The sequence below is a fragment of the Toxorhynchites rutilus genome, chromosome 2, assembly GCF_029784135.1.
Source record: "Toxorhynchites rutilus septentrionalis strain SRP chromosome 2, ASM2978413v1, whole genome shotgun sequence".
Classification (NCBI taxonomy): domain Eukaryota; kingdom Metazoa; phylum Arthropoda; class Insecta; order Diptera; family Culicidae; genus Toxorhynchites; species Toxorhynchites rutilus.
This window is the reverse complement of record NC_073745.1, coordinates 156,653,763-156,725,851: the sequence shown is the minus strand read 5'-3', so window position 1 is coordinate 156,725,851 and position 72,089 is coordinate 156,653,763. Positions and strand designations below refer to the sequence as shown.

Genomic DNA, 72,089 nt, shown 5'->3' with positions numbered 1-72,089 from the left:
TTTCAACCACTGGAGAGAGTAGTACGTTTTACTGCCTAATCTAATAGAATATACTATTTCCAATAGAATGCAAACAGCCCTTAACTACACAATCAAATGGGACAACTCGGAAGGACTTAGTGTTAATCCTTCAAAAACAGTTATAATTCCATTTACCAGAAAAAGAAAGTATAAGATTCCACCTCTTAGATTGGGAGGTGCACAATTGGAGCTAACAAAACGAACCAAATGCTTAGATGTCATGATTGACTAAAAACTAAATTGGAACAATCAACTGAAGTAGCCCATACTGCGCTCTGGAGTTTTATATAGTATATAAAAAATGGGGACTAAAACCGAGAATGATTCACTGGTTTTATTCGGCAATTGTAAGACCCAGACTAACATATGCTTCGTTAGTGTGGTGGCCTAAAACTACACAAATATCAGCTCAGAAAAAGCTCGATAAACTACAATGTCTGGCAATATCAATATTCAAAAATTTATCAATAACTGAGGCAATGCCCAGCGCACCTCCAAAGCCCTAGATACTCTCTTATACCTTCTACCCTTGCACCAATATGTGCAACTTGAAGTGGAAAAAGGTGCTCTTAGGCTGAAACGTATAACACATTTTCTAGAAGGAGATCTCACAGGGCATTTACAAATCCTGAAAGTTTTTTAACTGAACACCATAGTAAGCATGAATGGAGACTGGATGGAAACAAAGACTAACTTCAGTGTTTCCTTCAAAGTGATTGAATTCAATCGCAACGAATGGGAAGAAGGTGGTCCCAAAACTCGTCCAGGATCACTCGTGTTTTATACCGATGGATCTAAAATTGATAAATCTACGGGAGCTGGGATTACTGGACCAGGAATCGACATGTCAATTCCAATGGGACAGGCCACTGTTTTCAAGCAGAAATACAAGCTATTCTAACATGTACAAATATTTGTTTGGCTAGAAAATACTAGGTATGCCAATATCTGTATCTTCTCAGATAGCCAGGCAGCTCTGATCTGATATCACAATTTTATTAGGTATATATTACATAAAAAAACAAAAAATAAGTTGGTGTCAATTGGACTGTCCCCTGAAAAGCCGCAACCAGTTTGTTGAACCCTTACAGCCAAAACCATGTAAACTTGTGGGAGTTCTACTAGTTTTTCCAGTGGACCGATTTCAACCAATGATTTTTTCACGTAATCTTGGATATATTTCCTGTCATCGTACGTGGAATTTTTTTCAGAATATTGATTTTTGACGAAATGGTAACATTTTTTGTGAAAAAATTTAGAAAATTTAGTGGAGAATCTGGGAAAAACTATTTCATCAAAATCGGATGGACCGTTCCCGAGGTAGAACTCCCACCAGTTTGCAAGACGTGGTTTCTAGAAAAACGCGTTTTAAATTTTGGATCCGCGCTCCTTACGCAAGAACTTTTGTCCACTGATTGGCTTTTAACTTTGGAACACGAAAACAGAGCATCGGACAAACCTGAGGCAAAAATTACAGCAAAGTAGATATCTCAGAGAACATTTTAGGCAAGATTTTTTTGACGTAGAACTACGTCTTTCAGGAAGGGTGCCAAATCAGAAAACAGGTTTTATGAAATAAAGTTAACGTTAATAACTATTTTAACTGTAAACGAATTCTCGTGATTTTCATACCAATCGAATCAGAAATTCTACAAAATTTGTTTGATATGCTATACATTACTATTCGCTAATCTCTAAACAATTTAAATGATTGAAAACTGGAAGAACTTTCTTTTTTCCCATACATTTGTTCTGCCGATTTCTGTGCTAACCCTATCCGTATTTCGAATGCTTATAACTCGAACATTTCTTAACAGATCAGAAAGATGTTTGCATCAATTGATAGGAAATATTTCTACGCGTCTATCACAATTAATAAAATATTATTTTTCATGAGATGAACAATTGAATAACTGTAAAATGTCAAGCGTTATCTAAACGCCCTAAGTTTTGATTGGCCCGATCTACGGTTTCCCCAAAACAGACTTCTAAATCGAGGTACCTGTGAAAATCCGCTTTGCAATTATACATGTAAGTGGGGGGTATTTTTGTTCCCACCGAGCTGTCTTTCCGTAACACGGACTTCAAAATCAATGTGCCTGGGGGAATCCGCTTTGTCAAAACATGCAAGTCGGGGGTATTTTTTCTCACTGAGCTGTGTTTCCCTAACACGGACTACAAAATTAATGTGCCTGGGGGAATCCGCTTTGCAAATACATGCAAGTCGGGAGTTTTTTGACGTAGGACTACGTCTAACCGGAAGATATAGGGGGTGAAATGGAAATCTAGGCACTGAACAAGTAGGAAAAAATGCAAGATTTGGAACGCTTATAACTCGAGCATTTCTCAATAGATCGCAAAGGTTTTTGCATCAATTGATAGGAAATATATCTACGCATCTATCATAACGAATAACATTTCATTTTTCTTGAGATAAATAATTGAATAATTGTGAAATATCAAGCATTGTCAAAATGCACTATGTGCCCATTTTTTATTGGTCCATTTTGTGCTCCTCAAATCGTACCGACCAAAACGGGCAACCAGAGCAGCAGCGAAATAGAATGAAGCACGATTGGAAAGGAAAAAGAAAACAATGAACGAAACATTGGTCGCAGTCTCCCACATGCGTAATTCTCGAGCCAGCCAGTCAGCTTAAAAATCCCCGCTCCGCTGCCGTAACGATCATTCTCATCCAAACCGTACACCACATCGGTTCGCATCACAACACATCAACAAACCAACCCAAGCAGCCATGTCTGGACATGGTAAAGGACGAAAAGTGAAGGAAAAGGCAAAATCCCGCTCGAACCGTGTTGATCTGGAGTTCCTCGCAAGGGTAGCTAGGCCGAGCGCGTTAGTACCAGTACACCAGTCCACCTAGCCGGCGCTATATAGTTTCGGCCGCCGAAGTGATCGAGTAAGCTGGCAAAGCTGCTCGCGGCGATAAGAAAACCCGCATTCGGAACAGAACACATTCGGTTCGGTGGACATCAAGACAACAGGCAGTTGCAGTGAGTGGCGAGAAGAAAAAAGTTTGTTCTTTATACAAATTGCTTTGGTGGCAAATCCAGAACAAGGCGGCATCGAGGGCGTTCGAAATGGTTTTTTTCAAAACCACGAGTACAAAGTTTTCGAAATTGGAACCATTCCATAAAACAAGGCGCTTTTCAGGGCCATTAAACCTTCCAAAAAAGAGTTTAGGAAATACAGTTCAATGCTTTCTAAAACATTATCCAAAATAATAATAAAACACAAATTGATTTTTTCATAATTTGTTTGCCAGGATCTGATGAGTATGTGAATTTGGCAGTTGTTCTGAGTTTATTGATAGTTGGGGACTTTCCAGATTATTCAATTTTCACCAATTCTTAAATTGTTTCCAGATTGGAAGTACATTGAAACATTGCATTGAAAGTCGACACTGTACCACTGTCATCGCAAATGTTCAATCGCCTCCAATGCGACACTGAGTGGCGCTTCGGCACGTCGCATTGAATGTAATTTACTGTACAACATGTCACAAAGCTGGATGGGAAGAAATTTTCCAACTTTGAAAGCTGTGGCGAGTGGCAACAAATCGCTAAACAGGAAGGTTTAGCCGAACAAGATGGGGATATCGAGTGATAACAAAACAATAAACTCTTTAGATTGAAGATAATTTTGTGATCCTGAAAAGGACCCTTTTTAGCCTGCATGTGAATCCAACGAGCGAACAAATCGTAATGAATGTATTTTTTTCCCATCGCTCCCTTTTAACGCTCATTCGTTCGTCTCGTTGGACTCGCCCCTCTGGCTGAGTCCGCCGATTTGTCTCTATCCTGTGAGTGTGTACCGCTAGAGTATAAAATACTCGGACCCCAAAAAAATTTCTTATTTTCTTTCAAACCGTAAACCCGTGTGGTTGTACGGCATCGGCATCGTGGACGTAACAAAGGAGGACAAGTTAAGGGAGAGGCAAAGTCCCACTCGAACCGTGCAAGTGTGCAGTTCCCCGTAGGTGTATCCGCCAATTGCTCAGCAAGGGTAGCTAGGCTGAGCGCGTTAGTACCAGTGCACCAGTCCACCTAGCCGGCGTTATATAGTTTCGGCCGCCGAAGTGATCGAGTTGGCTGGTAAAGCTGCTCGCGACGATAAAAAAACCGCATCAGAACAGAACACATCAAGACAACAACAGGCAGTTGCAGCGAGTGGCAAACGCAATCGCAAAACGGCATCAGGTAGCAGAAGAAAAAAGTTTGTTCTTTATACAAACTGCTTTGGTGGCAAATCCAGAACAAGGCGGAATCGAGGGCGTTCGAAATATTTTTTTTAAAAACCGCGAGTACTAAGTTTTCTAAATTGGATACATTCCATAAAACACGGCGCTTATCAGGGCCATTAAACCTTCCAAAAAAGAGTTTAGGAAATACAGTTCAATGCTTTCTAAAACAATATCCAAAATAATAATAAAACACAAATTGATTTTTTCATAATTTGTTTTTCAGGATATGATGCGTATGTGAATTTGGCAGTTGTTCTGAGCTTATTGATTTTCATCAATTCTTAAATTGCTTCTAGATTGAAAGTACAGTAATTTACACTTATCTCGACATTTAGCTAATTGGACGGACCTGTAATGCGACATATTTATTTGGACATTTTTGTAAACATAGAGTTCGGGGTCCAAATTATGACCCCACATTGAAAGTCGACACTGTACCACTGTCATCTCAAATGTTCAATTACAGGTTAAAATTACCTCCAATCCGATACTGAGTGGTGGTAATGCGACGTGCCATTGAATGTTATTTACTGTAAAATATGTCACAAGCTGGATGGGAAGAAATTTTCCAACTGTGAAAGCTGTGGCGAGTGGCAAATGCAATCGCTAAACAGAAAGGTTTAGCCGAACAAGATGGGGATATCGAGTGATAACAAAACAATAAACTCTTTAGATTGAAGATTATTGTGTGATCCTGAAAAGGACCCTTTTTAGCCCGCATGTGAATCCAACAAGCGAACAAATCGTAATGAATGTATTTTTTTTGCCATCGCTCCCTTTTAACGCTCATTCGTTCGTCTCGTTGGACTCGCCCCTCTGGGTGAGTCCGCCGATTTGTCTCTATCCTGTGAGTGTGTACCGCTAGAGTATAAAATACTCGGACCCCAAAAAAATATCTTATTTTTTTTCAAACCGTAAACCCGTGTGGTTGTACGGCATCGGCATCGTGGACGTAACAAAGGAGGACAAGTTAAGGGAAAGGCAAAGTCTCACTCGAACCGTGCAGGTCCCCAGTTCCCTGTTGGTCGCATTCACTGATTGCTCCGCAAGGGTAACTAGGCCGAACGGATTGGTGCCGAAGCACCAGTATACCTAACAGCGATTATAGAGTTTCAGCCGTCGGAGTGCTCGAGTTGGCTTGCAAAGCTGCTCACGACAATCAGAAAACTCGCATCAAGAACAGAGCAGCTTCGGTTCGGCGCTCATCAAGGCAACAATTAGTTTCAGTGAGTGGCAAAGTGTTTCTCCGGCACGTCGCATTAAATGTAATTTACTGAACAATATGTCACAAGTCGGATGGGAAGAAATTTTCCAACTGTGAAAGCTGTGGCGAGTGGCCAACGCAATAGCTAAACAGGAAGGTTTAACCGAACAAGATGGGAATATCGAGTGATAACAAAAACACAACACCAAAGGTTCTTTTCAGAACCATCCACATATTCATAAAGAGTAAACAGTAAACTAATCCATTTTTCAGGTAGATAGGTAGGTATTCACGTAGGAGAAGAAAATAAAACAATATATTTAAAATATATATTTAACAAAAGCTGTCCCCTTTGTATAGTCCTACGTCACTACGGTTATGTCACCGACATTACCCACCCGTCTTTTTTGGTGTTGAGTACTTTTGTACTCGCTCATCGTTGTACAGACCGGAATATGTTTCCCTAAAACGTACATTCAAACTGAGAAGCCTAGGAAAATCGTCATTTCAGATACTAGAGGCGAAGGAACTTTCGCGGTTCGAGAACTACGTAAACATGAAATGTGCATTAACCCTCTACCGCCCAAGATTTTTATTCATCTAAAAAAAACCTACTCCACTTTTATCTCGAATTTCCGCCTTTTAACATAAAATACTCCTAGCAGAAAGGTGCTAGCATACAAACAATGTGTATGTGTGATAGATGAAAATATTTTAAAGACGTTCTAGTGGGGGTGAACATTGAAAATAATGTCTCAATAATTTTAAAAGAGAATCCGCTAAACCCGTCTTAAGGCGGGCTTGGGCTCTAGAGGGTTAATTTCAGAGAAAAATGTAAAATATAATGATCGTTTGACAATTCTTCCGTTCACATATTTTGGTAGTCCTAGGCATCATATCAAACGTAAAAGGACGTTCATCATATTTATTTGTAACGAAGAACATAATCTATTACAATAATTTAGATGCATCTTAAAATAATGCATAAAGTGGTAAACAAGTGAATTGCATAATGTAAGTACGTAGTTCTACGTCGAAAATATACGGTCGTGTCCTAGATACAACCCCTTACATTTTATTTTTTATTTTTCAAGTTTCCATAGTGTACTACCCCCTTAATGCAGTAAAAGCTAGTTTGGGAATGTATTCTATCCTTAAAACAACTAGCTCTTACTAACGAAGTTAATTTATACTGGGTGCCTGGTCACTGCGGTACAGAAGGTAATGAAAAAGCCGATCTCTTAGCAAGATTAGGATCTTCTACTGAATTCCTGAGCCATTTTGTGGACTATCTACATCATGCATGAAATCAGAGCTCAAAAATATCAATGATTGAAGCCAGATGGAGGGCTCTATCAACACCAAGTCAATCCAAATTATTCATTACACCTTGTAACAGAATAACACGCAAATTACTCAGCTTGAATAGGCCAGATTTAAGTACATTAACATTAACCGGACACTGTCCGAGCAGGTATCACCTTAAAAAAAATCGGAAAACTGGCAGATGATAACGGTCGTTTCTGCAATTTCGAAACTGAAACTTCGGAACATTTACTGTGTCAATGCAGTACACTGATTCAGCGAACGCTGCGAATTCTTGAAAAGGACATTCTTATGCCTAACGAGATTTAGTCTGCTGAACCAAAAAAGGTAAGAAACTTCATAAAGGAAGTCATACCTTCGTGGGGGGATATGCAAAGTCCTGGTGCGACTATCATTTATACCCTGAGTGATCGAACGAACTGACACTGCATACATAGCAAACTGGAGTGCACTACAATAGATTAAACTAATGGTCGCAGTGGTACAATGCTCCTAGAAGCAATGGATTAAGGACCAAAAAATTATTTTTTTGAACTGGTCGGCTCGCTCTCCAGACTTGAATCTTGTTGAAAATCTTAGGGGGATCGTTGTACGCAGAATCTACAATGAGGGAAAACGGTTCACCACGATTGAAGAGCTCAAAGTCGCAATTTCGAAAACATGGAAGATATTCAGAAATTCGTTCAGCAGAACTTGGTAAATAGTATTCCATATAGGGGTGGGCAAAACGGTTCATTTCAGTGAGCGGCTCAGAGCCGCTCGTTCATTAAAGTGAGCCGGCTCATTTGAGCGACTCTTTTGAACTGCGGCGATTTTTGAGCCGTTACTCTTTCAGAAAACGGCTCTTTTTGAGCCGAAACTCTTTCGAAAAGCGGCTCTTTTTGAGCCGAGACTCTTTCAAAAAGTTTTATTGTGAAATATGACTGAAATACAAATGATATATTTCAAAGCAAAACTTAACCGGGTCAACGTATGCCGTCCGACGCTCGCTAACGCTCGGTCGGACCTAACTAAAGAATCGTCTCCTATGTTTCAAACTAACCGGGCAATCGATGGAGCACAGGTTTGTTTGCGAAAGGCCGCCGCTTCCGACCTTGGGTCGGCGGCCGACTCGGATTGCGTCATCTCGGCGGCTTAGGGCCACCTCTGTTTCTTATCCCCGTTTGATGGGGACTACATCCCCATTACGTTAACCTCAGAAATTAATTAATTAAGAAAAACCAATTCATAATATATATTGCGCTAAATTGCGCTCCGGTGGCGTTTATACCTAAATACCCCAAATCCCAAATACGCATTTATTAATAAAAATGACAAAACACTGCATACAACAAGGCAACAACAATACAAATGAATCGTTTGTTTGAGAAACCCCATGAACGCCACTTTTATCAAAATTGACTTTTTGACAGTTTTTGAGTCCTTAAGGGTACCTACATCGACCATCGAAATTTCAGAAATAGTTATCTCTACGAACCCCCTTCAATTGAGGTTTCAAATACAATTTCATTCACTGTTTACCGATGCCATAAGAAGCACGAGCAACTCAACTTAATCGGAATGTCTTCTGATGCAGAAAATAATTTATAAACGACCCCATTCTTACTTGATATGAGCATTATGAACGTTATGAACTTCAAATTCAAAACCGCTAAATTTACCACTGATTCCTCCTTTTTTGAGAAACCCCCTAAGTCCATCAACTTTAAAACGTTATATTTTGAACTTAAACTGTTATATTGACGAAAAAGTAGTTTCACATTATATGTTTTGTGTGTAGAAACCGAACCTGATACCAACAAATAGGAGGACCAGGTCAACATTTTGAGAAAAACAGTTTTTTATCGTTTTCTCGCAACTGCGTCAAATGGACTTTTGGGGTTTCTCAAACAAACGATTCAAATTGTATTTGAATGCCAGTGCGAACAATAAAAATGCTATCTATTGTATTTCGGCTCCTGTGACGCTAAGACGAAAGTACCTGTTATTTTAACAAAACATGCTTATCCAGTTTCCCTCACATTAAGTTTCTACCTTTTTTTTTGTCTCGGCAACGAAAAAAAAAATCAATCCGCCGCAGGAGCATTGATTTTCGTTTGGCATTTGTTCACGATGTGAACGAGCAATGTGACGTCACTAGTGCTACAGTTTCATGAGTTTGTGGTAATTTTGAGACCACCTTGCACGACATTAGCAGCTCTATTCTATATTCCGGCGGATTTCAATTTCGTCTGAAACTGCTATTTCGTTCGAGTTATAATTTTGCATTCCGTATTTGGAACGTTAAAATTAAATGGGCAATAATGTTCGAAGAGAAACAGAACGAACGAAATGCAAAAACTACTCGAACGGAATACAGAATGGAATTTTATCAACTCATTCGAAATATTTTGAATCGATCGAAATACAGAATAGGGGTGTAGATCTAAATGGGACTGTCTTGACGCAAGATAACTGTGCTATTTGTATATATTTAATTTACATAACAAACATAATTGTTAGTTTAGAAAGATATCAAACCACTAAACTTCGCGTAATCTATCGCCCCTTTCTCCACTGTTGCCAGTGCGCAAGAAGCCACCTGAATGCACAAAACTGCCACGAGCAAAAATTTACGTGGCGTGAATAATTTTCGCACGAATTTTCAACATACGATCTGCCACATTAGCACATAACACGTAATGTACACATGCAATTTTCGTCGTCTACTTTTAAATGTTACACTAGGCGCTGATTTCAGATGGAAATATCTGGATTAAAAACAATCACACATATTGCGATTGTACGAAAACAACGGTAATAGCGATAAGAAAAACTTACCTTGAATTCTTTCTAAAGTCATATAAAACGCTAGCGCCAGTCCAGGCGATCCTGTTCTGCAATCACTACTGCACGATATATTTTTTACCGATTTTAGGATAGAGATGAAAAATCACCGCTGTTTCACAGATTATGGTTCAAACTTCTCACCACGATCAAAACGGCTTATGCAATGCTCTGAAATATACATAAAATTGTAAATTGATATAAAAATGTGATTGTAGATAAAGCAGTAATATAAGATAGATCGCATAGAACAATTTTAGCACACATCACACCTCATCCATGTATAAGTTTGTTCATTTTTAAAGGGAAATGCGTGGAACATGAGGTAGAATGGTGCATTTTTTTCCGATGAATTTTCAGACAAGCGTTATCGGCCAATTTTAAATGTGTTGTAAGACGAACATGGCGGCTGCTAAAAATTTTGGGAATCTGTTAACCTAATAGTACCCAAGATATAACTAAAATTGAATATGCTCCTAGTTGACTGGGTATACTTTTCTGACAAGATGAATTTCAGAATCTTAAGTGAGCATAATTTTCTAGAAATAAAAATCCAACGATTATGAACTAATGACGTTTGCAGCATAATAGCAAAAATAGAAACGTGGGAAATTTCCAGAATTTTCTCAACTTAGTTCTAGCGAACACCATTAAAGAATAAATGAAATAAAAAACTTACGTTAAAAAGCGTGAAATCAATACGAACTGGACAAAACAGAAAATATTTGCACAAATTGCTTGAACTTACGATTTGCTCTACGATGTGAAAATGTTAAAATGATAGACTTCTCCAATTCTCCAATTCTCCGCAGTTGCCGTTAACAAAGTTGAAAGCGATAGACTGGAAAACTCTCCACATACATCAGTCATGAGCAGGGATGCCAGATATAAAGGCATGGCTTTGTTTAAATAGCATTCGATATTGTGAAGTCTGTGAAGTAAATTTTATGGAAATCTTTTTAATATATTAGGCTGTCAGAAAAGATCCTGCGGTATTTTTTTTAATTTTCATTTGTTCATAAAATTAGTTACAATCATCTGTTTTAAGTCAAATATGCGCCGTTTTGTTCGATGACTTGTTCCCAACGAGATGCCAACTTCATAATACCCCTGTTATAGAAACTCGTTTCCTTATTGGCAAAAAACTCGGATAGCCAATTTCACAGGCCTCTTTTGTGGCTAACTTCTGACTACCTAGCTCGTTCGCCATGGACAAAAACAGGTGGTAGTCACTTGGTGCAAGGTCCGGACTGCAAAAAGAACGGCGGATGCAAAAGAACCTCCCATCCGAGCTCCCGGAGCTTCTGGCGCGTCACCAAAGAAGTGTTTGGCCTGGCGTTGTCCTGATGGAAGACAATGCGGCCTCTGTTTATCAAAGATGGCCTCTTCTTCATGAGTGCTACCTTCAAGCGGTCCAGTTGTTGGCAGTACAGGTCCGAATTGAGCGTTTGGCCATAGGGAAGCAGCTCATAATAGATTATTCCTTGACAATCCCACCAAACACAGCAGAACCTTCCTGGCCGTTAATGAGGGCTTGGCCACCGTCTGAGCCGCTTCAGCGGGCTTCGACCACGACCGTTTGCGTTGTCGTAAGTGACCCACTTTTCATCGCCAGTCACCATCCGCTTCAGAAACGGGTCGATTTTGTTGCGATTCAGCAGCGATTCACATGCGTCGATACGGTCAAAGATGTTTTTTTTTGCGTCAACGTGTGTTGCACCCATACATCGAGCTTCTTTGTGAATCCAAGCTTCTTCAAATGGTTGATAACGGTTTGATGACTTATACCCAGCTCTTGGCCGATGCTACGGCTGCTACTATGCCGGTCTTTCTCGGCTAATTCAGCGATTTTGTCGCAATTTTCGACGACAGGCCTTCCGGAGCGTGGCCCATCTTCGACGACCTCTACACCAGAACGAAAACGTTGAAACCACCGTTGTGCGGTGGAAATGGAAACTGTATCGGGTCCATAAACTGCACAAATTTTATTGGCAGCTTGAGATGCATTTTTGTCTTTGTCATAGTAGTACTGTAAAATATGTCGGATTTTCTCTTTATTTTGCTCCATATTTGCGACACTATAACTCACGAACGACTTAACCAAACAAAACACTGTCAAGGACTATATTATAGCGCGCAAAAATGCCTTTCCAACAAGCTATAGTATGACTCGATACAATGAATACAACTAGAACTACGCACTTACAACTACACCTCGCGGAAATACCGCAGGACTTTTTTGACAGCCTAATATTTCGGATAAGGGGGGTTCACATACAATATCCACGTCACGTCAAATTACGACAATTATTCTCCCATGCAATTCTTATGAAAACATTTACAACACCGGCAACGGCAACTTCGACATTATTTTCTTTAATAATAAAAAAAATTCGAGGTTTTTGCATTTTATATCATTTTAGATGAACACAATGTATCCTTTGATCGACATTATACATGAGTTTCATTTGATATTACTTTATATGCGACTTAAGCCGCGATTAGATGTTGTCAGTCACTCGGTTGCGAGTAAACGTCAAACGATCCGAAGAAATGTATGGGGCTACTCACTCGTTTCAAAACAAAAAAACATTGAAGTAGCTCGTCTGCACGTAGCCCCATGTGTGCAAATCAAATTTCAAATTTCGTGGGATGGGTGCGTTCGTAAATCTTCGGATCGTTTGACGTTTACTCGCAACCGAGTAGCTGACTAACCCTAAACCCGGTTTCAGAATCTGCCAAGTTATGCTATTTCATGTTTAATGCTGGGACCAATGAAAAACTACGCATAGCTAGTTGTAGAGACTTATACCAGGGACAGACATACAGCTGTACTTGCGTTGTACGTGTACAGCGTTGTACAGGTACCATCGTACCATGACAGACATACTTTGGTTGTACATTGTACCGTATGTCAAACTGACAATCAGATATTTTTCCAATTTCCACCACATATTTCAATGAAAAAGGTTTTTATTTAGTGTCTAAACTATCAAACACAACAAACAAGTTTCCAATCTGAGTTATTAACTTAAGAAAAGGCAAAGAAAAGAACGTTTATCAAGTGATTTGATTCTGCTTGTTCATGCTACCCACCACTAACCGTCTATGGCGCTGCGCACAGTACAACTGTAGCCATGTACAGCGGTAAAACAGATCGGTACAGGTACAGCGATTGTACCGAGTTGCTTGCATGGTTCTAGCGCTGTACATGGTGACAGACATACAATTTTCGAAGTACAACGCAAGTACAACTGTATGTCTGTCATAAGTATTATATGTACGAGTGATAGCAAGTTATGAGAAACTTGGAAACAGATAAATAAATATGAAAATATTATTCTTTCTCGGACTGTAATGGTGAACGGTTATTCGTATTCCACTGTGTGATTCATTGAATATTCGGAACCATAATATACCTAGTACTGGTTCCCATACTAGTGCAACAATACGATCGCTGCTCAAAACATAAGTCTTATCGAAAAAATCAGTCAAATTCTCCCGACATCACGTTTGGACGATATTCGTCGTGTTGGCCGGTGCGCCGTCCTGTCGAAAGACGTAATGATCCTGTCCGTAGAGCTTGAGCTCGAGCTTGGGTAGACTGTACAATTCGTAGTTGCTCTCCGTGATTGACCTGAACCAACCAAATTGCACAAAGAACACACAGAATGACGCTTGGGACTGGCAAATCTTTATCGTTGTGCAATTTTCGGAGATTCGAGCTTTAAATGGTCAATAACGACGCCGGCCACCTCCTGACAGTCACCAGAGGAAGGGATGGAATGTTAGTATGATATTCGCCGGACGTAATGATCCTTCCCGTAGAGGTCCCGAGATGCCGGAGCCACAACCTTCTCCAGAACCTCGGTCTTATAGTATATATTCTGCTTTAACGGGATGTCTATTGATCGCTAGGTTGTTCCACAGATCGTCTAACGATTCTGCTGCATGTTTCGCTTCCAGTTTCGGGTCCTTTGTTTTGAGTTTTTATCCAAGTGAGATCCGTAATTATCATGAGGAAGTATTAAACCTGCCAAATCTTGTAAAGAGGAGTCATTCAACGTTCAACACATATCGCATCAAGATTCAATTGATTAAAATGATGAATCACTATATCTATGACTTTTTTAAAACGAGGGTCCTTAGTCCACGATGACAAAGATGTATGAATTACAGTAATCGTATACACAGTAAGGGTTTTACAATGGCCAAACACAATAATAAAGGGAAGATTTGACGAAAATGTACAGGTTGGTCACTGTACTGTGTACCGTGTAGCTTTTCGAGAAGCGTGAAGATGGTACGGAGTAAGTAGGGAACCCAATCGGACTTAAGCAGAACAAACTGAAATAAGTAGCAAGAATACTAAAGGGTGTGTCACATCAAATTGCATCACGGAAAAAACGCTGTAGAAATTCGCCCAGTAGACCGATCCTTTTGAAAATTTTAGACAGTAAAATAAAAACTATTAAACAACTTTTGGCATTATCTTTTTATTCATACTTCGAGCCCAAGCCCGTATGCTCGCACCTTCCTCTTTACCCCGTCCATAAGGTTCTGTACAACGTCAGGTTGTAGTTTTTTTTTGAACAGAAATCCATTTTCTCTTGAAGTCCGCCTCCGATTTGACAACTTTTGGGTTCTTCCGGAGGGCCTGCTTCATAATCGCCCAATATTTCTCTATTGGGCGAAGCTCCGGCGCGTTGGGCGGGTTCATTTCCTTTGGCACGAAGGTGACCCCGTTGGCTTCGTACCACTCTAACACGTCCTTTGAATAGTGGCACGAAGCGAGATCCGGCCAGAAGATGGTCGGGCCCTCGTGCTGCTTCAATAGTGGAAGTAAGCGCTTCTGTAGGCACTCCTTAAGGTAAACCTGTCCGTTTACCGTGCCGGTCGTCACGAAGGGGGCGCTCCGCTTTCCGCAAGAGCAGATCGCTTGCCACACCATGTACTTTTTGGCAAACTTGGATAGTTTCTGCTTGCCAATCTCCTCCGGAACGCTGAATTTGTCCTCTGCGGAGAAGAACAACAGGCCCGGCAGCTGACGAAAGTCCGCTTTGACGTAGGTTTCGTCGTCCATTACCAGGCAATGCGGCTTCGTCAGCATTTCGGTGTACAGCTTCCGGGCTCGCGTCTTCCCCACCATGTTTTGCCTTTCGTCGCGGTTAGGAGCCTTCTGAACCTTGTATGTACGCAGGCCCTCCCGCTGCTTGGTCCGCTGGACGAATGAACTTGACAAATTCAGCTTATTGGCGACATCCCGGACCGAACTTCTCGGATCACGTCTAAACTGCTTAACTACGCGCTTGTGATCTTTTTCACTGACGGAGCATCCATTTTTGCCGTTCTTCACCTTCCGGTCGATGGTTAGGTTCTCGAAGTTTCGTTTTAGTACTCTGCTGACCGTGGATTGGACGATTCCCAGCATCTTACCGATGTCCCGATGTGACAACTCCGGATTCTCGAAATGAGTGCACAGGATTAATTCACGACGCTCTTTTTCGTTCGACGACATTTTTCCAAATTTACGAAAAATTGACAGTGAAGCACGTGGCCACGTGATCTATACACTCTTATCTGATTATAAGCGAAAGCTGAAGGTATAATTCCTAAAAATTAAATTTCTACAGCGTTTTTTCCGTCATGCAATTTGATGTGACACACCCTTTACTCCGTAGAGTTCACTACCAGATGTCGACAAAATTGAATTGAAATGAACATCAGGGTGTTTGTCTAATTCGAATTTGTGTTTGCAGATAAGTTTGCTGAAAAAGTACGATTTGACGAGGGATCTGTAGTTGAATGTAACATCAATACTAATCACGTGGAAATGACGTAGCTACAGAATGTGATATTTGTTGAAAGCTAAAAACACGTCTGTAATTCTTCCCAGGTTTATACTCATTTGTGTGTCTTATCTTTGTGTTTATAGGAAAATAATAACTGGAAATCACAGGGATCGCATATTTTACACCCTAGTCAGTCTTCAGAAAACATACGCAGCGCTGTGCTTGAGTTTTATTTTCATCAGCGCGCGTTCAAAGCAAACGTGTTTTCTCTCTTGGTGCAAAGTGCACAAAATTCATAAACACGACAGCGCAAAATGTACCCGGCGCAGAATTCAAATACCAAACATCTCTTCTCACTTGTGTGATGCGCGCCTCATTCTATACACACACATACACATCAAATTCTAGCGCCCGCTTTGTCTTCGCTCTTTCTAAGCAAAGTATAAAACGACAGCGCGTCTTCATACGAACCGTATACGCTTGTGTGAAGAAAAATATCCCAATAGAGACAGCAATCCAGATTCAAGCGCGCAGTATAGAAATACGACGCAAAATTCAGCGTAAACTCAGCGCGAAACTGGGCGCAAGAACGGTGCTGACAACCAAACATTAAGCCGGGTTCAGACGGTGCGAGTAAGCATACGAGTCGATCTAGTCAGTTACTGCAGTGCAGCTACTCACACCGTGTGAACACATCATGCCAGTTAGTGTCATGTGTGATTCGGCGTGCGAGCTACTTCAAAGTTTTTTGAATTTACTCGCACTCGCATCCCTCAAAACGTCAAAAAACAGAATTTAGCGTTCGAATCAGGGATGCCAAATGTAAACAAATGTCTCTATTTTTAAGATATTTGAAAATATGCGAAGATATTTATAGACTTGAAAAATATTGGAAAAACAAATAAAACCCTAATAGTTTCTAAACGGAATCGTTGTTATTTTGTTTGGCACACTGGCGGGGCACGTTTTCTTATTGAGACAGTTTTATTGGGAATCTAAATATAAAATCATCATCGGGCACAATTTTCATTCAAAATTCACTCACAACTTGCAAAAAAAAGTATTGTTCTAAGAAACAGAATACATATTCGATTTGAAAAAAGTATATTTTCATTCATTATTTTAGTTTTTGAGACGTATTTATTCCTCCGGCGAATCTACTATCATTTTCATTTCACAAATTGGTACACGAAGCTGCTGTCAACGCGAAGTAAATCAAATTTTGAAAAATCTTTTAGACTGCCATTTGTAGCACCACATACTTTCGGAATTAATTAAGCTATGGATGCTTTCGAGGTTCTAAAAAATAGCGACAATAATCTGATATATATTCCATATTCCAGAAGAAAGGCACATCATTTCTAGTTTCACTCATGAGTGTATATTGGCGTTGTATTTGTGGAGCAATTAAATCCAACAGTTTTTTCACTTTTTCAGGTGTTATTTCCAACACTGCTCTGTACTCTCGGGGATCATCATCGTGGAGTTACTCCAGTATTGTATTTGTTACTCCTTTTCTTTGCATCCAATTCCTGGCCCGAATCCTTTTTTCTTTCTGCTTTTTTCGGATAGTACCCTCAGTTCAAAGAAATTCAGCACAAAGTATTTGTAAACACGGCCAGCGTGTGTCTCGCGATAAAATTTAAAATTGTGTAATGATAAATTCAACTGAAAACCTAAGCCGAAAACAGCCAATAAATAAGTTGATTTCGGATCAATCATCTGTCAAATTCGGACCTGATTGCTGTTTCTGACTATTTGATGGACATTTGAAAAATCGTCTGGCATCTCTGGTAAACCCGTACTTAAGCCGGGTTCAGACGGTGCGAGTAAGCATACGAGTCGATCTAGTCAGTTACTGCAGTGCAGCTACTCACACCGTGTGAACACATCATGCCAGTTAGTGTCATGTGTGATTCGGCGTGCGAGCTACTTCAAAGTTTTTTGAATTTACTCGCACTCGCATCCCTCAAAACGTCAAAAAACAGAATTTAGCGTTCGAATCAGGGATGCCAAATGTAAACAAATGTCTCTATTTTTAAGATATTTGAAAATATGCGAAGATATTTATAGACTTGAAAAATATTGGAAAAACAAATAAAACCCTAATAGTTTCTAAACGGAATCGTTGTTATTTTGTTTGGCACACTGGCGGGGCACGTTTTCTTATTGAGACAGTTTTATTGGGAATCTAAATATAAAATCATCATCGGGCACAATTTTCATTCAAAATTCACTCACAACTTGCAAAAAAAAGTATTGTTCTAAGAAACAGAATACATATTCGATTTGAAAAAAGTATATTTTCATTCATTATTTTAGTTTTTGAGACGTATTTATTCCTCCGGCGAATCTACTATCATTTTCATTTCACAAATTGGTACACGAAGCTGCTGTCAACGCGAAGTAAATCAAATTTTGAAAAATCTTTTAGACTGCCATTTGTAGCACCACATACTTTCGGAATTAATTAAGCTATGGATGCTTTCGAGGTTCTAAAAAATAGCGACAATAATCTGATATATATTCCATATTCCAGAAGAAAGGCACATCATTTCTAGTTTCACTCATGAGTGTATATTGGCGTTGTATTTGTGGAGCAATTAAATCCAACAGTTTTTTCACTTTTTCAGGTGTTATTTCCAACACTGCTCTGTACTCTCGGGGATCATCATCGTGGAGTTACTCCAGTATTGTATTTGTTACTCCTTTTCTTTGCATCCAATTCCTGGCCCGAATCCTTTTTTCTTTCTGCTTTTTTCGGATAGTACCCTCAGTTCAAAGAAATTCAGCACAAAGTATTTGTAAACACGGCCAGCGTGTGTCTCGCGATAAAATTTAAAATTGTGTAATGATAAATTCAACTGAAAACCTAAGCCGAAAACAGCCAATAAATAAGTTGATTTCGGATCAATCATCTGTCAAATTCGGACCTGATTGCTGTTTCTGACTATTTGATGGACATTTGAAAAATCGTCTGGCATCTCTGGTAAACCCGTACTTAGTATCTAGTTTCTTGTCAGCAGCTCACATTGTGTGAACGGACAAGGCGAGTCAACCATTTGTCAAGCGAGTTCACCGGGTCAGTAGCTGCTCGTTGTGAAGTCAGCTACTAGCAACGTATAAATGGGCCTATAGTATCAATAACCGGTATGCATTATCAAACTTAAAATTTTCGAAGATTATCTATGACTTTGGTCAAATCGCGTGTTAAAACCATCGTAAATATACAAAACTCCAACTTTCTTACCATATGCTGACGACATTCAATGGCTGAAATGAATCTAAATTGAAAAAAAAATGAGTAATCGTCACCGAATCTTGCTTTTCAGTGCGTAAAATAAACAAACACCCTCACTTTTGTGGTTCTGAGCTCTAATGTAGATGTCGCATGAGCTGATTAAGCTTTGCGTAAATTCGTCAATAGACGCAACCGGCTGCGACTCCAGTCAGCGTTCCTACCAGGTAGTCATTGAAACCTACACATACATTCGTCTTATATTCGGCGTTTACTCAGCTTTCAATGGCACACCACAGAGAGTAGTGAGCAGATAGTAATATGGAGAGAACGGAGATAAGTACAGAGTAAATAGTAGATAGTTCAGAGTAGAGATAGTAGAGAATATCAAACAGGACTGTAAAGTAGTTCGCCTCCACGCGGTGCAGTCTGGGTAGCGCTAAATGAACTACATCGAGCCTCTGTTCACCATGAAGATGCGGCTCAAAACAGCGTCTGTTCTTTATGTCAGGGGCAGCTGATCATTTTCCTCGTGCCAGCGTGCGACTCTGAACAGTGCTGTGCACGATGATCTTGCGGCGAAACATGGGGTTAGTACGGGCCTTGTAAGCCGTCCGGAAAAATCAAACGTACTAGTTCACAAAGAAATTCGAGACAGGACAATCGGACAAGACCCACGCAAAGAACGCGGACTAGAGATTTGAAACTCGGGACATGGAACTGCAAGTCTCAATTTTCTTGCGAGTCTCCGAATTCTCTCGGAAATATTGAGATCCCACAATTTCATCATCGTAGTGCTGCAGGAGATGTGCTGGAAAGGTTCGATGGTGCGATCGTTTAAAGGTGGTTATATCATCTACCAGAGCTGCGGTAACACACACGAGCTGGGTACAGTTTTCAACGTGATGGGGGAGATGCAGGGAGGGTGATTGACTGGTGACCAATCAACGAAAGAATAGGCAAATGCGAAGTGCAGTGTTTGGATATCTATCAATATTGAATGGTACACAATGCGTCATGCAAGTATCCTTTCACGAATATATAACCTAATATGAGTGGATGTTTCAAAGGTTTCAAATACTTGACCGAATGACAGTACTACTTTTGTTGCGCCAAATTATTATAAGAAGCGAGGAACAAAGCCCTTTGTTTGCATATCCGAGCTGTACCTAACATCGCACACTATTTTCGAAGTCTGCATACAAGTTTGAACCGCATGTATCGTTCCGTTCTACTATAGCGTAAACCGCTGCACAGATAATTGCAGAGCGATAAATGACATAATGAATGTATATAGCAGCGTTAAAAATGAAAAATATAATCTGACTATCCTTCCCTGAGCATCTGAAAACTCAGAGACTTTTGGATCAGCATTTGTTGCTGTAAATGAATATGAATCATTCGCTTTGCGTAGTTCGTATGAACCTGCTGTTTCATGATGCATGGAGAGGTCTACATCCGAAAATATTGTTAATGTAACGAACGCACATTATTTTATTTCATTTTAGATGCAGCGGTATGAGTTCCAAACCAATCAGATAACACCGATCAACCAGGACTAGTTTTTATTCTACGGAGCGTTTCCTCCGCACCAACACTTACCTACCCTGGACCGGATTCTACCCAGCAAACATTAAATCGTATAATTTTGCACGTGCCAAGTCTTACAAGAAATCCGAATAAATCATAATCCATATAATATCAATCAAAGTATGTATCGTGTATATTTGGAATCGCATAAAATGTAAAAAGTCGATTTTATATACCATTATTAAATTAAGTCGCAATTCGGTATAATAAACATCAATTTTTTGTACATTGTCGTAAAATATATTTAATCCGCATCATATGCGTATATTACGCTGATGCAGTTTTGTGTCGTTTAAGCGTATAATTTAAATCGATTCAGTACTGTAGTGAATCGTGTTGCATGCTGAAGAAAATCATGAAACAGTAAATCATATTAGATCCTAATAAAGAACATGTTACATCATATTGAAATGTCAATGAAATGCTGATGCACTCGAAAATTTTAACTGCTGTTGAATTAAATTTCAGATAGCCGCGCGAGATAGCTGGTGGATGATAATCCAGACGACCGGAGTTCGAACCCACATCGGAGCAGTTTCCACCAAACATCAATCTGTGCCATTTTAATCATTCATATTCCACTCGCAACACAAGTCAATCAAACAATTATTATTTCTACAAACATTAATACTAATATATAAAAATGGCGATTCGTGAGGCTATAATAAACATTTCACGAAAATATTTTGCGCCATTTGTTTTTTTCTATGTCTGTAATAAATCGTATATGAGTATGGCAAAAGTCGTGTTTGGTGCTTTGACAAATCATGAATATATTCATATATTAGATCTCAATTCAATTCAACATAATCGCTATTATAGCCGGTCAAAGTTGCATATTCATCCAAACAATTTCGGTAAGCATTTGCCATGTATGTATATGTACAATGTCGTAAAATATATTTAATCCGCATCATATACGCTTACGCTGATGCAGTTTGTGTGTCGTAGAAGCGTATAATTTAAATCGATTCAGTACTGTAGTAAATCGTGTTGCATGCTGATGAAAATCATGAAACAGTAAATCATATTAGATCCTAATATAGAACATATTACATCATATTGAAATGTCAATGAAATGCTGATGCACTTTTAACCGCTGTTGAATTAAATTCAGATAGCTTCAGATAGCCGCGCGAGATAGCTGGTGGATGATAATCCAGACGACCGGAGTTCGAACCCACATCGGAGCAGTTTTCACCAAACGTCAATCTGTGCCATTTTAAACATTCATATTCCACTCCCAACACAAGTCAATCAAACAATTATTATTTTTAAAAACATGAATACTCATATATAAAAATGGCAATTCGTGAGGCTATAATAAACATTTCACGAAAATATTTTGCGCCTTTTTTCTATGTCTGTAATAAATCGTATATGAGTATGGCAAAAGTCGTATTTGGTGCTTTGACAATCCATGAATATATTCATATTAGATCGCAATTCAATTTCAACATAATCGCTATTATAGCCGGTCAAAGTTGCATATTCATCCAAACAAATTCGGTAAGCATTTGCCATGTACGTATATGGCCTCCACTTTTGCATGCATATGCCAGTTAGGCGCATTATATGCCAACCAAATTTTAGGCCATATGATGTTATATATACGCTTGTTATGCGATTTCATGTTTGCTGGGTCGCTTCTACTTTTGTGTGTATATGCTAGTTATCTGCATCATATATCATACAAAACTCGAGTCCACCACGAGTAATCGGTTTCCCACATTACTAACCATAGATTTAAGAAAATTGTTCATATATATAGTTTTAAAAATATATTTAAGATTTCGGCTCCTTTAAACTTATGTAACTGAGCCTGTAAAAATAAACGAATTTATAAAAAAAAAAAAAAAAAAAAAAAATCATACAAATGTGTCTTGGTTGTATGCATATCGCCTCCAATTATAGCTATTCATACGACTTAATGTTTGCTGGGTGGCCTCCACTTTTGCATGCATATGCCAGTTAAGCGCATTATATGCCAACCAAATTTTAGGGCATATGATGTTATTAATACGCTTGTTATGCGATTTAATGTTTGCTGGGGGTTTTCGTCATAATCAGTCAGTGTTAGATACGTTCCAATAACTTTATAAAACAATTGAATTAGAATACGGTTTTCACGGAGATACTTAATAAGAATATTTCTAACACAATTGTTTAAAAATTAGTGCTATTGGTTCAATAACAAGCTCAAACGAAGGGTGGTCCATTTCGCCCCGCCTGATCATATTGCCCCTATCTACCCTACATAATAGTCATGGTTTATCTCTAGAGTAATTTATAGAAGGAGAAAATTTAAATTACATTCCCATATGTTCAACAACTACATTATTCACGAGCAGCCAAGTATTCCTATTCATCTTTGAACAAGCGTTTGATTCAGCAAACTAATACCAGGGACAGACATACAGCTGTTCTTGCGTTGTACGTGTACAGCGTTGTACAGGTACCATCGTACCATGACAGACATACTTTGGTTGTACATTGTACCGTATGTCAAACTGACAATCAGATATTTTTCCAATTTCCACCACATATTTCAATGAAAAAGGTTTTTATTTAGTGTCTAAACTATCAAACACAACAAAAAAGTTTTCAATCTGAGTTATTAACTTAAAAGAAAGTCAATGAAAAGAACGTTTATCAAGTGATTTGATTCTGCTTGTTCATGCTACCCACCACTAACCGTCTATGGCGCTGTGCACAGTACAACTGTAGCCATGTACAGCGGTAAAACAGGTCGGTACAGGTACAGCGATTGTACCGAGTTGCTTGCATGGTTCTAGCGCTGTACATGGTGACAGACATACAATTTTCGAAGTACAACGCAAGTACAGCTGTATGTCTGTCATAAGTATAACGCACCAAACAAATGAATCATGGGATGAGCACGAATAGTTGGCATTGGAATACCGAATAATCGAGGTATAATCACAAACTTGTCATTCTGAAACATACGCTTAAATCAATTGGCGATCTAACGCAAAACGTAAACGATCGGTGAGCCACCTGGATTTTGTTTTTGAACTAAGAAAATGATGATAATGTAACCTAAAACTCAAAAACAAATCACTTATATTTTACTTCCGGACTTTCCAAGGTAGTTCTCACATGCAAGAACCATGCATTTCCCTACTTGTTTTTGATGGTGCTCTAGAATTTCCGTCTTTGATTCAACCATTGTCAATCTACAATCTATCACTACTGAAAGAGAAAAGAAAATAACATGTTATATATAAAAATGCACAGAATTAAATTTCTTAAAAACTCATTGCAGTCAAATAATCTTTTATGATTATAACATTGTAATTTATGGAATGAACTACAAACCTTCTATAAGCTCACATGGCAAAATTTAAAACCATCATCACTTTCACCGCACCGCCGCCTAGGTGTAGATTTGTACGTTAGATCGCCAATGGAATATTTTCTCATAGGCTGAGGACATACTAAACGCGGTGTGGTGCGATGCGATGCGATTCGGAGCGATTAATTGGAGCTCACCGCGTGCTATGACATACTGACCGCTTTAGATCGTGCGTTTTTTTATGTTTCATTCCACTTCATTCCACATGTAAACAACCTAGCACAAGGATGCCAGATAAAATAACATGTCTTCATTTTGTAAACAGTTGAATTGTGAGATCGTTTTTATTTGTGAACAAAATGGAAAGTAAATGGAAAGCCCTTAACGTTTTCATTATATGCATTATGCAAATTAGGATAAAGTTATATAATTCATCGAACAATACGAAAATAATGATTTAACAACTCATTCTTTATTTTCGATCGATGAGTTCGATTGTGAAGTCTGGCAACCACCACTTGCGTCCACTCGCAGCAAAACATCACACACAGTATCGCCGCATTGAAATCGCGTTCGCATCGCGTTTACTATGGCTGATGTCACATTAGGCGGATTTGCCGCCGCGGATTCCGCGAGTGAAACCGCAGCGGAGGATCTACAGAATATTAATAAAAATAAAAATATTTTGAATAAAAATTATATTGAACCAATGGAGGGCCAACAAATTAGCCATTACCAAAGCCGAAATCGAGCGAACATTAGACTTACAAATTACTACCAATTTTTTTCGTAGGATGTACCAATGATTAGTAGGGTAGAAAATGACTAGAGGATTGGTAATATTTACCAAAAAATTGGTCATATATACTAAATTTTCCTCTCAGTGTAGTCACAAAACGATTAGGTGAAGTGTAAGTGACGTGAACGCGTATGAGGCAGTGATGTTCTTGATCAGGCCCAACGTTCCACCTTCATATACCGCCAGTTGTATTGTTCTCACGATAGCATGCGATTCGTGCAGCCACATTTTTGTAAGATGCTGCAAGCAATGTCACCATGGCCTAAAGCCGGGTTCAGACGGTGCGAGCAAGCATACGAGTCGGTCTAGTCAGTTACTGCAGTGCAGCTACTCACACCGTGTGAACACATCATGCCAGTTATTGTCATGTGTGATCCGGCGTGCGAGCTACTTCAAAGTTTTTTGAATTTACTCGCACTCGCATGCTTCAAAACGTCAAAAACAGAATTTAGCGTTCGAATCAGGGATGCCAAATGTAAAGAAATGTCTCTATTTTTAAGATATTTGAAAATATGCGAAGATATTTATAGACTTGAAAATTATTGGAAAAACAAATAAAACCCTCATAGTTTCTTAACGAAATCATTGTTATTCTGTTTTGCACGCTGGCGGGGCACGCTTTCTTTTTGAGATAGTTTTCTGGAGAATGTCTAATATAGAATCATTATCAGGCACAATTTTCATTCAAAATTCACTCACAACTTGCGAAAAAAAGTAAGGTTCTAAGAAACAGAATACATATTCGATTTAAAAAAGTACATTTTCATTCATTATTTTAATTTTTGACGCGTGTGAATAAAATTTTAAAAAGTCTTCTAGACTATCATTTAAAGCATCACATACTTCCGGAATTATCTTAGCTATGGATGCTTTCGAGATTCTAAAAAATATCGACAACAATCTGAACAATATTCCAGAAGAAAGGCATATCAATGTCATTTATATTATCACTCTTGCAGGTACAGCATCCTTCATGAGTGTATCTTGGCGTTGTATTTGTGGAGCAATTAAATTCAACAGTTTTTCCACTTGTTCAGGTGTTATTCTCAACACTGCTCTGTAATCTCTATAAAATTGTGTAATGATACATTCAACTGAAAACCTAAGATGAAAACTACCAATAAAGAAGTCGATTTCGGACCAATCATTTGACAAATTCGGACCTGATTGCTGTTTCTGACTATTTGATGGACATTTGAAAAATCGCCTGGCATCCCAGGTAAACCCGTGCCGTAGTATCTAGTTTCTCGCCAGCAGCTCACACTATGTGAACGGACAAGGCGAGTCAACCAATTGTCAAGCGAGTCCACCGGGTCAGTAGCTGCTCATTGTCAAGTCAGCTACTAGCAACGTATAAATGGGCCTTTAGTATCTAGTTTCTTGTCAGCAGCTCACATTGTGTGAACGGACAAGGCGAGTCAACCATTTGTCAAGCGAGTTCACCGGGTCAGTAGCTGCTCGTTGTGAAGTCAGCTACTAGCAACGTATAAATGGGCCTTTACATCTGTGTTTCCGAACGTGCTCATTCGCCAGAGTGCAAGTGTACACAAAGAGTGGGAGCTCAACTGCAGCCGGGTGCTATGATTGAGGCTAACATCTCTCAAGCAGAACTGTCAGTGGGGAACCCAATTCAGAGAGAAAACAAAGGGGAAATGTCAGTGGCGAACTCAGCCGGGTGCTATGATTGGTGCTAGGATCGTTAGCAAAAAACTGTCAGTGGGATACCCAATTCATGTGAAAACAAAGGGAAAATGTCAGTGGGATACTCGATATGTTGGCTACTGTCAGTTCAATAGGGGTTCTCTAAAGACGTCACCCAGGTGGGCGAACTCGACATGTTGGCTTCTGTCAGTTCAATAGGGGTTCAATTTGGACGTCACGTACGTGCTCACTCAACTGGGTACATAAATCTTGTTGCGCATCACCACCGAGTTGCATTTTGAAGACTGAATCTAGTGATGCTGATAAATTTCATCAATCAATAGTTACTAAGGAATCAGGATCAAATACGTTTATTTTTTAACTATTACAATTATTATAATTATAAGATTATTTTAAATCAAGAGACTGGGGGGAAAATAATTAAGTACGTTCTGGGTGTAGTATAATGTGACAAACAGGTTTGAAAATGTTTAACATTTTCCTTAATGTGTAGTTGGTATAGTTTCATATTTTAGTTCATAATTCTTACCGAGATAAATAATTTCTAAAAGATTATACAGTTTTTCTTCGAATTGAATCAAACGTTGCAAGAACAGACTTATTCGAACGGCAAGATTAAAAAATAAAGCATTCTCAACATGATACAATCAGCAAACATGTATCTCTCATCATATAGGATAGATTTTGGCATTGACTGTACACTTCTGATTAACCTTATTCCGATACATTCTTTCTATCTTTGTTTTTAGGAGGATTTAAACTTTGCAGTTCATTCGCCTCTAGGTTCCGATACATGTGCAACGCATACAACCTATTCTTCGACCGACAAATTCTCGATTTCTTTTCTCCCAGTTCTAATGGAAAAAGAGCTGCCAGCAGCTTATCGTTGCAATTTCTGTTGGATAAGATTCTCCCACTTCGCTATAAGTTTGTGCGACGATGGAGCTTCCTCTGGGTCAACATCACACAATTGCGCCAGGGATACTGCAGGGCGTAGTCCACCAGAACGATGACGACTTTCCATTTGCGGCGATGGTGTTTCCCTATAGGATTACAAACATATTTCTATCATATTTCAGAGATAGAAGCAAGAAGTTTGATTTTCGTTATACCTGGGAGATAGACTAGAATTCGTCAAGGCTTCACATAGCTCACCGATGGATTTCGTAGGTCGCAGTTTGCGGGATACTGGATAAACGCTGCAATCATCGTCTGACAGAAACTCTCCTGAGTCGCTGAAATAAAAGATAGATGATATATACTGTTCAACTGTTTTATAAAAATAACCCAACCTTTCGTAATTCAGTTCAAGCAAGTCAGACTGTGATAAAACTCTGCTTTGTTTACGCAGACGCTTCAGTTCACCTTCTCTATTCTTCAGGTCACGAAGTTCCTTCTGAATTTTCTCTTCTACTGGTACGTAACCTCTTCGGATAGGTTTACCATTAGAGTCTCGCTCAATGATAGGTTGTGCAGAAACAGCGGTAGGTGACAGCATGAAATTCGGACGGTTCAACTCGATGGGAGACTGTAAAGAGAAGGAAGATATTACCTTGTGCAACGTGTAAAGCTATGTGCTACTCACTTTGTATTGCTCATTTATAACCATGTGGTTTTCGTTGGTACAGTTGGTGCTCATATTACCATTGAGTGTCGTAGGCAACTTGTTGAGTCGACCTCGAGTCTCAATAAATTTCTGCATCATACCACGTTGGTTCGGATGAACGTTGAAGCGACGATTCATTGGAACTTGGCATAATTGTGGCGTTGAACGTGCACGAATCAATACATTCGACTGCGATGAAACTGTTTGACGATCTCCGGTAGTACGAATATCGTGATCATTTGCTTCAGTAAATTTCCTGGTGCTCGCTTCAATTTTATGTTTCAAATTGGACACTGAAGGAGAGTGGACCGGGCTCAGAGATAGTGAAAGTCCCGAATCATCCGAGTTTACCGATGAGTGGCAATCGTCATTTGAGTCGTTTAATCGATGACCCTGTCGTAGCTCTTGTTCACGTCTCACCACTTCGTTGATTTCTTCCTGTATTCGTTTGAGGGGATCATCGGTCTGTAATTTAAAAAAAAAAGTAGGTAATTCAAGAATAGGTAGAGTATAAATCAGCGCTCGTTTTGTGTAATTTTGCTCGACTCATTTCATGGCTTCGAATATGTACAAAAATTAGTAGAAGTAGACTCTAATTTATAAGAGTCACTTCGTAACTTAAGCCGCTATTCTATTCGGTTATAATAAATGAACACATAAAAGACATTTTCGTAAGAAAGTTAGTTGGGTTCTCCGCCAGAATGTTATAAGGGCTGGCCTTGAAGTTCTCCTATAGGTATTTATCCATCTTGGAAATGTAATGAGAATTTCGGCTGTGACTTTGATTTTTCACAAACCAAATATGAAAGACAAAAAATTATGTTTTTTTTTTTTATTAATCCGATTATTTTTTACAGGCTCAGTTACATAAGTTTAATGGAGCCAAACTCTTAACTATATTTCAACTAGCATATATCAACATGTTGTTTCCTTAATTCTATGGTTAATGAAATAGGAAACCGATTACTCGCGGTCCACTCGAGTTTAGAAGGGTGACACATTTTCATTAGGAAAAGGATGGGATGTAAGGAGATGTGTGTATACACTCGCACTCACATTCACATTCACATTCACATTCACATTCTCATTCACACTGACACTTCACACTCAATTCTTAAAACTATCCTTACATTTAATATGTGTTTACAATTTAACTTATTCTAATGTTAGTAGGAAGGGAACCGATAGCTCGCGAAGGACGAAAAGGAGGGGAAAAGGATGTATGAACAATCACACTCGAAGATCGATAGCTTTAAGGAAAACATATATTTGGGACATGTAATCAAGGTCTAACCGAGCCAACACATCTCTCACCGGCACATTGGACTGCTTTCCTCCAGCCCGAAGGGAGTTTTCTAAATTCGATCTGGCGACAAGATACAACTCGCACGACCAAACAACGTGTTCGATGTCGTGGTAACCATGGCCACAACCGCAGAGATTGCTGTCGGCAAGATTAAAACGAAAAAGCAGCGCGTCTAACGAACAGTGATTGGACATGAGTCGGGAGAAGGTGCGAATAAAGTCCCGACTCAAGTTCAGACTTTTGAACCACGGATTGAGGCTAACCTTAGGGATAATTGAGTGGAGCCACCGGCCCAATTCATCTTCGTTCCATTTGCGTTGCCAGTTAACGATGGTATTTTTACGAACTAAAGAATAAAATTCATTGAAGGTGATTTGACGCTGATAAATTTCGCCTTCAATTGCACCTACCTTTGCTAATGAGTCAGCCCTCTCATTACCCGGAATTGAGCAATGTGAAGGGACCCAGACAAAGGTAATGACATAACAGCGTCTGGATAAAGCACTCAAAATTTCTCGTATTCTCTCAAGGAAGTACGGTGAATGCTTTTCCGGCCTCACTGAACGGATAGCTTCGACAGAGCTCAGACTATCCGTTACAATGTAATAGTGTTCAACAGGTCGTGAGGCGACGCTGTCCAGCGCCCAGTGTATTGCTGCCAATTCAGCAATATACACTGAGCAAGGATTCTGAAGACTGTGTGAGGTGCTAAAAAAATTGTTGAACACTCCAAATCCTGTGGACTCATTCATAGAGGACCCATCAGTAAAGTACATATTATCACAATTGACACGCCCATACTTTGCTTCGAAAATCGTAGGAACGATCCCCGATCGATGATAATCTGGAATTCCATGGATATCCTGCTTCATGGACAGATCAAAATGCACAGAGGAATTGATGTAGTCAGGAAAACAAACACGGTTGGGAATATACGAAGAAGGATCAACCTGCATGGAGACGAATTCATGATATGAGCTCATGAATCCAGAATGAAAATTTAGCTCGATCAGCTGCTCAAAATTTCCGATCAACAATGGGTTCATAACCTTACACCGGATGAGGAACCGAAGAGATAATAAATTGAAGCGATCTTTTAGTGGGAGTACGCCTGCCAAAACCTCGAGGCTCATGGTATGCGTTGAGGGCATACATCCCAACGCAATACGGAGACAAAGATACTGAATTCGCTCGAGTTTAATGAGGTGTGTTTTGGCAGCTGATTGAAAACAGAAACTGCCATACTCCATCACTGAGAGAATAGTTGTTCGATACAACATTATAAGATCTTCGGGGTGGGCTCCCCACCAGGTGCCGGTAATTGTACGGAGAAAGTTTATTCTTTGTTGACATTTTTTACTCAGATACCTAATATGGGCCCCCCAAGTACATTTGGAGTCGAACCAGACCCCAAGATACTTGAAAGACATAGCATGAGTGATCGGTTTACCCAAAAGTTGAAGCTTTGGTTTTGCTGGTCTATGCTTCCTAGAAAAAACCACCATCTCTGTTTTCTCCGTGGAGAATTCGATCCCTAGCCCAATGGCCCAGGTTGAAAAATTGTTCAAAGTATCTTGTAAGGGTCCTTGCAGGTCGGATTCGTTTGATCCTACGACAGACACCACTCCATCATCTGCAAGTTGTCTTAGGCTGCAATTTTGTGTAAGGCAATTGTCGATGTCGCTTACATAGAAGTTGTACAAAAGGGGGCTTAAACATGAGCCCTGGGGGAGTCCCATGTAGGAGACCCGACTTACTGTCGAATCCCCGTGAGAAAAATTCAAATGTTTCTCACAAAGCAAGTTATATAACATATTATTCAATAGAGGCGGCAGACCCCGAGAGTGTAATTTGTCTGACAGGACCTCTATTGAAACTGAATCAAAGGCCCCCTTTATGTCCAAGAATACTGAAGCCATTTGTTTTTTTTCGGCGTAAGCCATTTGAATGTCTGAAGAAAGCAACGCAAGACAATCATTCGTCCCCTTGCCCCTGCGGAACCCATATTGTGTATCTGAGAGTAGGCCATTCGTTTCAACCCAACGATCAAGGCGAAACAAGATCATTTTCTCCAACAACTTCCGTATACAAGACAGCATTGCTATTGGGCGGTACGAATTGAAGTCGGACGCGGGTTTTCCGGGTTTTTGAATAGCTAAAACTCGTTCTTGTCTCCAATCATCTGGAACAATATTATGTTCCAGAAACCGATTGAATAAATTGAACAAGCGATGTTTCGCCACATCAGGGAGGTTTTTCAACAAGTTGAACTTAATTCGATCCGATCCCGGAGCAGAATTGTTACATGAAAGGAGAGCAAGAGAGAATTCTACCATCGAAAACTCATAATCAAGATCGCACCTATCTTGTGGTATATTTCGAACAATTTTTTGCACGGGAGCGGAATCGGGACAAACCTTTCGTGCAAAATTAAAAATCCATCGATGTGAATATTCTTCGCTTTCATTCGTTGAAGAGCGATTTCTCATGTTTCGAGCCACTTTCCATAATTTTTTCATTGACGTTTCTCGTGACAAACCTCCCACGAAATTTCGCCAATAAGCACGTTTTTTCCCTTTGATCAAATTTTTGAACTGATTCTCAAGGGCTAAATACGTTTGAAAATTTTCAGGAGTTCCACGTTTCCGAAAAGCTTTAAATGCATTCGATTTTTCTATATAAAGCTTGGAACATTGGCTATCCCACCATAGATTGGGAGGCCTTCGGGAAATGGTGGAACCTGGAATGGGTTTCGTTTGAGCGCGAACTGCGCTGTCATAGATCAAACGAGAAAGGAAGTTATACTCCTCCAATGGAGGTAAACCATCTCTGGAATTGATGGCTAGAGCAATCGCGTCCGCATACTTTTTCCAGTCAATGTGTCTTGTGAGGTCATATGCCATGTTTATAGATTCAGAAGAATTCGACCCAATGGTGATGGAAATTTTGATTGGCAAGTGATCACTACCGTTGGGGTCCTGGATTACATTCCACTTGCAATCTAACGATAGTGAATTCGAGCAAAGCGAGAGGTCAAGAGCACTTGGGTTAGCAGGAGGTTTAGGAACACGTGTTGTTTCCCCAGTATTCAAAACGGTCATATTGAAGCTGTTACAAAGGTCATATATCAACGATGAACGATAGTCGTCGTACTGTTCCCCCCAGGCAGTTCCGTGAGAGTTGAAGTCTCCCAAGATCAATCGAGGCTCAGGAAGAAGTGAGCACATGTCAACAAGTTGCTTGCGGCTAACCGCAGCTCTCGGAGGCCAATACAAGCTGACAATACAGAGGTCTTTTCCTCTGATGTTTGCATGACAAGCAACAGCTTCAATCCCTCCAATAGGTGGAAGGTCAATTCGAAAAAATGAGTGGCACTTATTGATCCCCAATAGCACCCCTCCGTATCTGTCATCACGGTCCAAGCGTATAATATTGAAATCATGGAAAGAGAGATCATCTCGCGAAGAAAGCCAAGTTTAAAAAATTATGTTATTCAAAAATTTCTGTTAATCTAATTTTTTAAACATTTTTTTTTTAGTTTATATATGTTTGTTCAAAACCTTATCGATATCCTATGACTCGTTCTTAGACAGACGATCAAAGGTCTTTGAGTTAACATAGATCTTGCCGTTCATATACTCATTGAAAAAATATATTTAGTCAAAATAAAATAAAGAAGGCTTTCTGATAAAAACAAACGATTCTTCGTAATACATCTACAGTAATACCTCGATTATCCCGGAAGCGAATTCCACACTAATTCTATAGGTCACTCCAAAATTGGTCAGTGAGTGGTAAGATCATGCTCTTTTGTTTTGATCATGGCTTTCACATTATCCGACCTCTGGTGTACACGACCATACAAATAGAAAGTTTGATGATTTCTGTATCGAAAAAATATAGTTTTTATGTTGAAACATCTTTTTTCGGGTTTGCACCTCATTTTTAGTTCTTTACGGTGTTACCCGTGATTTTAATTATCTAAATGAAGAATATAACAACCCTCAAATTCCAGAAGCAATTACAAGAGTGGAAAAAACGCTGGTTTGAATATACTATTTCTGAGAATTGATGGATAAATAGACAGTTAAAAACATTTTCGGTAGTTTTCAATCAAACCTCTTATATTTACATGTGTATTACATGTTGATTTTCAATCAAGCGACAGGTTTTTCATTTCATAGCCACATTTAAATTGATTGATTGTGGTCGCTTTCTACGTTTACCACAGTATTTGAAAATTGACATTATTGTGCTCATAAAATATCGGTAGAGAGTTTTTTTCATTACGTCCAGGCTCATCGTATCACTATATTCAAGACATATCTCATTGAAACGACACTCGAAGGGCGTCCTGCTCTTATTTACTTGAACTGTTGTTCTAGATAATATTGGCTCGAAACAAAATGAATCGATTGTTTGAGAGCACTAATAAGTGCACTTTTTCCACAGAGTGCCGCCGCTGGTGTTTGCGGCGATCTTAATTATCTACATTTACGCAAAAAGGTATTGCTTGTTTGGCTCATTTTTTCATATCATTTTATCTATATGATAACGAAATCAATGAATGTGCGCCACGTCGCTAGTTGGACATTCTTGTTGCAAGTTCCCCGCCATGTATGAGTTGTTAGGCTTGAATAAAATTGTTGGCCGATATTAATGATATAGAATTTGTAATACAGGAAAGGGAAGAGTTTTTTTTAAGGAACGAAGATTTGAAATAATTTCATAATTGATATACGAACCATGATAATTTGAGCAATAGATAATTGTAACAACACAATATACATAATAATATTCTACTGTTAGAACATGAAGGCTTATACACTAAGTTTCATAACGTTAGATTCACTACATTTTTTAAGTGTTCAGAGATATGTAAGAGTTCGGTTGAAATTATGTGTATAGGGTAGAGTATAAAAACTGTCTTCATTCATAAGGCTAGTTATTTTAATCTTTATTATTTTGGGCGCGAAACATTCGAAAAACAAAAACGCTAGTGTTTCATAACTATAGAACCAGATAGAATTGTATGACTCACTTAGAAAATACACATCAATTTCGCTTGAATTATAACAAGTTTCTAATATGTCGGTTCTCGTTTGTTCTCAATCAGTTCAAATAACCTATTTGGCTTGCTTGAAAACACCACGATAAGCTGCGGCATATTCAAACTAGTATCTCGTGCCATGCAGATAAAACTGCTCGTGAAGCTCTTCAACTGTTTCTTATCTGCATCTACTGTTTGTACGGTCGTCCTCACTCAAGAAGCATACTGCCGTCGTCAGGAGTTCCCATCTTGGGCGATTCGCAGCTCTCGCCTTCACCTATGATTTCACTGATCTTATTGTTGAGGATCCAGCGCCAGAATCCTCGTAATTGTCCTCTGCTGCGATGTCCTTGCGGATACCAGTACAATGCCAATTTACAGATTTCAGTTCCGATCATGCGTAGGATCTCAATTGACGAAGATCTGAAGCTTCGATTGGAAGGCGTGACCGTATTGGCGATTAGAACTTTTGACGTCTAAAGTCGCAGAGAAACGTTCTACTAAGTCGTCGACCTGGCTATGCACGTCTGAGAGTGATAGGATAATGTTTCAGCGAAAGTAACTGGACTGTTAGCGTGAATTTTCATATGGTACTTCAGGGATGGATTATGCATACGGAATAGGGTATTATGATACTTGCAACTTTTGGATTCGAACTCTGGTGATGAGTAGCGGTTTCGAATTTTAAAATGTATAATTAAATTCAGATATGAATGTTACATTTCACATTTTTGTTTCCAGATTCTAAATCTTAAGTTTGAATCGGCCGTTCTGAGATAAAATATATAATTAGTTGAGGAAATTGTGCAAGCTATAACAGATCACAAACATATCGCTGGTTTATTTGCTATACACGTTCTCGTGGTTTCGGAAATAAAGAATTTCTCTCGGCTGCCCTGTAATACGCGCGATGGATAACACAATGTATCGTCGGTTCGAGAGATTTTGAAAGAGTTTTATCGGTGACCTTCTCACTACCATTGCGATTAAAAATGTATTAAAATGTGATGCGAGTATATATTGTTGGTTCGAGTAATTTATAGGAGTTTGCTCGGTGATCTTTTCTGGTTGAAAAATATATCGTCGACTCGAAGAAAGTTGAAAGTTTCTCGGTGACCTTCTCAGGTTGCCCAAAAATAACATTAGTCGTGGTGATTGAAAAAATATGTTGAAATTTGACAACCGAGATGAATGATCTCTTTTCCCCGAATAGTTGAGAGTTCGCTAACAATTATTCCATCCATGATAATCGCTAGGGAAAACCGCAATAGAGGCGACAATAGATACTAACATTCCTTCCCTTCCCCTGGTGACTGTAAGGACGTGGCCCGCGTTGTTATTGACTATTTAAAGCCCGATTCACCGAAACTCGGATAAAAATGATTTGCTACTCCCAAGCGTCATTCGGTGTGTTCTTTGTGCAGTTTCGCTGGTTCAGGTCAATCACGAAGAACAACTACGAAGTGTACAGTCTATCCAAGCTCAAGCTCAATGTCGTTAGCGAAAGTAAATGTTCTTGAGATGCTCCATTCTAATAAGCTCCCAAGGTAGTCCACAATTTAACGCGGTGGGAGTATCAGTATCGACAACCTATATTAGGGGCAGACAAGACTCCATTGTGCAAATTCTGAACGCAAAAGTATCATAATGTGCTGATACAAGGTAAACTATTTTATTCGGAACTCTCTTGCATCACAGGGCGCTTCATGGGTTGTCGTGTTTTAGGCGACCTGAATCTTTCTCACCAGGTAGATGGTTCTGATAGGATTCAAAAGTTTGCGCAACGTAGAAATACGATGACTAACTGGAAACTCGTCCCCTGTTACCGAAGTGTCTCAGGAGAATACTGTTCTTCTTCTATATCCGATTGAGGATTACCTTGCACAGTACTTTGAGAACAATTCCCTGTTTCCCACTGCGTCCATTGTTTTGAACTATTGTCGTATGCCCCATATTTTACTAATGCGTTTCAAGCTAGTCTACTGCTTATTGAGAAAGGAGTAGGTTCATAGCTATGGCGATATATTTGTCAATCAGGAATAACTTGCCTGGAGAAAGAAAACCAAAACTTCATGGGCTCTATAGTGGTCTTATTAATATGTTTTGTTAGAGTTTCACAATTGCAGAGCAAATGTACGGAGGTTTCGCTCCCAGCATTACAAAAGCGACACATGTCATATTATGAAATTGGTGTTCCGGTGTTCGCTCGGAAAATGCATTCCCGGACAGTTTTTGAAGACCACTTGCCTGAAACACTGTTGACTAGTTTCCCATAGCTACAGAAACTTTAATTAGGGCAATGCACTCCAACACCTGTTTTGGTACCCATTTTCGACCCACTGGCATGGAACACGATTAAACTTATTCGAACCGCCATCGTACCTCACTGAATGAGAAGGTTCGATTATTCTGAATTGAATGTCATTGTTAGTTCTACGTTCCTTCTACGTTAATCTCTGAGGATGGTCCAACGAGTGAGAGATTCGGGATGCTCAAGAGGCCAATTTTTGTAGGAATTGTCCATGCGCTGAAACTGGGGAAATCATTTAATTACAGCTTATGAGCTTGCCCTCTCCAAACTGTTCGGAAGATCAATCCATAGCCGAATACTTTTTTTTTGGGGATGATAATGATATCTTCCTTGAGGAGCAGTTTGGATTCTGTAAAGGGAGGTCCACCATCCACCAACTCAATTGAGTTACACACATCATTAAATTCTTTCTCCCGTAATAGCACGCGCTGCACAAAAAAATTACACCAACACAAAAGAATAGCCGAATGTTTCCATCGCTAGCTCCACCCCCTCTCACGTACATCGCAACGGCTGATCATATAAAAATAGGAGTCATTCGCAAACCAGATTCAAGGGACGACTGACCTTTGGGTTAAAGTCCCTTCAAAAACAAGAACAGAACAAGAACCAGATTCATTGAATGAAATACAATGCTTAAAGCCTCTTAACACATTAAGGGCCGCTCGTGTTGGGGCCAACTTGAACGCTTCATTTGTTCGGATTCCACGAATGAGATGCATTTAAGTGGAAATTAGCATTTAGAACTCGACAGTTATTCTCTAAACCAAAACTGTCCTCGACAAAGTTGTTACATATGATAGAGCGCTCATTTTTATGTTATAAAACATAGGGTGACCAAAATTGTCGATGAAATAAAAAATACAACTTTCTTATATTTATAGATAATTCGACAATATTGTAGCCCCAGTTATTTGAGACATATTTGAAGAACAAAGTTTTTTTTCTATCTTTTGAAATAACCGATATAGCGCCTTTTTTCTAAGTTGCGTTAGGGTCACCATGAAAAAAAAACTGTTTTTTGCCTGGAAAGAACTTTTAGAACTTACTAATACATACATTTTGCGACGCAGAACTTGTCAATATCTCAACTTTAGTCGAAGTTATTGATATTTCCTCCCAAAAAACACGCTCTTTTCATTTGTTTGTCATTCTTTCTGGGGCAAACATAAAAAATGTTTGTTGACGGAATTTTAAAGAACAAATTTCACTCTTTGTAATATGTGATTTTCAAAACTATGTTATTTTTGTGTTTGAGTAAATTATAATTGAAATCATGAGTTTTTTGGATGAAAACCCACCAATAACTTTGAGCAGGATTGTGATATTGACAAATTCTGCATCGCAAAATGTTGGAATTAATAAGCTCTAAAAGTCGTACGAAAACAATTTTGATGTAGATTTTTAAATATAAAAGTTAGAGTAAAAAGCCCCGTTTTTTCATGGTTTCCCAAATGCAACTTAGATAAAAAGCGCTGGAACTACAACATTGTCGAACTATGTTTACCTCTATCTATAAAGATAAGAAAGTTAGATTTTTTATTTCATCGACAATTTTGGTCACGCTATTTTTGATAACATAAAAATGAGCGCTCTATCATATGTAACAACTTTGTCTAAGCCAGTTTTTGTCTAGAGGATAACTGTCGAGCTCTAAATGCTAATTTCCACTTAAATGCACCTGCTGGACCATTGTGCACCGTCTTGGCGCTGCGGAAGTTGGGATACCCTAGAAATTAGGTTTATCAAAATTGTCAAGAGTATGGAGTGAGGTGCTCATTCTCGGATCGTGGCATTATTCGTGCCTTTCAATATGTAAATAGTTTAAGTATCAGTTATTAGTTTTAAGTAGGTAGAATTTTTTGTTTGGATTTTTCAAGTAAAATCCAAACAAAATTGAATCATGTAAAATAGGACCGTTTTATGTTAAGGTGCTCATGAACTGTTTGACAAACGCGTTTTTTACGCAGGTACCGCATAAAAAACCTGAACAATATTACATCCCTCCCTCATGCTTTCTCAGAGCTAATGATGGTAAAGATTGGACTCGATTATATACTGACTCGATTATATATGATTCGGTTATATACAGGGTCTTTCAGATTAAACGTTCACGCAACAAATTTTAATAACTTCTACAAAAGTGAACCGATTTTTATTTATAAAAAACGAAAATAAAGCTAACGACGAGTAATGTTGAAATTCTTACCATAAGAGGATAAAGTTTCATTAAAGCTTTTTTATAATTTTTTATATTTTTATGAATTTTTTATAAGGAGCTATTCGATTTTTTTCCGTGAGCGTTTAATCTGAAAGACCCTATACAATTTTGGGCTCGATTATATACAGGTTGAATTTTTTTTTCAATTACAAATATGACTTATTTCAAGAAAAAGTATAATTTTCCAATGTGAAGGTAATATTTAATTGGTTACCATCTCTGGAATTGATGGCTAGAGCAATCGCGTCCGCATACTTTTTCCAGTCAATGTGTCTTGTGAGGTCATATGCCATGTTTATAGATTCAGAAGAATTCGACCCAATGGTGATGGAAATTTTGATTGGCAAGTGATCACTACCGTTGGGGTCCTGGATTACATTCCACTTGCAATCTAACGATAGTGAATTCGAGCAAAGCGAGAGGTCAAGAGCACTTGGGTTAGCAGGAGGTTTAGGAACACGTGTTGTTTCCCCAGTATTCAAAACGGTCATATTGAAGCTGTTACAAAGGTCATATATCAACGATGAACGATAGTCGTCGTACTGTTCCCCCCAGGCAGTTCCGTGAGAGTTGAAGTCTCCCAAGATCAATCGAGGCTCAGGAAGAAGTGAGCACATGTCAACAAGTTGCTTGCGGCTAACCGCAGCTCTCGGAGGCCAATACAAGCTGACAATACAGAGGTCTTTTCCTCTGATGTTTGCATGACAAGCAACAGCTTCAATCCCTCCAATAGGTGGAAGGTCAATTCGAAAAAATGAGTGGCACTTATTGATCCCCAATAGCACCCCTCCGTATCTGTCATCACGGTCCAAGCGTATAATATTGAAATCATGGAAAGAGAGATCATCTCGCGAAGAAAGCCAAGTTTAAAAAATTATGTTATTCAAAAATTTCTGTTAATCTAATTTTTTAAACATTTTTTTTTTAGTTTATATATGTTTGTTCAAAACCTTATCGATATCCTATGACTCGTTCTTAGACAGACGATCAAAGGTCTTTGAGTTAACATAGATCTTGCCGTTCATATACTCATTGAAAAAATATATTTAGTCAAAATAAAATAAAGAAGGCTTTCTGATAAAAACAAACGATTCTTCGTAATACATCTACAGTAATACCTCGATTATCCCGGAAGCGAATTCCACACTAATTCTATAGGTCACTCCAAAATTGGTCAGTGAGTGGTAAGATCATGCTCTTTTGTTTTGATCATGGCTTTCACATTATCCGACCTCTGGTGTACACGACCATACAAATAGAAAGTTTGATGATTTCTGTATCGAAAAAATATAGTTTTTATGTTGAAACATCTTTTTTCGGGTTTGCACCTCATTTTTAGTTCTTTACGGTGTTACCCGTGATTTTAATTATCTAAATGAAGAATATAACAACCCTCAAATTCCAGAAGCAATTACAAGAGTGGAAAAAACGCTGGTTTGAATATACTATTTCTGAGAATTGATGGATAAATAGACAGTTAAAAACATTTTCGGTAGTTTTCAATCAAACCTCTTATATTTACATGTGTATTACATGTTGATTTTCAATCAAGCGACAGGTTTTTCATTTCATAGCCACATTTAAATTGATTGATTGTGGTCGCTTTCTACGTTTACCACAGTATTTGAAAATTGACATTATTGTGCTCATAAAATATCGGTAGAGAGTTTTTTTCATTACGTCCAGGCTCATCGTATCACTATATTCAAGACATATCTCATTGAAACGACACTCGAAGGGCGTCCTGCTCTTATTTACTTGAACTGTTGTTCTAGATAATATTGGCTCGAAACAAAATGAATCGATTGTTTGAGAGCACTAATAAGTGCACTTTTTCCACAGAGTGCCGCCGCTGGTGTTTGCGGCGATCTTAATTATCTACATTTACGCAAAAAGGTATTGCTTGTTTGGCTCATTTTTTCATATCATTTTATCTATATGATAACGAAATCAATGAATGTGCGCCACGTCGCTAGTTGGACATTCTTGTTGCAAGTTCCCCGCCATGTATGAGTTGTTAGGCTTGAATAAAATTGTTGGCCGATATTAATGATATAGAATTTGTAATACAGGAAAGGGAAGAGTTTTTTTTAAGGAACGAAGATTTGAAATAATTTCATAATTGATATACGAACCATGATAATTTGAGCAATAGATAATTGTAACAACACAATATACATAATAATATTCTACTGTTAGAACATGAAGGCTTATACACTAAGTTTCATAACGTTAGATTCACTACATTTTTTAAGTGTTCAGAGATATGTAAGAGTTCGGTTGAAATTATGTGTATAGGGTAGAGTATAAAAACTGTCTTCATTCATAAGGCTAGTTATTTTAATCTTTATTATTTTGGGCGCGAAACATTCGAAAAACAAAAACGCTAGTGTTTCATAACTATAGAACCAGATAGAATTGTATGACTCACTTAGAAAATACACATCAATTTCGCTTGAATTATAACAAGTTTCTAATATGTCGGTTCTCGTTTGTTCTCAATCAGTTCAAATAACCTATTTGGCTTGCTTGAAAACACCACGATAAGCTGCGGCATATTCAAACTAGTATCTCGTGCCATGCAGATAAAACTGCTCGTGAAGCTCTTCAACTGTTTCTTATCTGCATCTACTGTTTGTACGGTCGTCCTCACTCAAGAAGCATACTGCCGTCGTCAGGAGTTCCCATCTTGGGCGATTCGCAGCTCTCGCCTTCACCTATGATTTCACTGATCTTATTGTTGAGGATCCAGCGCCAGAATCCTCGTAATTGTCCTCTGCTGCGATGTCCTTGCGGATACCAGTACAATGCCAATTTACAGATTTCAGTTCCGATCATGCGTAGGATCTCAATTGACGAAGATCTGAAGCTTCGATTGGAAGGCGTGACCGTATTGGCGATTAGAACTTTTGACGTCTAAAGTCGCAGAGAAACGTTCTACTAAGTCGTCGACCTGGCTATGCACGTCTGAGAGTGATAGGATAATGTTTCAGCGAAAGTAACTGGACTGTTAGCGTGAATTTTCATATGGTACTTCAGGGATGGATTATGCATACGGAATAGGGTATTATGATACTTGCAACTTTTGGATTCGAACTCTGGTGATGAGTAGCGGTTTCGAATTTTAAAATGTATAATTAAATTCAGATATGAATGTTACATTTCACATTTTTGTTTCCAGATTCTAAATCTTAAGTTTGAATCGGCCGTTCTGAGATAAAATATATAATTAGTTGAGGAAATTGTGCAAGCTATAACAGATCACAAACATATCGCTGGTTTATTTGCTATACACGTTCTCGTGGTTTCGGAAATAAAGAATTTCTCTCGGCTGCCCTGTAATACGCGCGATGGATAACACAATGTATCGTCGGTTCGAGAGATTTTGAAAGAGTTTTATCGGTGACCTTCTCACTACCATTGCGATTAAAAATGTATTAAAATGTGATGCGAGTATATATTGTTGGTTCGAGTAATTTATAGGAGTTTGCTCGGTGATCTTTTCTGGTTGAAAAATATATCGTCGACTCGAAGAAAGTTGAAAGTTTCTCGGTGACCTTCTCAGGTTGCCCAAAAATAACATTAGTCGTGGTGATTGAAAAAATATGTTGAAATTTGACAACCGAGATGAATGATCTCTTTTCCCCGAATAGTTGAGAGTTCGCTAACAATTATTCCATCCATGATAATCGCTAGGGAAAACCGCAATAGAGGCGACAATAGATACTAACATTCCTTCCCTTCCCCTGGTGACTGTAAGGACGTGGCCCGCGTTGTTATTGACTATTTAAAGCCCGATTCACCGAAACTCGGATAAAAATGATTTGCTACTCCCAAGCGTCATTCGGTGTGTTCTTTGTGCAGTTTCGCTGGTTCAGGTCAATCACGAAGAACAACTACGAAGTGTACAGTCTATCCAAGCTCAAGCTCAATGTCGTTAGCGAAAGTAAATGTTCTTGAGATGCTCCATTCTAATAAGCTCCCAAGGTAGTCCACAATTTAACGCGGTGGGAGTATCAGTATCGACAACCTATATTAGGGGCAGACAAGACTCCATTGTGCAAATTCTGAACGCAAAAGTATCATAATGTGCTGATACAAGGTAAACTATTTTATTCGGAACTCTCTTGCATCACAGGGCGCTTCATGGGTTGTCGTGTTTTAGGCGACCTGAATCTTTCTCACCAGGTAGATGGTTCTGATAGGATTCAAAAGTTTGCGCAACGTAGAAATACGATGACTAACTGGAAACTCGTCCCCTGTTACCGAAGTGTCTCAGGAGAATACTGTTCTTCTTCTATATCCGATTGAGGATTACCTTGCACAGTACTTTGAGAACAATTCCCTGTTTCCCACTGCGTCCATTGTTTTGAACTATTGTCGTATGCCCCATATTTTACTAATGCGTTTCAAGCTAGTCTACTGCTTATTGAGAAAGGAGTAGGTTCATAGCTATGGCGATATATTTGTCAATCAGGAATAACTTGCCTGGAGAAAGAAAACCAAAACTTCATGGGCTCTATAGTGGTCTTATTAATATGTTTTGTTAGAGTTTCACAATTGCAGAGCAAATGTACGGAGGTTTCGCTCCCAGCATTACAAAAGCGACACATGTCATATTATGAAATTGGTGTTCCGGTGTTCGCTCGGAAAATGCATTCCCGGACAGTTTTTGAAGACCACTTGCCTGAAACACTGTTGACTAGTTTCCCATAGCTACAGAAACTTTAATTAGGGCAATGCACTCCAACACCTGTTTTGGTACCCATTTTCGACCCACTGGCATGGAACACGATTAAACTTATTCGAACCGCCATCGTACCTCACTGAATGAGAAGGTTCGATTATTCTGAATTGAATGTCATTGTTAGTTCTACGTTCCTTCTACGTTAATCTCTGAGGATGGTCCAACGAGTGAGAGATTCGGGATGCTCAAGAGGCCAATTTTTGTAGGAATTGTCCATGCGCTGAAACTGGGGAAATCATTTAATTACAGCTTATGAGCTTGCCCTCTCCAAACTGTTCGGAAGATCAATCCATAGCCGAATACTTTTTTTTTGGGGATGATAATGATATCTTCCTTGAGGAGCAGTTTGGATTCTGTAAAGGGAGGTCCACCATCCACCAACTCAATTGAGTTACACACATCATTAAATTCTTTCTCCCGTAATAGCACGCGCTGCACAAAAAAATTACACCAACACAAAAGAATAGCCGAATGTTTCCATCGCTAGCTCCACCCCCTCTCACGTACATCGCAACGGCTGATCATATAAAAATAGGAGTCATTCGCAAACCAGATTCAAGGGACGACTGACCTTTGGGTTAAAGTCCCTTCAAAAACAAGAACAGAACAAGAACCAGATTCATTGAATGAAATACAATGCTTAAAGCCTCTTAACACATTAAGGGCCGCTCGTGTTGGGGCCAACTTGAACGCTTCATTTGTTCGGATTCCACGAATGAGATGCATTTAAGTGGAAATTAGCATTTAGAACTCGACAGTTATTCTCTAAACCAAAACTGTCCTCGACAAAGTTGTTACATATGATAGAGCGCTCATTTTTATGTTATAAAACATAGGGTGACCAAAATTGTCGATGAAATAAAAAATACAACTTTCTTATATTTATAGATAATTCGACAATATTGTAGCCCCAGTTATTTGAGACATATTTGAAGAACAAAGTTTTTTTTCTATCTTTTGAAATAACCGATATAGCGCCTTTTTTCTAAGTTGCGTTAGGGTCACCATGAAAAAAAAAACTGTTTTTTGCCTGGAAAGAACTTTTAGAACTTACTAATACATACATTTTGCGACGCAGAACTTGTCAATATCTCAACTTTAGTCGAAGTTATTGATATTTCCTCCCAAAAAACACGCTCTTTTCATTTGTTTGTCATTCTTTCTGGGGCAAACATAAAAAATGTTTGTTGACGGAATTTTAAAGAACAAATTTCACTCTTTGTAATATGTGATTTTCAAAACTATGTTATTTTTGTGTTTGAGTAAATTATAATTGAAATCATGAGTTTTTTGGATGAAAACCCACCAATAACTTTGAGCAGGATTGTGATATTGACAAATTCTGCATCGCAAAATGTTGGAATTAATAAGCTCTAAAAGTCGTACGAAAACAATTTTGATGTAGATTTTTAAATATAAAAGTTAGAGTAAAAAGCCCCGTTTTTTCATGGTTTCCCAAATGCAACTTAGATAAAAAGCGCTGGAACTACAACATTGTCGAACTATGTTTACCTCTATCTATAAAGATAAGAAAGTTAGATTTTTTATTTCATCGACAATTTTGGTCACGCTATTTTTGATAACATAAAAATGAGCGCTCTATCATATGTAACAACTTTGTCTAAGCCAGTTTTTGTCTAGAGGATAACTGTCGAGCTCTAAATGCTAATTTCCACTTAAATGCACCTGCTGGACCATTGTGCACCGTCTTGGCGCTGCGGAAGTTGGGATACCCTAGAAATTAGGTTTATCAAAATTGTCAAGAGTATGGAGTGAGGTGCTCATTCTCGGATCGTGGCATTATTCGTGCCTTTCAATATGTAAATAGTTTAAGTATCAGTTATTAGTTTTAAGTAGGTAGAATTTTTTGTTTGGATTTTTCAAGTAAAATCCAAACAAAATTGAATCATGTAAAATAGGACCGTTTTATGTTAAGGTGCTCATGAACTGTTTGACAAACGCGTTTTTTACGCAGGTACCGCATAAAAAACCTGAACAATATTACATCCCTCCCTCATGCTTTCTCAGAGCTAATGATGGTAAAGATTGGACTCGATTATATACTGACTCGATTATATATGATTCGGTTATATACAGGGTCTTTCAGATTAAACGTTCACGCAACAAATTTTAATAACTTCTACAAAAGTGAACCGATTTTTATTTATAAAAAACGAAAATAAAGCTAACGACGAGTAATGTTGAAATTCTTACCATAAGAGGATAAAGTTTCATTAAAGCTTTTTTATAATTTTTTATATTTTTATGAATTTTTTATAAGGAGCTATTCGATTTTTTTCCGTGAGCGTTTAATCTGAAAGACCCTATACAATTTTGGGCTCGATTATATACAGGTTGAATTTTTTTTTCAATTACAAATATGACTTATTTCAAGAAAAAGTATAATTTTCCAATGTGAAGGTAATATTTAATTGGCTATTAAAAGTACAGTGGAGTAAAATCGTGATTTTTGATGATTTTGATGAAATTCTCACTAGGAATTATTTATAACGATATTGCGGCGTAATTGAGAGAGATAGAAGGTGGGTGTCAAAGAATAAACCGTAGAGCGATTTTTCCGTCAAATATGAACAAAAATTAAATTCTTCTTTTATATTCAAAAAAACGAGACGTATACGACGGCAGTCTGATAAGTACTTAGCCTACAAAAAAAAACAAATTTTTTGGAAAAGTGACGATTTATTTTTCAGCATAGTTTCCTATTAACTTGGTACACTTGACCTAGCGATACTCCAACTTCTTTGATCCATCTGAAAAATACGTTTTCTCGAGGTCTGCAAAGTAGGCCTCCGTGACGGCGATGACCTCTTCATTCGACTCAAATTTCTGCCCGGCGAGTGACTTTTTCAAGTTTGGAAATAAGTCACACGGGGCCAAATCTGGAGAACACGGTGGATGGGACAGCATTTCGTAGTGCAATTCAACCAATTTGACCGTGCCGCCGTCGCCATTTCCCTTTTTTCCATTTTTCTAAAATCCGCGGACATACCCGCTTCCAAACAAAGTCAAAACAAAACTACGAGTCCGATTCGGCTGAAAATTCGACAGTAGTCGTTTACGAGAATGTACTACACGATAAGTAATCTCTTTTACGATACTGCCGCCATCGGGCGATGATCCAGCAAACATTAAATCGCATAACAAGCGTATATATAACATCATATGCCCTAAAATTTGGTTGGCATATAATGCGCCTGGCATATGCATGCAAAAGTGGAGGCCATATACATACATGGCAAATGCCTACCGAATTTGTTTGGATGAATATGCAACTTTGACCGGCTATAATAGCGATTATGTTGAAATTATTGAAATATGAATATATTCATGAATTGTCAAAGCACCAAATACGACTTTTGCCATTCTCATATACGATTTATTACAGACATAGAAAAAAAACAAATGGCGCAAAATATTTTCGAATCGCCATTTTTATATATGAGTATTTATGTTTGTAGAAATAATAATTGTTTGATTGACTTGTGTTGGGAGTGGAATATGAATGTTTGAAATGGCACAGATTGATGTTTGGTGAAAACTGCTCCGATGTGGGTTCGAAATCCGGTCGTTTGGATTGTCATCCACCAGCTATCTCGCGCGGCTATCTGAAATTTAATTCAACAGCGGTTAAAACTTTCAAGTGCATCAGCATTTCATTGACATTTCAATATGATGTAATATGTCCTTTATTAGGATCTAATATGATTGCGGATTAAATATATTTTACGACAATGTACATCATAAAATTGATGTTTATTATACCGAATTGCGACTCAATTTGATAATGGTATATAAAATCGAGTTTTTACATTTTATGCGATTTCAAATATACACGATACATACTTTGATTGATATTATATGCGATTATGATTTATTCGGATTTCTTGTAAGACGTGGCACATGCAAAATTATACGATTTAATGTTTGCTGGGGAGGCTAAGTGCTTATCGGACCGCCCTCGTATGTAGAAAAAAAATTTTTGACTCGATTATGTACAGTGAAACGAAATCGGAGACTGTATATAATCAAGTCCTGTAATTAATGCTTCTGAGGAACTTAGTGCTGCGTGGATTTTGGGTGACCTGTTTTTTTTACGCGGATTTTCCAATTAAGGCGTTTTTTACGAGGTACGTTTCCTCCACATAAAAAAAACTGGCAGCGCTTCCCAAAATAAATTATTTATTTTTGAAAAGTAACACACTTAGTTATGTATTTAATGCATATTAGAGGAAAAAAGGTTTTTTATCAGGTTTTTCACGATATGAAACAAAATGTTCAATTCACGGTCAACATTGACACCTACGGTAGCACTATTCTTCCTTTTAAGTTATCTGCGAATAAGGGTCGGTTGTTCAATGTCCAAAAGAATCAAATTCAGGCATCATTTGATAACTATAGCTTGAATGGTTCGTTCACTATGCCGATTAGGATGACCATGGAATAGCCGAAGTTTGCTGAACACATTTTTCACATAACACGAGTTTTGGTAAAAAAATAATCATGAATCATGATCGTTTTTGGTATCTCGTTTTCAGTTTCTGAATGAGAATGGTAATACAAACTGAGCTTCCTTTACTTTGACACATGACGAGTTATGCAGAAATTTGTGTTTTATTTGTATGGCAGCCCCCTTGTAGAGAAGGGGGAGGAGTGTCCATTCACCATAGGTACGTTTCGTTCCTCCTTAAACTCTCTACATGCCAAATTTGGTTCCATTTACTTGATTAGTTCTCGAGTTTTTCCGTTTCGAGTTATGCAGTAATTTGTGTTTCATTTGTATGGAGGGTACTATTATAAGAACCTTCCCCGAACCCAAAAAACCGTACATACAAATTTTCACGCCGATCAGTAACTTCCAAGTCCATAAGAATCAGATAGACAGACAAACAGAAGTTCATTTTTATATAGGGGAAAAGCGGTTGAAATAAACACCCTAGGGAAGATGTCCGTTTACTGCGTCCACATACCACTACAATCTCCGTTCTTCGAAGAATATTATAGCTTAACTTATTGTTGTTCAAGATATTGTGGTGGTGGTTAAATGAACCACTATGCTAAATGGGTTAGATTTATACGTTGTTTCATGTCCAAATTTGTTTAAATCCTTATTGAGAAAGCAGGTATATGTATGAATCTGGGCCTATTCACCTAGAGTAGTAATTAGAATTTTCTCACACATACAAAAACGTAGTGAGAAACACATAACGCTTCACATATTGAGGTATAGTTTTGGTTGGGGTGGCATATTTTTTCAGGGTCAAAGCAACAAAAGGAACCCCTTGAAGAGCAACGTGTGGTATAAGGTATATCAGCTTTAGAAAACATAACATTGCAAGTCGTTATCCGGTGGTGGCACATTTTGTCACAAACAACAAAGTAGTTTCGAATACGAATAAATCGCTGAAATCAAGCAAAAAATCTGTTTACCTCTCATTGAATATGTGAGCAGTCGTCAAAACTGATGATTTGTCGGAGATATCAGGTCGAATATTTTAAATTTCACGGGCAATTTCTCAAATACGATGCACGCACAATTCCATCCGAATGGCTACCGTGAGAGAAATTTCTGTTTTATTTATTATTTTTTACATTTGACAGTTTCTTCCATAGCAGGGTGTCTTAAATAGCTTCAAATGTTCTAAGAATAGGATAACCAAAAAGTATCAATTGGTTTTTAGTTAAATTATTGAAGTTTGAGCACTGGTTCATTTTTCTAACCCTGATCATTTTAACCGCATTTCCCCTATATAGATTGGAAACGCTGATGGAATTTAAACATTTTAAATATATAATTGATATTAATAACATTCCAAGTTTTTGAAACTTAATTTCTATTTAATTGGAAATCATTATTTAAATACAATTGTTGAATTTCCAAAAATCTTGAATTACTAAAAGAAAGCCAAAAACGTATCTTACAATTTAACCACATCTGCTTTCGAAGTTGGCATATATCGATCAATCGGTGAATTGGGCGTTGTTGCATGCGAACACACTTAACCGATCCGTGACACGTAAATAAACATGACATAAGCCGAAAATGGCAAATGAATCTGTTACACAGGTATAGGAAGCGTGCACTGCATTATGATGAAGCAATATGAAGTTGCAATCCTAGTCGATTAGTGCGCGGCGCAGAAATGATTTAACATAGAATTTGTTTTGAAGATTTCTCCAAAACACATTATCTCTGTGGATGAAATTGGAAGTGTCCATATGCAACGGTTTTATCAATCATAGACATTGTAATTAATTAAGCATCGGATGCAACGGACAAAGAAAAACTCATCCATCATCATAATTGATTTGTTCAGTCTCTACACGTTTCGGATGCTGAACAAGAGTCACTCGAACTCGAGCAAACTCAATGAAGCGGTAGATTCAAACATAACAACGGAACGCAGGAAAATGCCGCTTTTATAATGTTTACATTTAAAAATGTATCTCCTGGCGGTACTATTGTTCAAGGTTCGCATAAATAAACATTTGCGAATTGTTTGCCTCCCCTTGTTTACGTTGCCTCACACTTTCAGGCTGGGAGAATACATGCGCTCAGATGGATAATGGTATCTTTCGACATGAAGTCTGTTATGTGGAAGGCAGGGTCTATGTTAATGAACTCTTTCTTAGCACTAGCCAGTCAACATCCCATCGTTAAACCGTATCAATAATGGCATGTTTTACAAATTTCTAATGCGAAACAAATACATTAGCACAAAAATGCGCTTAATCTTAAGCTTGAACGTTACACGTTAACATTAAGTTGATTTAGTTTAGGGTGTTCTTAGTTAGAAACTGATAGTGAAAGTTAGGTTTGATATTATCAGAAAATGAAAATCGCTATGTTATTAAATAATCTAGTTTCGCATAATTTTTAAAGTACTGCTACAGCTAGATTACTAGTTTCTTTCAGCACCAGTGTCTCTTTCTGAATACAAACTATGTAGCAGTAATAAACTCCCAACAACAGGGATAATAATGACAGAGAAGGAGCTTTTTTCCTAATTAGGCAATACTCTATTGCAACGCCTTTCAAAAATATACATGTACAGAAAAAAAGACATTTGATTGATATTCGAAGCCTTTTGTCTTTAACATTTTAACTTTTGACATTTTTCAAACAGTGATATCGATTCTAACTATTTCCTACTATTTGATACATGATTCGATAATAAATGAAGACACGACTTCAAATCACATCGAATGACAAACTCTAGTCACGCCATTCACCTTCGAGAATACTGTGACTTGAGCCATCTCACATTCTTGTTTTGGTTTTTTTTTTATATATTTTAGGTATACGACATGCGTCACGTAAGGGGTGGTGGTGTCCAAAATCCATATGTGTATGGTGCCTTACCCACACCCGAAAAATGCCCCAAACCTGTTGTTTTCAAATACTACTCTATCATGAGAAAATAAAAAATGGTCGAAAAATTCATCACTTGACGAGCTTTATCATTATTCTACTGCAGAAAATGTTTGTTGCAAAAATGTCGTGTTTGAGTCGGATGACTGATAAGAGCACACCATGTCGTTTATCAGTAGCACACCTTTCAACACATATTTGAATCTAACTACACGCAACTTGTTTCACCTTGGCTTTTTGAGAAAGGTTCGTTCCGTAAAAGAAAATCACTCGTGACTATCAAAGCTTGCCTTGAAGAATGTTGGGTACACGTTTTGAGAATCTACCTATTAGGTAGACCATATACACGGCAACAAATTATGATAAGGAATGATTTCGGTTGTTAATTTCCCTTTAATCATTGAAATCTGGATGGTGTTTTGTCAATCATTTGATTGAGATATGTAGAACATACAACATTAACGCATCTGTAACATTGCGGATGCAATTATGTGCATTTTTTCATTCACCAATTAAGTTATCCGATATTCAAACTCATCTACAATTTTATGTAATCAGTTACGACTGAATCACGGTTTTTTTTTCTCAATTTCACAATGTTTATCCTGTTAACGGTTTTTTGTTGTGTTGTGCTGTAATCAGGTTATCATTACACGATTTTGGCTGTAGCATCTAATTTGTTTCTCCCATATCATTATAAATTAACGAAAAATGAGACTCGTCGGTTTCGTCGTAACGGTAGCGATAAAACGCCCCAGCAGAGGAAACCACTTTTACTTTTCTCAACTGTTTCTTCCCATGTTCTTTTACCGTGGTCATATTTTAGTGGCTAGTTGCCGCCGTACCATCCGACAAGGTGAGCAACCTGTTCTGCAAACTCTCTTAAAAAATGAAAGTAAAGTATATCTTGGACGGGATGCTGCTCGCCTGCTTTTTATTAATCATCAATTGGCCTTGCCACTTTATGGATCAGTCGTGTGTTTCAAGGCACTAAACTGTTTGTGGAGCGGAATTTTTTTATATCAATGTTATTTATTGTTCCTTCATTGTTTTGTTATTATTCGTTGAAGAACATTAATTTAAAGCAATGCTATGTGATACTCTTGTATTCTCAAATTCATTTCATGTGGCAAGATTCTTTTTTTTTACCTAAAATTATAGTATACGTGATATCGCTTTTGAGTAACATAACTGAATCAGCTTCTCTTGCGTCAAAAAAAGCACCGATCAGCTGTTGGCTAAAAGCTCATTGCACTGTTTAAATGGGATCTAATACGGTATCATTGCATTGGAATGAGTATGGAAAAAAACAAGATCGATTAGTTTTCTGGAAGCTCAATAATATGATAGTTAAAAATCTATTAACCATTATTATTTTTCCTGTGAAACCAATAACTTACTTGTTATCGATATTTCGCAAATCAATTCTTAATGTCAAACGAATTCAAAGTTACATAACCCCTATAGTTAGTTTTACTTGGCTAAAATTGATGAGTTTGTCAACAGAATAGTGAGATTAGCGATTAGCTCCAACTGAAATATGTAATTTTTAGACATTAAAATTTCTAGTACAACAGAAAAACACCTTAACAACGAAAAAGTTATCCTGAATCACTGATGGACAGGCATGGTGTGAAGGTGTGTTGATAACGTTCTATTACTCTTGTTGCTTTTTGTACATTCTTTCAATGTTCGAATTTCGAATTTCCGTCGATCACGTACAAAGTAATCACTCAATCTAAATATGCTGCATCTCCAAGGTTTGTAAGATAAGTACGTGGTCAGTTATCAGTACTCTCCAATAGAAGAAGCATTTGAAAAAAAAATTAATAATCTATTCGATAACACAAATATCAACGCATCTTTTGCAACCATATCATCGAAACAAATCATCAATTTTTTCAAACCATAAACATGATTTCATTTCCGCAAGAAGAACGAGAAAACCAAAATATTTTGCTGAACAATATGCGAAGAACTAGACATTAACAGAGAGAAATATGGTAAAATGGTATTTCCCATCTCTCAGACTGCGAGTTATGCGTGTTGAAATTGTCCGGGATAATCTACCAAAATCGGGTGAAACACGATGAATACAGATAGCTTCCGACAACATATGGTAAATATGCCTGTGCCCCGTTCACCCGAATACCATTCCCCCGAAACACATTTACCCGAATGCAACAAATACCCGAATGCAACATTTACCCGAATGTAACAAATACCCGAATGCGACATTTACCCAAATGCAACATTTACCCGAATGAAGAAGGAAAAATTCCGACAAATCAGATTATGAGTTTTGTCGAATCTCCTGTTGACAAATAAGATTAATTCCAAACAACATGAAAAAGCAACAAAAATGCTAAGTAAAGTAGAGAAATTGTAATGAGGAAATTCGAAAATGTTGTTGAAGACTTCGCTGTGTCATGTTTACAAATAAGTGTAGGCACAACTGACATGTCGTCGTCTTTCCTTTCCGTAGCGCTTTTTAAAACCAAGAGATCATTTAGAAAAAATCACGGGTTATGGAATATCTTAAAAATTAAGCAGGTAATTTTAACATAAAAAATATAAAGCATAAATGCCTTTAAAATGGGAACAGAGTTAATATGAAAAATATACTTACGTACTTACCACCGCAGCGCAATTTTTATCATGAATTGATTATTTCGTGATAAAATTTATTCTGAGGCCCCAAGCCGCCGAGGTGACGCAATCCGAGTCGGCCGCCGACCCGCCGTCGGAAACGGCGACCTCTCGCAAGCAAACCTGTGTTCCACCGATTGCCCGGTTAGTTTGGAACATAGGAGACGATCCTTTAGTTAGATTCGACCGAGCATTAGCGAGCGTCTGGTGCATTACGTTTGCCCGGTTAATTTTTGCTTTGAGATATATCTTTCATGAAGTCGTTGATAGTAATATTTGTGTTTGTGGTGATTGTTATCATGATATCGAGCTTGTGGTCTGGTCCTGTACAAACTTACATTCTGCCAGGGCTCATTTATCAGAATCACTCAGGGCATTAGGAAGGCAATCTGACTTACCGGTTGGAGCTCATCGCGACCTCAACCTAATGATCCCTCTTTACCAATTTCTCAAAAGAAATTATATCACTGTTTGATTCCTGCCCTCCTCATAAATCCAAACTACCCCACTCGCTCCATCCTAGTCCTAAATCCTAATCCTGTGCAATCAATCTAGTGTTAGATTTAGTTATTATTAAATTGTTAGTCTTAATAATAATGCCCCAGGCAAATATATGTCGTCCGACCAGATTGATTGGGCGAACTTGGATCGATCTTTAGAAGAACGATCTCTTCCATTCCGATTTCAGAATTTTTGGATAGATTCTTTGTATCCGAAAATATCGCGAAAATCGATCTTTTTCTTCCGGTTTTGCCGATCTTAGATAAACTCTTTGTAGATTTGTTTTTCAATGTACATGTGTACGATTGTAATCTCACCAAAGACCACCCAACAAATTCTAAAAACAGAATGTCAACATTTGGATCGCTTATTAAGCTTGCATACAAAGTCAGTCTGATTCATCTATGACTTCTATGATTCCATACAAGTGCTGACAAAAACACCGTGATAATTGAATAATTTGGCTTCAACTCATAAAATCCGGAAAGTCATGGCATGGTCGAAACCACCTCGAATGGGTGATTTGAACTGATTGAGAACTAAAGATGACCTACGAATTAGAAACTTATTGTAATTCATGTGGAATTGACGTTAATTTGGTAAAGGAGGGAGCGATTCAAGACGAATGCCCTGGAAAATACATTTTTTCTGGGCTTCAAGTTTTTTTTGTTACCTTCATTTTGAGAATCAAACTGAAATGCCTTTGATGTTCGGATAGAAATGTGAAATTTTTTTCCTGTTTAAAGAGAAGACAATACTTACATAGAACAAGTAAATAAATTGGAAAAAGGCATTCGATTTTTCAAACATCGTTTCTTTGGTACCGATTGAATCAGTGAATCGACCCTGCGCCGTTTAGAAAATCGATCTGTCAAGATCGATCTTTTTCAAAACATCCCCCAATTCTACATCCGACGCTCGCACTCGGCGATTCGGTATCCGACTCGGATTGCGTCACCTCGGCGGATTGGGGTCACCTTGATTCCTTATCCACGCTAAATGGGAATTTCATTACATTAAAATATCTTGATTCAATAATTACTAAAACTATTCCTTCTTAGACTTTGAGCTTCTCTGCCGGGTGGTAAACATTACTATGATTAACAAATTTTTAATTATTTTTTGAATATTCCTTCCTTTCTCATTCCAGGATTGGGTAAACGTTCTATCCATATAAATGATATTCGAGTGACCTTGTCTCTCGTAAATACTCTGAAATCTCGTTGTGTAATAATACTGTTTTTTTCCTTTATTCAAATAAATAAGGCTCAGCTGTCCCATGGGGCAAATTTTGGTCAATCAACCATCATAGCATATACATTAGGGTGCCAATGCATGTATGGGAAAAAAATCGACCCTAAAATTTCAAAAAGTTACCCTATACAAAATGTTTACCACCTCGAAAAAACACCCTATGCCAAATATCAGCTCAATCGGACTTAAGGAAGAGTGGCGCAAAGCGGTCACAGTTTGAGTTTTTTGAAAACCGAAAAATCACCCAAGGGGAAAGAAAATCGGGGTTTTCGAAAAAAAAAATTGTTGATTCCAAATGTCTCAAAATTGCATAAAACGTCGTCATATCGAAAAAATTTTTTTGTCAAAAATCGACGAACTGGGACTTTGTTTTTTTTTTCGGAGTACGAGACGCCAATAAAAATAATTATCTCGATTTTTCATTCGGAACTTGTTGCGAAATGTTGATTTACGCGATAATATACCCTATGCAAAATATTAGCTCATTCGAACTTCATTTATTAGTGTTGCAGACGGTAAAATTTGAGTTCATTGGCACCCTAATATACATAACTTAAACTTAATAAAAAATTAGCTTTGATGAAACGATTACCCGCGGCTTACTCGGGGTTAGTTCTAAGCACACTCACATACATACTCACCAAACATTTGATAGCTTTCATTCTCGCATACTTTCACTAGCTTGCATACAAAAGGATGGACAAAGGAAGGTGAACTAGCTACCTTATACTAACTTATGTTGGTGTTGGTCTAAAATAGGAAAGCAAACAATGGGCCCTATTATAGAAATCGAGGCGATAAGAATTTTGCTCGTTAGCTCTATTTTACTATTATAGAAATCGAGCAATTCGATAGCACCGAGCGAGTGATAGCTATCGATGCAAGTGTCAGAACTTTTCGAGTTGTTTGGTTCACTTGTTGCATATCTTCAGAGAATTATTTTGTTTTGGTTTGCGTCCCTGATATTTTCCTTCAGGAAACGCTTGAATATATGCAATGTTCAACACAGTTCGTTTGTTTCGATCAGTATTTGTTTTACGGTGCTGCCAGAATAGTCTATACAAGGTAAGTGTTCGATCCAACATTATTCATATTAATCATGTTATAATTTACAATGCAAAACTTACTTCCAGCGCATATTTCAGTGGCTGAGAACGAGTGGACAGACAAATCACCATCTGTTTGAACGACTCGTTGAACCAATGAATGCGAATGTAAACATTGCTCGAGGTATTTGTGGAGGCAGTTCAAATAGAATCCCGGTTAAGGAAACGTGGGAGGAATTCAGTGAGGAGCTTAATGCGCTGAGACCATCAATGCGTCTTAGTTCAGAATGCCAGAAAGTAAGTGTTTTATTTACGATACATATAACTTCATAAGTAAATTTTATCATATTATTTGAATAACTATCAACCGAATTTCCTACCTCAAAATGTCTTATTCCTGCTAGCGTATGTTAGTTAGTACGTGTTACTTTTGTCAGCAATTTTCATTTTTATTGCTATACTATACCAAACTTTCTATACCATATGCTAAAGCTGAAATGTCTTGCAAAACAATAATGTTTTTTTTCAAATTACAGATTTGGATTGACTTGAGGTGAAAGGTAAAGAAAACACTAGCACACAACAAGCGAGAATTCAGGGCCAAAGGTTTTAAAACGCTCATCAGGATTAAATATGAAAAAACCTTCTAAATAAATATAGCTATGAATATTACATTCGGGTATTTGTGGCTTTCGGGTAGATGTTCTATTCGGGTACCTGTCGCATTCGGGTATTTGTTACATTCGGGTGAATGCCTTTCGGGTAGCTGTCATTCGGGTAACTGTCTTTAGGGTAAATGGGACATAATCGTTAAATTAAACTTTGCTTTGATGAAAAAAAACCGGGATGTACCCGAAGACAATTGAAATGCCAACTCATAGGCGCAAAAGCCGTGAAGGATGCAATGATATCCCTTAACTATGAAACGTTATCACAACCGCTGTATCCTCCAGACTTGATCCGGTCAGATTATTACCTCTTTGCTTCAATGAGACATGCACTGCAGCAGCAGCACTTCGCCGAATATAAAGATGTTGTCGAAAAATAGATCGACGGATGATTTTCTTCGAAACAAAAAAAAATATTGGAAAGGAATCGAAAATTTGCCTGAGAGATGAGCGAAGTGTCTAGAATCAAACTGGGAATACTTCGAATAAAAATAAATAAATGTTTCGCGTGGTCGGTGACCCTTGGAGCTAGTTACAAACCTCCAACTTCTGGTTAAGAAATATGTAGATCCGCGGAATTATAGTTAGTCTGGAGTTACCATGGAGTGACGACCATTCTAGGTATTGCAGGAAAGAACCGGTCAGCTGTCGCCATAAACACATGAAAAACAGTAGAATAGTGAGAATTTATCATTGTCAATTTCTAACAAAAACTAAATATGTTTCACTTGCAAAAATATAAAGCGATAAGTTGAGATCGAAAGTGAACCGTATAGATCGAAAAGTATATGGGCAATGTATGAGACGCATAGTGTTTACCGTAGTGTAGAAAACAAAACAAAAAACAGCGAATGGATCGTGCAACGGAAGAAAGTTAAGCCGGTTTGTATATAAACGAAGAATGTTTTCGTTTTCTCTGCTCTATATTCGTATCTTTACTCAATCGGTATTTTGAGAGCAACGCGTTTACCTAGAAGATGTTATAAACAGAAATGTATCAATACGCCTGTTACGGACAGCTGAGGCTTATCGCGAATCGAGTTAGAGATCCATAAGATAAGCACTATTTGAGATTATATTTAGAAAAGACCTCCAAGCGAGGTATAGAAACGTTTAGAAAGGACCAATGTAAGGCAATTAAAAGATGTAAGAGCTCAAGTGTTTTGTTAGGCTAGAAAACGCTTGTAGTTCGAAATTATTGCCGGTCATAAATTCAGAATGGACGAATATTTAAATAGCGTCCGGTAAACAATTTAATGCATGCATCATTTAGGATGCATTTTTATTACCCTTTTCCATCCCTAGCTGCGCTCAGCCAGATACACCAGCAGGGTGTAATAAAATAAAAGGATGTTATTTAGAGCGAAGGATGGAAAGGGGAAATCCAAGAATAAGATAGGCGCACCGACGAGGTGCTATAAACTTAAGGTATTTTCTTAGGGTAGTGCAGCCGTCTCAGACTGCACGTTACCATACGCTAGAAGAAGGGACAAGGAAGGTAGATGATCTAAACGAAACCGATATGTTATCGGTTTTCAAGAGAGAGAGAGGAGATGTTCCTCGTCAATCTTAGTTTAAGGAACCATGTATATATTGTGAAACTTTTGAATAAATTTTTTAGTATTGTAACAGAACTCACGCGAAAGCGTTAAAATTTTTCTTTCAATAGAGAAATTTTTCATGGTGGCTCCAGAGAGGAACAAGTTTTTCCTTTTATTTAAGTACAAAATGTGTTAATTTGCGAACTCTTCTCGGCAGTGGATGCCAGAGGTGATGTTCGTGAAATCTTCTCAGCAGTGAATGCGAGAAGTGTGAATTTGTGAATTCTCAAAGGCAGTGGATGCCTAAAAAGTGCATTTCTTTCGTGAATTTTATCAAAAGGCAGTGGATGCCTAAAAAGTGTATTCGTTTCGCGAATTTTCCTAAGGCAGTGGATGCCTAAAGAGTTTATTATTTTCGCGAATTTTCCTAAGGCAGTGGATGCCTAAAGAGTGTATTATTTTCGCGAACTTTCCTAAGGCAGTGGATGCCTAAAGAGTGTATTATTTTCGCGAACTTTCCTAAGGCAGTGGATGCCTAAAGAGTGTATTATTTTCGCGAACTTTCCTAAGGCAGTGGATGCCTAAAGAGTGTATTATTTTCGCGAACTTTCCTAAGGCAGTGGATGCCTAAAGAGTGTATTATTTTCGCGAACTTTCCTAAGGCAGTGGATGCCTAAAGAGTGTATTCTTTTCGCGAACTTTCCTAAGGCAGTGGATGCCTAAAGAGTGTATTCTTTTCGCGAACTTTCCTAAGGCAGTGGATGCCTAAAGAGTGTATTCGTTTCGCGAACTTTACTAAAGCAGTGGATGCTATATACACACATAAATATATGTTAATTCAAGTACCAGAAGGCAGTTATTATAAATATGACCAACTGCCGCAGCAGCACGTGGTCGTGGAGTTAGAAGCAAGAGGTAGCAGCAGTATCCTCGGCACAATCGGAGAGACCATCGCTAGAGATACCAGGAACTGTCAACCAGCGGAACCAGAAGCAAGCGGTGGCATTAGATGCAGCAGCACCAGCATTGGCACTATCAGAAGTGACAAGAACAATCCGAGCCAGAAGGTTTGGACCACTCAAGAACCAGTCGGCACCAGCAGCAGCAGTAGTATCCCAGCACCAGATGAGTTAATCGAAAAACAGGTATAGAATTAATCTATATTAAGAATTATAGGGGTTGCGATAGCAACCATGGGAGTTTTTAAAATAGGGGCCAAGAGAGCAAAGAAATGATAAAGGAATAAATTCGTACGGTCAAGTGAGCCAACATTAAAATATAAACAATAAAATTAGTAGGAATATGGAAAACACATACAAGATGATTACCACTAAATACTTCACACGTAATGTGAAGGGTCACTGTCACCTATGTCACGAGTCTGATGAGGAACAGATGATTTATTGTTGCGAGTGTGAGCGATGGTTCCACTTGAGTTGCACTAATCTAAAGCAAGCCCCTCTAACGGGTGATCGGTGGATCTGTGTCAAATGCACAGATCTAGAATATAATTATTCGAAGAAAGTGCGAATAAGTGACTTAATAGGAATACTCGCTACTAGCATATATCCTAGTGGGTGGGGAAATTATTATAAGGAGGATATGCCAACCAAGCCGCCTCCATTTAGGGTAATTAGTGAATTGCATAGGCGAGTAAATGGCAATTCTGAATCTGAGTTTAGAAACTCAGAGGAATGCCATCAATTAAAAAAGCCTCCTCCTTGGAATCCTGATCTAGTTGATTGCAGGAGGAAAGGTAATGATTCAGATGACAAAGTATTTGAATCATCTAAAGTAACCAGATTAATTGCACCTCCTCCGTGGAACCCTAAGTTGGCTAGGTATATGAGGAGGAAAAATGACAATTCATCTGAGTCAGAAGATTCAGATGATGAAGACAAACTTGAAGTGATACAAGTTGAAATGAATGAAAAACTAGGAGATGTTAGTCCTCAGAGCGGTGAAGATGGCTGCTCATTCCCAGTGAGGAAAGAGCCATTTAAAACCATATCAGTCGCAAAACGCGAATCTGATTATGAGAATAGTTTGCCCGCAATAGGCAAAACGGGTATCATCACAGATGTATGGGCTGTGATAGAAGAAAATACGAAAACCTCCACAGAAAGAGGAATTATGGCGGAAAAGAAAAAACCATGCGTGATGCATGAAGTCAGGGCGGATGAGATATCTGCAAATAAAGAAATAGCGGATTCCAATAATGGAAACGCTAAAAATTTTAAGATAGAAAAACTATCTATCAACCTTCAAGATCCAGAATGGGAAAGGCCAGCTACTGGATTAATTAAGAATTCTGTTGCAACACTGATTGTTGAACAGAAAATAAAATACCCAACTGAAAAACGGTTTGAAGAAATAGAACCACCTGTAGCAGTAGAGGAAGTAGTCCTCAGAAATAGAACAAAAATATTAGCAAAATTTTATTTGAAGACGAAAGCCTGGCGTGAAGGTTTTAAAAAATTCCTTAGAAGTGCAAAGTTCATCCCAAAAATTGGGAGCCAATGTAAAACCAAAAGTGTTATCATCAAGATGGATGATTCATCACAAGATGCTAACATACAATTTGAAAACTCAACAAATATAGAGATTTGTGTTATTGAGCCTCCGAGGAAGGTAGCGCCAGAAATAACACCAAAGGAATTGTTTATAAATGAATCTTCATTTCTTCCAAGGAGAAATAATTCCCACAATAGAAAATCATATTCAGTCGATAATTATAGTATTGGAAATCTCGATAAATACTGTACCCCAGATTACCAGTATCCTCGACGTCGTATCAAAAACGACTTCCACTCTGTAACCGCGAGTTACACTATTGTACCATCATTAACGAAATATGATGAATATTCTATTTTGCAAAATTTGTGACATGTTGACAATATTTAGTCATAGGGCAACACATATAAAATAATGCGATCGTTATAGTTAAAAGCCATAGATTCGTATAAAATAGGACTACTTATAACCAAAAAAATTATGGCTCTGAATAACTTTCAAATCTTTAGAAGACTGTTTCCTAAGTATTAGGGGCGTCTATTTACCTGTATGACAACGAGAGCAATACATCTTGAGTTAGCGCAAGATATGAGTTCGGATTCTTTCATTATATGTTTCCGCAATTTGCAAAATTATGGCCCAGATAGGGAAATTATTACCGTAGATCAAAACTATAAACTCTCTAATATAGAGGTTGGAAAGTTTGTTTTTCAACGTTTGTAATATGTTGATATTCTTTATATCTATATAAAGTATAGAAAATCTTAAGCTTGATAAAATATAAAGACGAAAATCTTAAAATGGAAATTTAACAAAACTGTTAACTGAATTAATTAGAAAATATTTTTAGGCAAATGATTTGCTTGAAGTTCAGCAAGTGAGCTGCTGAAAGACTTTAATACAATTTAAGATACAATTGTTTCGTTATAAAATGGACCCAATAAAATGATAACTTGTAAGGTCCAAAATATCAATTAGAGCAAAAAAGAAGAGACTGTCTGGTCAAGCGTTAAGCATTTGGAATGCTCAAAACATTACTCTGATGGGTTAAAAGTATAGCAAGTATTCTGCTGAAAAATATACATTGACCACTAAAGAAAAAATTATGGCGCAGCAAGTGATATGCTGAAGCCAGTTTCTATACGAATGATTGGCTCAAAGCTCAGTAAGTGAATTGCTGAAAGGAGCGATATCAACTGTAAATTAGTTGATGGTAGAAAAAATTAAAAATACAGCTATGAAGAATTTGGAAGACTGATTTGTTAGCAAGTGGATTGCTTAACCTTCAGCAAGTGATTTGCTGAAGGGGTCAAAACCAAAAGTTTCTTTTTTAAGCAAGTGAATTGCTTAAAACTCAGCAAGTGGATTGCTGAGAGTAACAACATCACCAGTAAGTCGGTTGATGAAATACAGCATGTGAGATGCTGAAGAAAGATTTTTTAAACAAGTGGTTTGCGAAGCTCAGCATGTGAGTTGCTGAGAATATGATCAATGCATTATTCAAATGAATATTAAAAGCATAGCTTCCAGTCTTAACTGAGGGAAAGATTGGAGATGGTTAACTATACAATGTAGATGACATTATGAGTTATTTGAATACAAGTAACAGGAAAAAAAAATTGAATGAAATTTTTAAATGTATTTCAAAGTATATCACACTATGAGAGCATGAGTTGCATGCATAAAGAAAACGACTTGAAAAAGTTTATGTGAGCTACGATCAGTCGTATTATATGATTAGTCGGAACAGTTACATGAGAACTGAGGCTTTAAAATTGGATTTAGTATTCAGAGACAAACTTTAATGTTAATACTTGCTGAAGGAACGGTAATTGTACTACCAAAAGATTAGCACATTGACTAATTATTTCAAAAGGATGTTTTGAGAAAAACAATATCAGCAATGTAACAAGACAACTAGCAAAGGGATGTTGGATTCAAGATTCCTTTCTTGGCAACGAGATAACTTAGCATTAAAATAGAACGTTGTGTTTGATGAAAGAAAATCTTATAAGAGAAAAGAAAATGTAATTTGCATTTCCTTTAATGGAAAATATTATATAACACTGAACCTCAATGAATAATTTTCCAAAAAGAAACTTGAAGTTAGTTTATATAATTAACGGTTATATCAAATTACTAGTGAGAGCAATTATTCGAAATTTACGAATGTTTACGATTAGTTTGCATAACTGTATGCAGAATAAAAATGAAACAAAAAATACTATTATTAATAAAACAAATAATAAGTTATGTTTTCTAGTATAAACTTGTAAGTGTAAGTGTAAGGAAAAGATAATAATGTGAGTGAAATCAAATCACACAATAAAACACAGAATAAAGCGATACAGCTACAGATGGAAATATGTTCAAGCAAATGTATATGATTTAGAACATGTAGAACGACTATCAAAAATTTAAATTAAAATGTAGAAAAGAATGATAATACTGAAGAATTTGGTAAATCTATGTAGTAGATTTACGGAGTCCGGAATGTTACGGACAGCTGAGGCTTATCGCGAATCGAGTTAGAGATCCATAAGATAAGCACTATTTGAGATTATATTTAGAAAAGACCTCCAAGCGAGGTATAGAAACGTTTAGAAAGGACCAATGTAAGGCAATTAAAAGATGTAAGAGCTCAAGTGTTTTGTTAGGCTAGAAAACGCTTGTAGTTCGAAATTATTGCCGGTCATAAATTCAGAATGGACGAATATTTAAATAGCGTCCGGTAAACAATTTAATGCATGCATCATTTAGGATGCATTTTTATTACCCTTTTCCATCCCTAGCTGCGCTCAGCCAGATACACCAGCAGGGTGTAATAAAATAAAAGGATGTTATTTAGAGCGAAGGATGGAAAGGGGAAATCCAAGAATAAGATAGGCGCACCGACGAGGTGCTATAAACTTAAGGTATTTTCTTAGGGTAGTGCAGCCGTCTCAGACTGCACGTTACCATACGCTAGAAGAAGGGACAAGGAAGGTAGATGATCTAAACGAAACCGATATGTTATCGGTTTTCAAGAGAGAGAGAGGAGATGTTCCTCGTCAATCTTAGTTTAAGGAACCATGTATATATTGTGAAACTTTTGAATAAATTTTTTAGTATTGTAACAGAACTCACGCGAAAGCGTTAAAATTTTTCTTTCAATAGAGAAATTTTTCAACGCCACTGTTTCATCAACAAAATCAAAGAGAATAACAATAACATTCATTAGCCAATATGGCGAAATAATTATTCTCACGCAAGTAGCACACCAATCGAATTACTTTTAATTTGTGATTTTTGTTTTTTCAATGTGGCAGATTTCGATCGTTGCCGGGTTATCAATGAACGCTATGCAGTTGTAGCCATCTAAAACACGATTGTTCCATTCAAAAATAGTTTTCGTTACCATATATGCCAAATATTTAATGTTAATCCAACCAAACAACACGATTGCTTGTATACAACGCATCAGAGTCGAATTACACGCACAAACATGTCAAAGTTATGTACTTTTCTCACACTTCGTACAACAATTATTGTACGGAAAGAATAAAACAATATTGTATTTTGTCAGCACTTTCACAGTATATAGACGTGCGAGCTGCGGTGAATAATGTACAATCTTACAATGCAAATAACTAGGTTCAATTCTAGCCCTCAATGAGGCCCTAGCCCTGAGTTGCGAATGATTTTTACATACTAAAGCAATCATGATTGAATAAAGCAACACTGTGAAACAAATTAGTACAAAGAGTAAACAGCGTTTCATTCATTCAAGAAAGCCAAAAAATCCACATTTTTGTTTCACCGCCAAACAGAACAAAGGGGGAGTCTGTGACTTCTCGCCTCCGAAATCCCAGTAAACTTGACTGGCTAACCTTTGACTTTTGAGATTCCATTATAAAACGATTGTTCGTAATTAATTCCAGAGTTAAATTTAATTCGTGAATGGTTGTGGTTCAACAAATGGTCACTGCAAACTTCAGTGTTCCGATTTCTCCAAAAAATTGCTTCCATCGGAACTTCAATGGCGTTCCTTAAAGGCTGATTTAGACAATGCCAGTCAGCGCTCTAGTTGAAGTATCCAGTGAATAGAGAACAGACACTCTGTTCAAGTTAGAGGCCAATTACTTGTTCGATACTGGTACAAGTAACTTGGACAGAGTGTCTGTTCTCTGTTCACTGGATACCTCAACTAGAGCGCTGACTGGCATCGTCTAAATCAGCCTTAAGTCACTGTGTCCCGCATTTTGACCACATGAAGAGAGAATTTCTCGAGAAAACCATGACGTTCAAAATCTTGAATTTTTTCGTTACATGGGCACTTTTTTGATTTTCATTTTACACCCTGTAACTCCCTGTTAAACCCAGTTTAACGTTGAAAACAAACAAGCAAACAGGTCACTCATTGTCAAATCAACATAATTCGTGACATGAACTATCAAACTTTGCTGAAGAAAATGAAGCTTTCATCTAGGAACCACTCGATCTTTTGACACAATTAGATTGGTGTGTGTGTGTATGGAGTTGCCGAAAATCAGTGAAACTCTTAAAATTGAACGTTACTGAAAATAATTGATCGAATAGTACTCTGCTCTGCATCAAAAACGTACGGAATATCAGAAAAAGGAACACAAAGTGATTTTTCTTGCTGACAGTGCCCCGTCACACCGTGCAAGACCGGCCATGGAAACCGTTTAGCTACTGGATTGGGTATACCATTCGTTTTCATCGACGGGATCCCCAGAATTGCCCGTCAGGTGTTAAGTGTAGTGATTTTGAAAACTGAGCATTTCAACTTACCCCATTTTTCTACACTGGGGGGTAAGTTGAAATAGTAGTGAGAATCGATTATTTTTTACACTTCACTGCAGGGTTGATTATGCCTATGCCTGCCACTAGAAGCCCAATTCTATGGGACAAAATTGAAAGGTATAGGAGTTGGAAAATCTCGAAAATGTAAGAGTGAGAGTTTCAATTGAGCAGTCAGACGGTCTGTGCACAAATATATTGTTGCTTCGCTTTGATTTAAAGTTACATCTCTACAAAATCATATTAACTTACGGATTGAATGTACGTAATCATATCTGTCAAGGATCTTCCCGGGTCGGAAATTTTCTTGACATGCCTTGGAAAAAACATTGGGTTGAGACTATGACTATGTCAATATCAATATAGATAGGAACATTGTTTGTTTTTTCGCAGTTTGTGCCTATTTTTACTGTTCTATTAATAGATATTTATGCCTGCAACAAATCCGGTTCGCTTTGTTTTCTTTTTTATAATACTCTTGATATTTTTAAACTTAAATATTATCTATAAGATGAATCATCCAGCTCAAAACTTTGTAAGGGTATGAGATGGGCCATCATCATCATCATCTGTCGCAAAAGACATTGTGCGTCAGACAATCCCTCTACATGGGTTTTTTGCGGAAAATGAAGAGGATCGCTTCCTCAGGAGTGGGATTGTTTTCAAACAAGATTTTTTTTTTCGATCCTCTGAAATGATTTTGCTCTTAAACTTTGTATGGATCAAAATCGTTACATTAGGAGAGACTACAAGCTGCTTGCTAGTTGGAGCGAGAATGTATATTACAATTGATACCCAATAAGTTATAAACGGGCGGGGCTGATTTGTAATATCTCCTCTCTCCAGAATCCGTACGAACGAGCGCTGCATTTGAATTTCGAGCGAACGATTTACGAAGGCCTCAATCGCAGTGATATATAAAAATTCTACCTCATGACTCCATGACTCTCGGATACAAAACACCGGTTGGTGAGCACAGAAATGCACGGAACAAATATATGGGAGAATAGACATGTTTCCAATTTTTGTTAATTTAAAAAAAGTATGGACTGAGGATGTGTAATGTTTAACACAATTCTCAGAGTATTTCCTATTTGATTGGTATGCAAATCATCAATGTCCGTTTGTAGCAGAAATAGTTATCAACGTTAAAACTATTTCACAAAAACGTGACATATTTTCTGATTTGGCTCCCTTACTGAAGAACGTCGATTTGACGTAGGACTAGTTGATTCAGGTGAAATACAAGAGGCTAAATTTATCAAAACTGTGGAAAATCATTATGATACTGCGTTAGAGTACATTGAAAAATGGGAGGCTAGTCTAGGAGAAACACAACAGTATTATATTAAATGCCTTGTTTATATAGATTACAGGAATTATAAATAATGAGATAACAAAGTTGGAACATATAATCCGTACCAGTTGCAGATCGTCGTGGGTTTTCGGAAAAGGAAAACAAATTTCAGAAATTTAAGGAATTCATGTAGCTTACTGATTGTTCTGTGTTTGGCTGGTAGAAGCGCATCAGTTAAAAAAATTTTCAACGATGATCAATATTTGGACAACAGAAAAGTCACGACATATTGTGGAGGCGATCGGGCGCAGTGGTAACATCCATACCTCTCACGCAGAGATCACGTTCAATTCTCACTCCCGACATTCTTCCAAAAATGGAAGTAAAAGTAACGAACCAGCCGAAATGTGTTGAAAGTCACTATAATAGAGAATATGTCACGACATAAACGCTATTATAATTGGCGAACAGAAATTTAATCTGGAATGTGACAAATTTTATGACAAAATTTCTGAAAATCATAATCTTCTTCGCAAAGTCCCTTCAGCATATACATTTTCCTTCTTTGTAGAGACAAAAAGAGGTACATCTAAGAATGTTTGATTGACTGGTTTTATTCTCGGTTTTATTTACTAATTAAAATTTAAAAAATAAATTGTTCAGTTTTTTGGGTTTACGTGTCCCGTTTTTATTCCTGAACTATTTGGTCAGACTGAGTTTATCAGAACTGTTTAATGTTCCAATTTCATCCAACCACATTGGGGAAATGCGAGTAAAGTGATCAGTGGGGTCAAGTGGTCAGTTGCTTGATTGATAGTAGGCCACATGTTTGAAGAGTTTCGTGTTTTTTGAGTCGCATAAATCGCTTTCTCGGTAGTAGTTTCGTGTGCATCGTATTTGAGGGTTTCTTCGTAAAATTTAGTTTATTCGGCCTAATATTCTCGACAAAGCATCAGTTTGGCCGACTGTTCTCATAATCTAAGAGAGGTGAACAAATATGTTGTTTAATTTTAGCGGATAACTCGCATCGAAATTACTTTGTTGTTTGGAGGTAAAATGGTCAGGTATGGATAACGACTTACAATGGTCTGTTTACTAAAGTTGATAGTCCTTATTACATGTTGCTCTAAAATTGGCCTCTTTTGTGACTTTGACACTGGAAAAAGGACCCACCCGAACCAAATCTCATTATGCACAGCGAAACACATTTTATTAATACGTTTTTCTACGTATGAGAAAATTGCAATTACGACTTTGGCTGAATAGGCCCAGCTTATTTCATACAATTTCCTGCTATTTCAATAACGATTTAAACAAATTTGAACTAGAATAAATAAGACACGAATAGAACAAATTTGAAGAAGAATGCTATCCCATTTAGCATGATATGTGCAAGCGCCCGTTTTACCCACACCAGATGCCCACTTTAATCGCACACTGAAAAAAAGTTCGATTTTACAACTTCTTTCTTAGGATGAAAATATACTATTTTTTTTCTAGCGAAAAGCGTTTGCTATATTGAACAATAAAAAGTTGGAGATTGTAGCGGTACGCAGGAAATGAACATATTACTTAGGGTGACCACTTTCCCCTACATGGTACAGGGAAACTTCGATATAACGTACCCTCGTTATAACGTACCCTCGATATAACGTCACTCGATATAACGTACATTTTACCTCGATATAACGTACACATATCCAAAGTGTAAATGTTAATTTTTTTTTCTGATAGAACATAGAACAATGAATTATCTGTATTGTGACGCTAAAATAAGTTTTGTACCTTTAATCAATCCCGAAATACAGCTGGTTTTGTGATTCCTGATTCTAAATGAATCAAGCTTTAATCAACAGTACGAAGGGAAACATCATGAGACAGACTGGCTTCGTCTTCTGATTGAAGTTATTCATAAAATTTACTAAAACAGCAACACAATCATGTATTATAGACTACGTTTGTGCGTACTTTATTATGCTTCGATATAACGTACAATTCGATACAACGTACAATTTTGAAAGTGAAATGTACGTTATATCGAAGTTTACCTGTAATAATATTCATTGTCGGTATCTACTCATAGAATACGAGAAGACAGCAAACAAACAAAACTAAAAATAACTGTAGCTTTCGCATTTCTCATGAATATAAACGGATGTGCATTGTCTTACAAGAACCAATTCAATTTAAAAAAAAATCAGAAAAATACCATTCGCTTGGAAATAATGAGAGGACTCATTGTAACTTCCTAATGAGAGCGATATTGATGTACATCACTTACCTCGATGCCAATTTGTCTCATCTTGCCCCGTTATTGTTTATAACGTTTGTGCAGAGTAATCCGTTTTGTTTCAATGGTCTAATGTGATTTATAGCAACGACTATTTCTCAAACCTGTATACTCTTCAATTACCAGAGGACAGTTGCAAACTACCAGTACGGTATTGAATACTTTTTCTCTTTTGTTTATTTTTTATTAGCAAATTGTTTCGTTTACCGCCGCTTTCCCACTTGCAATAACCCACTTTTCTCCATCCAATGTCGTTGGTTTATTTTGTTTTCATTTTCGATTCCAAATTAGTTTTGTAATTACTAGGGTATCGGCACACCCCTTCCTTTCTGAAAGTATTCACGAAAAACAATCACACGCTTCCAAACTTCGTAATACTGCATCAAATTTTCACTTGACCAAATCTTTTGGATGTTCAAAATTCACTTAAACTGTTTGTCGTTTTTTCAGTAAGAAGACACAATCGGGGTGAGTTTCATTTTCCTATTTCCGGTTTGTTGTCGAAATCCTTCTAGCGAATACGTAAACCGTATGCAAAGATATACGCAAAGGTGATTCATAACACCGGCGAAGCGTTTCTCCCCCACCGCTACAATACTTCGGAACGAGAGTGTCGATCTGAATTAAAAAAGTTCACTGTCCACGTAACGGTATACGTCGCAACTCCACACGGTCCGAGAGCTCAAAAGATACTGACATCGCGCCAGTGGTGAAAATTGAACAAAAGAGTGACTCCCCTAGTTGGAGGGCTTGCAGAAAGAGCAGTCTGAAAGGCTAAGCACATCCCGCATTCGCATCATAGTAATTTTTTTACTCTCTGAAATTCGGACAACAATGTAAAATAAAACTTAGTGATACGGAACGGTGGTGGAAAGATATATTATAGTAAGCCATAGAAAGAGCGGGAGATAGAAGCGGAGAACGAACGAACTCAGAGAAAAGCTATCGCTGTGAAATTACGCGAGTTCACAGAAAGCAATACGCGGGAATTCAGTTGACCAGGTTTTCGTTGAAGGGAGTCAGGTGTGCTGCCTCAGCCAACAGATGGTGACGGACGCACACACAAAAATAATACTTGGAATGCGTTTACGAACCTTTGCAATCTCCTACGAATGAGCGCAGTAAAAGAAATGCAAAGTTGAATATGTTACATATATTTCATAACATTTTTTACATGTAATTCATATAATTAGAAATAATTCTTTATTGAATTAATTTTCATTCGATTCATGAGGATTTTTTAGTGTAAATTAAATGATCTCGTAACACCATATTGCCCATAGCCCTTTTGTACAAATGACGCAAAATCACCCGACTTCATAGAAACACAATTTCATGTGTTTTGTTCACATCCTAGAAATTTGGAATTTTACACAGTATAGTTTTTAAAATGAATGTGAAGTATGAAGAGTATCACGGGAAATTTATTCACACGCAGCTTGGAACCCCGATTTTATTGCTTGGTGTTATTGGAAAACTCAACATAGAGCATATTCTTAGGATGCTTAATCCTTTCGTTGCAATTCTAATGTGTACAGTATATGTGTATGTTTTCTCACCAGCCTTTCAATATAGGGGAAAGTGCGGGTAAAACGGACAGTGGGGGTAAGTTGGACAGGTGGTTGATTTGTATAGTTACATAATGAATTTCGAATTTTTGTTAATGAGAACCCAATCTACATGCTATTTTATAATATTGAAACCACCCTATTACAATGCATATGGGAGGACGGGTAAGACGACCATCCTTAGCGTGGATTACAATCAAACACAATGTATACAAAATTGAAGCAATCGATCTTCAGGATGTTTTTTGCAAACACGTTGATTTTCAGAAAGTTTAATTCTTATTTCATAATGTTATATGATAAATCAGAAAAAGGTATGGTAATGGTGCTACTAAAATCATGCCGGGTAAAGTTGACCACCACAAGGGGTGAGACGGCAACATGAAATAACTCGTGATTCTAGCCGTATAGAGGATAATTGTTTACGGCAAAATTGTACTACATATCAAAACCGTTGTATTTTAGGTGTTATTTTCCCTGAATTACTTATAACGTGCCTAATACGCAATCCTTATCATATTAAAAATTGGTTATAAGCGGCAATTGAAAACAAATCAAATTTACCATGAATGCGCCTCGAGTTATGCAACTAACAATTTATGTGGTGTGAGGTGGGTTCAAATGTTATCTTTAAAAACATACCGTTTTCTATATAAGTACACCTAACAGAGCTGTGTGTTTACTATTATAACATTGGTTTCATGAGACATGTACACTAAAACACTAAATTTCTAGCAAGCAAAATTATAAATCGGTGCACGTCGCCATCTGAAAAGTTTATTTCTTAAGCTTTATATATACGACAAAATGGGTATACATAGTTGAGGGTGATACAATACACCAAAATAATGAGTTATAATTATCCAATAGTTGATTGTTTCAATAATCTAGAGAGTGGCCATCTTACTCCTACTGATCAAAAGCGGGAAAGGAAAACAAAAACCGAAAATCGGAAATAGGATTGGGCGATCTCGAATCGATTCTTAGAAGATCGATCTTTTCCATTCCGATTTCCGATTTTTTGGATCGATCTTTCGTACTCGAGAAAACTTTTTGATCTTTTTGTAGATTTGTTTTTCAGTATACATCGATGTTTTATCTCACCAAAGGCCACCTAACATTTTTTTAAACATAATGTCAACATTTGAGTCACTTCTTCTACGATTTACTTCTGTAAAAATGCTGACAGAGACAGAACTAGCGGCAGCTACTGAGGAGATGAACTGTAACCGGTTGCGGATAGGATCACTGAACCTGATGTTGACATCAATTACAGGCGAAAGGTTGTT

General features: G+C 37.8%; 2 protein-coding genes across 3 annotated transcripts in view; both read right to left on the bottom strand.

The window, feature by feature from the left end:
* Positions 1 to 10,492, bottom strand: part of LOC129768376 (eukaryotic translation initiation factor 5) — a 24,302-nt gene extending 13,810 nt beyond the window's left edge. The window contains exons 1-2 of one of the 2 annotated variants that reach the window (XM_055769986.1): positions 10,390 to 10,492; positions 9,636 to 9,812 (exon numbers count right to left, since the gene is read on the bottom strand). The gene's annotated coding sequence lies outside the window, so the exon portion shown is untranslated. Of the gene's footprint in view, positions 1 to 9,635; positions 9,813 to 10,320 lie in introns of both variants that reach the window. The other variant, XM_055769987.1, reaches the window with a different exon arrangement.
* Positions 10,493 to 26,372: 15,880 nt separating this feature from the next.
* LOC129764528 (uncharacterized) lies at positions 26,373 to 69,938 on the bottom strand. The gene is made up of 5 exons (XM_055763703.1): positions 69,224 to 69,938; positions 27,624 to 28,109; positions 27,331 to 27,566; positions 27,151 to 27,273; positions 26,373 to 27,081 (listed from the first exon to the last, which is right to left on the bottom strand). Exons 1-5 carry the CDS (start codon positions 69,242 to 69,244, stop codon positions 26,919 to 26,921), a joined length of 1,029 nt encoding a protein of 342 aa, XP_055619678.1. The 5' UTR covers positions 69,245 to 69,938; the 3' UTR covers positions 26,373 to 26,918.
* Between the last annotated feature and the right edge of the window lie 2,151 nt (positions 69,939 to 72,089).

Excerpts from the sequence above, each read along its gene's own strand:
- LOC129764528 (XM_055763703.1), bottom strand. The coding sequence starts at position 69,244 with ATGAGACAAATTGGCATCGAG. Across the intron at positions 28,110-69,223 it reads TGAGACAAATTGGCATCGAG|ACCGATGATCCCCTCAAACG; the intron begins GTAAGTGATGTA and ends TTTAAATTACAG. Across the intron at positions 27,274-27,330 it reads CTTGAACTGAATTACGAAAG|CGACTCAGGAGAGTTTCTGT; the intron begins GTTGGGTTATTT and ends CTTTTATTTCAG.